Genomic DNA, 70,011 nt, shown 5'->3' with positions numbered 1-70,011 from the left:
GTATTAGTTCATTGTTTTTGTTCGAGACTACCGTCATGCCACCTTTTTTCGGCACACACTGCACGGGGCTGACCAAGGTTCTGCTATAGGATAAATAATGCTCGCATCTAACCATTTAATGATCTCCTTTTTAACGACTTCTTTTATCACAGGGTTGAGTTTGCGTTGATGTTCGATCGTTGCCTGTGGTCTTCTTCGAGACGAATATGGTATATACAGTACGCAGGGCTAATTCCTCTGATGTCGGCGAGCGTTCAGCCAATTGTTCGCACATGTTTCCTCATAATGCTCATCAACGCATTCTCCTGGTCTTTATTAAACTCAGAGGAAATAATAACTGGCAGCTTCTCGTTCCGCCCCAAAAACGCGTACTTTAAATGATTCGGCAGGGTCTTTAATTCCAATATTGGTGGTTCTACTAGGGATGACTGCATTGTTTTTCTTTCTTCTTTTTCTGTTGGCTCTTCTTTTTGGTTTGCGATCATCTCTTCTTCCTTGCTTATTTTTTCTATGATCGCATTACAGGCAGCAACGGATACGTTTGCATCCTCTTCTTCATTCTCTTCTTCAAACTTTTCTTCTTCCATCAAAATCTGGTTGTCGTCTGAGTCATGCAGGTCTTCTCCGTCAGAAAACTTCATGGCACGGATTATGTTGAACTTGAGCTTCTGTTCGTTTATGCTCAAAGTGATTTTCCCTTTATGCACATCAATCTGGGCACGACCTGTTGATAAAAATGGTCACCCTAGAATGATGGGCACATCTTCATCGGCTTCATAATCCAATATGATGAAGTCGGCTGGTAGGATAAATATGTCAATGGTGATTTGCACGTCCTTCACTTTTCCCTCTGGATGCACAAGAGATCTATCGGCCAGTTGGAGAGTCACGGTTGTGGGCACAAATTTCCCCACATTCAGTTGTTGAAAGATCGACAGAGGCATCAAATTGATGCTGGCTCTAAGGTCACACAAGGCTTGCTCGATGTACAGTCCTCCTATGGATCAAGGTATCGTAAAACTCCCAGGATTGCTCATCTTCGGTGGAATGATTGATTTCGAACTTTGCGTTAAAGCCATCGTGGCAAACTTACCAGCTCCTCTCTTCTTGGTTATCATATCCTTCAGAAACTTTGCGTAGGTAGGCATTTCTTCAATCGCTTCACTGAATGGAATATTAATATGTAATTTTTTTAACATAGACAAAAAGTGTTGCTACTATACCTCTTCGTTCTTTTTCTTTCTCAGTCTCTGCGGGAAGGGTAGTAACTGCACTCTCACAGTCCCCGTCTCTGTGGCTTTGAGGTCGATGCAACTTCTGGCTCTATTGCTTCTTTTTCTCCTTTTTCTTCTTGTGTCACTGCAATTTCAGGTTCCACCGCAATGGGAGTAGTCCTGCTCGGCTCCATTCTTTCTCCCTCCACAGTTTTTCCACTTTGCAATGTCACAACCTGACATTGCTCTTTACCTGATCCCCCCTAGGTTGCGTAAGAGTTCTATTGAACTCAGCAGAGCCCCTTGCGGTCTGTTTTTCAGCTCATTTGCAATCTGGCCTATCTGTAATTATAGATTGCAGATGGATGTAGCCTGACTTTGAAGCACCGTTTTGTTTTTCTCTATATATTGCTTCAATAGTCTTTCTAGGGAAAAAGATTGCAGCGGTTGTGAGCTACTGGCTTGATTGCTTGTCTGACCGTTATTGCGCAGGAAGAATCCAGGTGGCCCTTCTTTCTGTGCCACAGGTTGGAAATTGATTCTTCCATGTAAAATTGGGGTGGTTTCTCCACCCGGGGTTGTAGGTATTCGAAAAGGAATTATTTTTCACAAAGTAAATAGACTGTGGATTCTGTGGGCATTCTTCCATTGCGTGCCCATCATCGCAAGTCGCACACCTTACGGTGTTTTGACTAATTGCGTTGATTTGCCCATTTTGCAGTGTTGGGTTACTGATCGCAATTCCCTGAATTAAGTTCATCATTGAGGTCATCTGATTTTGTAGTGAAGTAATAGCACCATTACTTGCATTGTTATCCTTAATTCTCAGTCTTTGATTACTCTCCCTCCAATCTTCGTAGTTCTTAGAGATGTGATCCAAGATATTCTTAGCCTCGTCATAATTTTTGTCAAGCAGACCATTAGCAGCTGCCGCATTGGCAGCGGTCTGCGAAGCGGGATTCAAACCATGATAAAAGATTTTCATATGAAGGAAGTCTGGCAAACCATTGTGTGGATAGTCCCGGACCAACCTCTTAAACCTTTCCCAAGCATCGCTAAGCAATTTGTCCATGTCTTGTTCAAAATTTGTTATGAGTTTCCTTCGTCTAGCAGTCTCAATAGGCAGAAAATATTTCTTCATAAATTTCTCTACGACCTGTTCCCATGAAGTGATCTCTCCCGATTCGAGGGAATACGCCCATTTCCTTGCTTGATCACAAAGAGAAAATGGGAACAAAGTTAGTCGAACTTCTTCGGCAAAAATGTTCGGGAACACAAAAGTATTGCAGATTTCGATAAAGCTACAGAGGTGGGCGTGCGGGGCTTGCCACGCCGTCCTCCGAATTATCCTGTAGTCTGGATCATCTGCAGCATCACCGGTTTCATTTCGAATCTGCTTCCATTAAGGGCAAGCCTCATGATACCTGAAGAGAAATCATAGAGGTTTGGCGATGCATAGTCACTAATGGGTCTATTACGATCGTTAGCCAGAAGGATTGGATTCGCCATGACGTTGTTTTCGTTGGGTGCTCCGTTTCCAAGCTGCTCTCCCATCTCTTCTTTATCTGACTGTTGTTGTTGGCAGTCTCTTAATCTCTATCTGAATGTTCTCTCAATCTCTGGGTTGTAATTCGCCAGAGATTGAGAGTCTACAAAGAAATTAGAAAAATTACCGTTAGGACACTATTTTGCCGAAGTCCCCGGCAACGGTGCCAAAAACTTGATGCGTTATTTTATGATGTCAAAATGTGGATGAAATGTGATGGTGAAATTTCATTGAGCACTCAAGTTTCCTCAGCAGAGTCCAAGTGTAAACTCCACGGAGTTTCCTAGTAAGTTCAGGGTCGAACTCAGGAACTTGTGAAAATAGGTTGCGGTGGTAATTTTTCGGAAAACTTTGCGGTAACCAAATAAATCGTTTGTTGTTGAAGTTGTTGTTTGCAGTGATGAAAAATAAATAAATGCGGCAGATTTGAGAAAAGTCGAATTCTGTGATAGATGCACTGAGTATGCGGATGAACGGGTTGAGAAGGCCTTTAGCTAGCGTTACTTGGGAATGCATCAGATTATGCGATCATGCTACAACCATGCACAACATGTCATTCTTCAATGAAAATGCGATGCTCCTAAGTCTAGGACGCATGTGTTGAATGCAAAAGTGTCCATAGAGCTTATTCCTAAGTCTCTACTCTTGTCCTATGCGATGATGCAAGATGTTTAAAGGCAAGGTACCGCACACAATCATATCCTATCTCTAGGATGCATGCGATGCGTTAATAGCAAACAATGCTTATTCCTAAGCTTCTATCTCTTGATTATGCGTTCTAATCTAACTCTCCCGAGCCTAGATTCTAACCTGACTTTCTCAAGCCTAGATCCTATCCTTAGACTACCCTCCCGAGTATCTCTAATGGACGAATGAAGCATACATAATATAAGATAATCGCATAAAATGAAGATTCCCAGTTGTGCTAGCTAAATGCTTCTCAAACCATTCAAAAAATTTAGCTACTCATGCGTAAATAACAAAGAGTGAACAGATATAGAGAAGTAAATTCCATTTCGATAAATGAGTTGAGTACAAAATAACAATGGAAGTTAAAGGTAGGGAGCCTGGTAGAAATTCCTTGTTAACCGAGGCTTTTACACTGTAAATCTCTATTCGGTTCGAAAGATATTCCTGCTTCCGCAGGCGTCGACCCCCTCTCTGTCCTAGAAGCTTCTGGCGCTCTCCCAAGCTTATCGGAACAATCTTTCGGCACAAACTTCTTCTTTCGCATCCACCTTAAAATGAAAGAAAATCTAAGAATAAGGCTAAACTATCAACATAACTGTGAACTCGTAAAAACAGCTGAACCCCTTTTCTGAAGGATGCCTTTGGTATTTATAGAACTTCCAGGGTGAAAGTTGGCTTCTCTTTCATGATTGCACAGATGGGATGACTTTAATTCCTGACTGATGCGCCAAATATTTGTCACCGAAAAGCTGAATGTATTTGTTATCATTAGCGGCTATCAATTTAATTCGGATTCGACTGTCATCAGCTTTCTGTCCCATCTTGATTAATTATGCCTTTCACCCAGATGCGCCCACCATGTTGCGTCAACCAAGTTGTGGCAATCCTTCTTGAACAAATGTTTGCGAACACAATCACCGCAAAGCCTTGCGATAATGCTGCGCTCGACCAATGATTTCTTATGATCGCAATTTTCGCCTTGCGTCAATGCATTTTCTGCATAAAAATACAAAAATTAATTGTTCCTATGCGATGAACGCATGCGACTTCAATATTATGAATTTGATGCTTTTTGGATGCAATTTAACATGTTTTATCAACGTAGGCCAGCATTGTTTAAGAACTTAGAACTATGATAACGTGCATTTCTACCCGTTATCAATAGTGTTTTTTTCCCTCCCACTTTCTTATCGCCTACATGATTCGTGTTTCCTTCTTCCTCTACCAAATTCACCAAAGCCCACTCTTTTGGTTTTCACTCCGAGAATACCCGGGGCTCTTTAGTCGTGGTGTCGTCCCCACGGCATTCGTGTTAGCGGTCGTTTGTGCTGCAATTTTGACGCTGCTGCTGTGCGTTGGTAGATCTCGTGGAGGTTTTTTGCTGCGTTGGAGTTCTAAAGTGTGAAGACTGTCTTTAACTGGTATGAAACTCTCTCCCTTGTTGTTTATCTTGTTCGTGGCATGCCGATAATTAAGATTTATTTGCATAACTATATGTGTTGATTGTATATATTTATATTTTGGTCACTGTGAGATCGGAGCGATCCGAACACGCTCATGGAACTCTTAAATACGAGATCCTTCATAGAGAAATAAAAAATGTATCAACAAGAGTTGTTGATAGAGCACGTCCTTCAACAGGAGTTGTCGATAGAGTAGGTCCATCAACAAGAGTTGTTGATGAAACTAAGACTTCACATCCTTCTCAAGAGTTGAGAATGCCTCGTCGTAGTGGGAAGGTTGTGTAACAGCTTGACCAGTACATGGGTTTAACTGAAACTCAAGTCATTATACCAGATGATGGTTTAGAGGATCCATTGTCTTTCAACCAAGCAATGAATGATGTGAATAAAAACCAATGGATCAAAGTCATGGACCTTGAAATGGAATCTATGTATTTCAATTCTGTCTGGGATCTTGTAGATCAACCTGAAGGGGTAAGATCCATTGGTTGTAATGGATCTACAAGAGAAAACGAGACCAAGCTGGTAAGGTACAGACCTACAAAATTAGACTTGTGACAAAAGGATTTACCCAAAGAGAGGAGGTAGATTATGAAGAAATCTTCTCTCCAGTTACCATGATAAAGTCTATTAGAATACTATTGTCCATAGCCACATTTTATGATTATGAAATATGGCACATGGATGTCAAAACAGCTTTTTTGAATGGCTATCTTGAAGAGGGTATCTATATGTCTCAACCAAAAAGGTTTATACAGCAGGGTCAAGAGCAAAAGGTTTGCAAACTTAATCGATCCATTTATGGATTGAAACAAGCTTCTAGATCTTGAAATATGAGATTTGACACTGCAATCAGATCTTATGGCTTTGAACAAAATGTTGATGAACCCTGTGTATACAAGAAAATCGTTAACAAAACTGTCGCTTTTCTGGTGTTGTATGTTTATGATATTCTACTTATTGGGAATGAGGTAGAATATCTAGCTGACATTAAGAGATAGTTGGCTTTGCAATTTCAAATGAAAGATGGGAGAAGCACAGTATGTTCTTGGAATCCAAATAGTTCGGAATCACAAGAACGGAACATTAACATTATTTTAAGCATCTTATATAGGCAAGATGTTATCTAGGTATAACAAAATTCCAAGAAAGGACTTTTACGTTTCAGGCATGGAATTCACCTGTCTAAAGAATAGAGTCCTAAGACACCTCAAGAGATTGAGAAGATTAATTGAATTCCATATGCATCAGCAGTAGGGAGTTTAATGTATTCAATGTTGTGTACTCGTCCCGATATATGCTATGCCGTAGGAATAGTCAGCAGATTTCAATCCAATCCTGGACATGATTATTAGATTGCTGTTAAAAACATTCTCAAGTATCTTCAGAGAACGAGAGATTATATGCTCGTGTATGATGCTAAGGATCTGATTCTTACTGGATACACTGGTTCTGACTTTCAGACCGATATTGATTCGAGAAAATCAACTTCGGGGTCAATATTTACTCTAAACGGAGGAGCAGTTGTATGGAGAAGCATCAAGTAGAGTTGTGTTGCTGACTTCACAATGGAAGCTGAGTATATAGCTGCTAGTGAAGTAGTAAAAGAAGCAGTATGGCTCAGAAAGTTCCTGACAGATCTAGAAGTAGTTCCAAATATGCACCTGTCTGTCACTCTCTATTGTGACAACAGTGGAGCAATTGCAAATTCAAAGGAACCACGAAGCCATAAAAGAGGAAAGCATATCGAACGAAAGTACCATCTCATCAGAGAGATTGTACACCGAGGTGATGTCATCATCACCCAGATTGCTTCCCAAGACAACTTAGCTGATCCATTTACAAAGGCCTTCTTGGCTAAGGATCACCTAGTAGGACTAGGTCTACGAGTTTTGTATCACTAGGACAAGTGGGAGAATTTATGGGTATGTAATGCCCTAGTTTATTGTATTTGTACATTTTATTCTCTCCATGTAAACTCAACATTGTATATATTGATCCACTGGAGTTTTAGTTCAAGTGGGAGTATTGTTGGATTTTATGTCCTAAAACTCACAGTTTGTAAAATGATAAACATTTTCTATAATTAATAAACTTATTATTGATTTCATAAATTGTATGAAAGTCTAAATCCAATAAACTAAGATCCATGACTATTGCATGAGTACTTGAACTTTGTATGGAGACATAAGAGTGGATTAGGTTCGAGTAAATAGTCAAAATGATCTATGTTACATGAATAAGATTGGGTACCTTATTTTGGTAACACTATTGGATGCGACCTACTCTGTAGTTGTTACAAAGAGTTGTAAAGTGCTACATACGATGTGATCCTAATTCGTATATGTTATGATATGAGGAGTGGGGGCAAAAGATTGCACCAAGAAATAAGTCATTCTTGCTTTATAACGCTGTTTACTGTATAAGACTGACTATTTCACCTAGATGGCCTAGGTAACTCGATCTTAATCCTGGGCTAACTATGAACTCCTGTTTATTCGAGATTACCCTTAGATTTGTATAGGTGAGAGTTGGCTCAACAATGCCGGCTCAATAAGACTCCCATTTCAGGGGTAAGACCTAATAGATAGATGGGGACATAGGGTGCAAGATGGAGTTCACGCCTACCTGATTTAGGGATAGAAGAAATGTTGTTCTCTCAAGTACTGAATCCGGGTCTTGAATAAGGGACTCCACCCTCTCACTGGGCCGAGAGAGTTTGGTTTAGTGATTGGATCACAAACAAATTATTCATTAGAGGATCAGTAGAAACTTGAGGAATAAGACGTAATCTCGGGGTAAAACAAATATTTGACCCAGCCATTATTACGAAAAACCTGTGAAGGGTCGACTTTCTGATTATGGTTAAATCATGTGGACATAATATATCTACAGTGAGAGGAGTGCAACTATGGGCTTTAGTGGAGTGACCCATTAGTTAACAAATGGGGATTAATTTGGTCTAATGAGTTTAGCCAATTAATTTCAGATCGTTGGAGCCCATGATCTATAGGTTCACGGGGTCCCCCTACTAGCTCGTAATGGACTAGCTCTAGAATATCGTGATAAGTTAATTTGAAATGTTCAAATTAGAATTAAGGGAATTAGTAATTATATGAGATATAAATACGTGTTTAATTTGAGAATTAAACGGAATAGGAGAAATTATATTTAAATATGATTTAAATATATAAAGATGGATGTGTGTAAAAATTAATTTAATATTTGATATTAAATTAATTAAGTTTTATTTAAAAATTAATTTATGAAATTAATTTTAATTTTCAGTTTTTAAAATCAAAATGGATTTTAGAAATATCAAATTTTGATTTTAAGATAAAATTGGAAAATAGAAAAAATAATACACAAATGGAAAAACATGTTTTTCCATTATCCATCTTCTACTTGCTCACACAAAAGCCATCATTATTGCCTTTGTATTACTCCAAGCATGAGCTGCAACTCATACAACTCTCTTCCTTGCATGATGATCTGCAATATATTGAATAGATTGGAGTGAATTTCAAGCATGTAATCAAGAAAGAATTTTAGAGAAAATTCGTGATAAAGAAAAGGTTCTTCACCAAGATTGCTATTGTGAATAATTCTCCTTAATCCCTTGATTCAAGCTTATTTTGAGTCCCACAACTCAATCTAGAGTACCAAGGTAATAGTGGGGAAGATCTTGAGGTGTTTTGCAATAAGATTTGGAGAAGATTGCAGCTAGAGCTCGAGCTTTGAAGAAGTTCTACAAAGGTATGTCATGAAACTCATTTGTTTTTTGCAAGAGCATGCTTTATATTTTGCCAAAATTAATGAATTAGAGTACATAAATGATCCTTGTTGCTTTAGTTGTTGTTGATACATTCCTACAATTAGTATTAGAGCATCATATAAGCATTCAATTCGGTAAACTTTTGGTTTGGTGGGTGTTTTATATGAGTTATACGAAACTGATGCACTGATATGGTTTTCTGAGTTTTGGAATTTTAATTCTATTTAATTTCTCATTTAAATTTATAATTGGCTCTTGTTTGATGAGCTTTTATGTGTTATCAAGAGTTTATAATTTATTTGGAGTCATTAGAGTTGAAATTAAGATGTAATTGAAGAAACAAGTAAAGAAGGTCGAGGTTATTCCAGTTTTTCAGCTTCTGCTCAAAATCGTTGTTGAGGTTCAGTTTTTTAGTTTCTGCTTAATAAGCCTCTCATTTTCAGGATAAAACTGCATAGATAGCTGTGAACATAGTCCTGCAAGATGAAATTTACTCCTACCCAATTTAAGGTTAACAGATAGGTTGTTCCCTTAAGTATTGATTCCTAGTCTTAAACAAAGGGACCTCTCATGATAGAGAGAGACATGGTTTATTAGTTGGACTATAAACCAATTGTTCAAAAGATGATTAATGGTGACTTAAGGAGCAAGATGTATTTACAGGGATAAAACGATAATTTTGACCTAGCTGTAAATACAAACGACCTGTGAAGGATCGACTTACTGATTATGGTTAAATCGAGTGGACTGAATACATCTATAGTGAGAAGAGTGCAACTACTGAGCTATAGTGGTATGTCTCGGTAGTTAATGAATATTGATTAATTTAGTTTAAAGAGTTTAGCCAATTAATCTCAAATCGTTGGATCTCATGATCTGTAAGTTCATAAGGTCTCTCTACTAGCTCGTAAAAGATTACACCTTGGATTAAAATATTGAATGAATTTGAAACGTTCAAAATCAAAATTAGAGTTTGGAATTTGAAATGTTCAAATTCATTTAGGGGTTGGATAATTATATTTGATATAATTAATGTTTAAATTTATTGAAATATAAACATAATTGGAGAGTTCAAAATATTTAAAAGATGTTTTAAATATTGATTACATGAATAGAATTTATGTTTGAATTAGGTGTTTTATTAATTTAATATTTGATATTAAATTATTATTTGATTAATTGAATGTTTTAATTAATTAATTATTTAAATAAATCATTTTTTAATTTAAAATTTAATTTCAGAATTGATTTCTTAGATTTTGTCTAATTTGATTTTAAAGTAAAATTAAATTAGATTAAAAATCAAATTAAAATTATTTTTAAATGTGAAAGTGGGTTTTTCTTAATTCACTCTTTGCTAGTGGATTAATCCACCAAATTAACACCTATCTCACTGACTAAAGTGCTAATTGAAGTGTCAATCATCTGAATTAGTTAGTGATTGTACGTTTGAACTAATAAATACTTCAAATTTCAGATTATTTTTTCATGCAATCTAGAATTTTACAGGAATTCTGAAATTTACTTGCTCTCTAAAACCCTTTCCAATCCCATCTCCAATTGCTCTCAGTTCTGAGTTAATCCAAGGTTAAAAATAGTAAAGAAGATCCTCTTGGTGGTCTACTGAAGTTTTGGAGATCTAATTTGTAGAGATTACAAGGATTTGAAGTGAATCTACAAAGGTTGTACATTTCTAAAACCCTTTTTGTTAAAACGTTTTTTAGCATGCTTTATACTAAAATTAAGTGTAATTAGAGTGCTTAGTAATTCTGTTAACTTCTATTTTATACATGTTTATTCTATCACTTTATATAAGATCTTACGTCTAAGTGAAACTTTTAGATAATGTAGAATTTGTTCTATTACAGCCCAATGATCCACTATAGGAGAAGACATAAACTGACTCACAATGCTCAAAGAATAAACAATATCTGGTCGTGTCACTGTTAAATAGTTCTTTCCAACTAATCTTCTATATCTCTCATGGTCTTTAAATAATTCTCCTTCTTTAGCAAGTTTCAAATTTGGTATCATCGAAGTATTACATGGTTTGACTCTTAGTTTTCTAGTCCCAGACAACAAATCAAGTATATATTTCTATTGTGACAGATAAATACCTTTCTTGCTTTTCATTACTTCAATGCCCAAGAAATACTTCAATTGTCTCAAATCTTTAGTATGAAATTAACCTTGAAGAAAAGTTTTGAGAGAAGATATACTTGATATATCACCAGTGATAACGAAATCATCAACATACATAACAAGCAAAGTAATATCATTGTCAAATCTGTTGGGATTAGTATCCTAATTCTCTCTTGTGTTCTCGTAGTTTGTAAACATTGTATAAACAATTTGTTTTTAATAAAATAATTATTATTTTATGAGGATACACTCAATCCAATTAACTGAGATCCTAGGTTATTTTATGTAATTTAAACAAGTGTGTAGAGACATACATGTGGATCTTATTTAAATAATAACATAAACGGTTTGTAGTAGATGGATAAGGTTGGTTACCTTATCCTGATGACATTATAGATATGACCCGCTTTGTAGATGTTACAAGTGTTGTAAAGTGCTACAAATGATCTAATCCTGATCATTCATGTGGAGACATGTGAGCGGGAGTATGCTATACAAAGAGTTTGTATAAGACCAGACCACGAAATGGTTAGTCTTATTTCATTTGCATCTTCTATTATTATCAAAAGTATATTAAATTATGAACATAGTATCAAACTTATGATTTTGTTAATTAAATCCCTACATTTTCACAAACAAATGAATTTGAACTTAGAACTTTGTTAATTACTTCCATTAGAACTTATAACTTTGTTAATTAATTCTGATGTTTTCAAATATTAATCCAACATTAATTCTAATTGTTCACTTTATTAATTAAATATAATTATGTGTTTTGAGTGATTTTTAAAATAAGTCTAAGAAGTATTAAATAATACACTTATAAGAAGTCATTTTTATATTATGGTTTAAAATGTACAAACTGAAATAAGTTTATAAGTTTGAAACTATATTTTTATTAATAGTGAAATAAAAGTTTGAAATGTACAAATATATTATTTATTAATGGTGGAATAAGTATACTTTTATTAATAGTGAAATAAAGTTAAAATAAAAGTTTTATTAATAGTGAAATAAGTTAAAAATGTACAAACTGAAATAAGTTTATAAGTTTGAAACTATACTTTTATTTATAGTGCAATAAACGTTTGAAATGTACAAACATATTATTTATTATTAGTGAAATAAAATTTTGAAATAAAAATTTGAGATAAAAGTTTTATTAACAGTGAACTAAGTTAAAAATGTACAAACTGAAATAAGTTTATAAGTTTAAAACTATACTTTTATTTATAGTACATTAAACGTTTGCAATATAAAAACATATTATTTATTAATAGTGAAATAACTATACTTTTATTTATGGTGATGTTTTTATTTATACACTTTTAAAGTTAAATAAAATGAAAAAGGTTTTACAATCAAAATTTGAAAATTAACTAGGCACATGAAAATCCAAATATGTCAAGTACTATAATACTTATGTCGACTTATGTCACTATTACGTTTGAGACATTTATAATGTGTCAACTACTATACCTAGTTGCACACTTTAGTTTTTTATAGGTAGTAATGGGTTGTATGAGGGGGCACTTATACCGTAACCTCTACATCCTAACTCCCCAAAAAAAAAAAAAAAAATACTCACTTCAACGTATTGACTACCCATGTCCTAAAATTATAGGTAGATGGGAAAACACAAATTCTATGTCATTTTTGTTGGTTGTATTCCAGGGATTTACCTATCCTGGCACGAATGTCATGGACAAGTCAGTGGGTACAAGGGGGCATTATACAAGTCCTATGAAACATTCAATGCAGCGGAGCACGCGTATAAGTCTTACAGTACAACACACATTGGACAAGTTAGTGATTAGGGTGTAAGACAATGTATTACAATTATTGCAGTTGTAATAGGCTTCATTTTTGGGATGATCGTAATGTATACTTGGCTCGGGATAGTCGGATATGAGTGATGTACTAGGTTGTCACGACTTAACATTTTGTAACTAAATTGAAGTTCACTGATTATAAGTGTAATCATCTTTTCAGGATCTACATACTTCCCTCATTGCCCTAGTAAGATTGAGACTCTTCATGAGCTGTTTAAAATCATAACAAGTATTATTGAGTCTCAAAGACAATTATTTTTCACTTTGGCAACTATGCTTAACAATAATAGAAGGATAAAACAACAACCAGCGAATGTTAGACACTACATTCGGCAATTGACGTTCTTCCGCCTCATTTACGAGAGTGACTTGGCATGTCGTGAGAATACTCGGATGGATAGAAGGACGTTCATGATTTTATGCAACATGATTAGAACGATGAATTGTTTGGAGCCAGGTAGATCTGTTGGTATTAAAGAGATGGGGGCAATTTTTCTACATATTCTTGCGCATGATATGAAGAATATAGTAGTACACACATATTTTTTGAGATCTGGCAAGACAGTTTCGAGATATTTCAATGTAGTTCTCAAAGCAGTAATACAACTATACACGGTGTTGTTGAAAACCCCCGAACCAGTTGCAAGTGCATATACCGATGGACGATGAAAATGGTTTAAGGTAGAAAAAAGTTTCAGTACTGTTCTATAAATGCATCTGAAATAAATTGTGCTGACATCTTCTCGAATTATATGAATAAATAATTTCAACAGAATTGTCTGGGTGCATTGGACAACATGTACGTGAAAGTGAATGTCAGTTTCGTAGATCGACCACGATATAGGATGAGGAAGGGGGAATTCGCCACGAACGTTTTTGCGGTGTGTGACAAAAATGGAGAATTCATCTTCGTTATGCTAGGTTGGGAGGGCTCGGTCGCCGACTCTTGGGTTCTGAGGGATGCAGTTGCGTGACCGCATTGATTGAGGGTTCCAAAGGATATAAAAATCACTCATGTACATAAGCAATATTTAGTTACTCCATTAATAGACATGTATTACAATCCAAGAAATGGTATAGAGTACTACTATCTGTGCGATGCTGGCTACCCTAATGCTGAAGGATTTTTGGCTCTATATAGAGGGGAGTGTTACCATCTCTCAGACTGGCATGGAGCAAGCAACACATTGACAACACCGAGAGAATTTTTCAACATGAAGCACTCGTCAGCAAGAAATATTATTGAGCAAGCATTCGAACTTTTGAACCGATGGGCAAATCCTTCTATCCAGTACAAGTCCAATGTCAAACGATAACTGCGTGTTGCCTGATTTACAACTTAATCACAAGGGAGATGGAGATCGATGCTTCACTTGATGATTCGTCGTACGAGAATCTTGCATCTGCTGTTGCGGAGGGAGAGAATATTGAATTTATTGAGACCTCAGATGAATGGACCAAATTTAGAGATGATTTGGCTGCCGAAATATTTTCTCAATGGCAAAGATCATGATTAATTTTTTTTTTAAGAAAGACATACTATCTATTTGTTGAACAATATTCCTATGCTTCATTTATCTCATGAACATTTTTAATTCGACTATTTCAATCCATGGTTTTAGTTTTTTATTTTATAACGTGTCACACGAAGCTGTTTAATTGTCAGTAATGTCTTTACGATGTATGCATGGATGAATTAGAATGGCAGGCGATGGAAAAAGATCGAAACACACGTGGACAAAAGCTAAGGACGCTAGGTTGGTCAATGTCCTAATTGAGTCCTATTGGAAGTCTAACAATAGGACCTTCCGACCAGGATATCTACAACACTTGAAATGCATAATGGAGGAGAATTTTCCAGGCTGTGGCCTAAACTAGAACACTATAAATGTAAGATTAGAAGTCTAAAGAAACAATATTCGGTAGCAACGGAGATGTTAAATCAATCAGGGTTCGGATGAAACGAGGAGTTTAAATGCGTTCATATGGATAGGGAGATCTTCGACGTCTAGGTTCGAGTAAGTTTTTTAAAATATTAAACAATGTACATCAAACTTTTTTTTTTTTTTTATAATTTCTAATATTGCTCCCATATACAAATGCAAAGTCATCCTAATGCGAAGGGATTGTGGAAAAATCCATTCCCTCATTACGATTAACTATCAAGTGTGTTTGGGAAGAATAGGGCAACCAGGCACTATTGCGAGCCACCAGTGGTGATGGCGTCAAATTTGTTCTGGAAAATGGAAGATGAGATTCGGCTAGGGTCACAAGAATATCTTACCCCTGATAATGAACAAACTCAACTGCCTGAGGATGCAATGAAAGAAAATCAAAGAGATATGTCCACGAGGAGAGCAGGTGTACCAGATATTTCCACCAGCAGAGCGAGTGTATCAGGAGAGCCATCTAGAAGGAGTAAGAGGAAATGACTCACCTTTTAGAATGAAATGATCGACATCATGCGATCAATCGTTGATATGTAGTCAGCGCACATGGGTAGACTCGTTGCGTGGCAAGCTGAGAAATATGAGATGGAATTTGGACGTTGGCAAAAGGTAGTTCAGGCCATATTTGGTATTGAAGAGCTCACTGAGGATGATAGATGTGACTTGATTGATATCATTGGCATAGACATACAAAAAGCAAACCTATTCCTAGTTGTATCATAAGACAAACGATTACGGTACTGTACATTCATACTTGCTCGGACCCACTAGACTGATCACCTAATATTTCAACCCCAAAACACATATATTTTGTGGATTTTTTTGGAAATGGCCACATGTTTGGTCGATTGATATTGTTTTTGTGATCTTCTGAAAAATGTTAATGTACTACATCACATTCTTAACATCATAATCAAATGGAAGGTAATTATCCTATGTACAATTTCAGTTCCAGATATACTTTCCATATTATATAAAAATAAATTGTTAAATTATCCAATGTACAATATGTGAAATAATAATGTTAAGTTAGCAAGATTCAATATATATACATATAATATACCAATTTATTAGTAATTCGGATAATTATCTTCAATATATATACATACAATATTCAATATACCAATTAATTAAACAGCAATATGAAATGTATTTTGGTGGTATGTTTTACAGATTGAAGAGAATTAGAATTATTACAATTTTTGAAAAGAATATACGGAAAATAATCTATAATGTTCTACAAATTGAGATAAAAAATTGAGATTGTCCAGTTTATGTCATAAATGATTTGAGAAAATAGGTGTATAGTTGAAAATTAATCAACGATAGCAAAGCATAAAATTAAAAAATAAAAAATGAAATAAAAAACAAACAGAAAAAAAAAAATAGAACTAATTTCATTCACAAAAAACTGCATCAGACACTCCAACTCAACTCAACTCAACTCTACACTCAAACACAAACTTTCAAACTCAACTCAGTACACCAAACACAAACAATAATTACCAACTCAACTCAACTCTGCACAACAAACACAGACAATTTAACTACCCAGATAATTTAACTCTCCAGATAATAATTACCAACTCAACTCAACTCTGCACAACAAACACAGACAATTTAACTACCCAGATAATTTAACTCTCCAGATAATAATTACCAACTCAACTCAACTCTGCACAACAAACACAGACAATTTAACTACCCAGATAATTTAACTCTCCAGATAATAATTACCAACTCAACTCACAGCTTTTATCATGCACCAAACACTCCCTTAGTATTTTTTTCTCCATTTTTTAGTATTTTCTCCATTAAATTATTAAACAATATGGAGAAGAATAGATTTAAATATTTGACCTATTAAATGAAATACAGATACAATAATTGTTTGTTTTTTCTACCTAGTTATTAAAAATAAAATTTGAAATCGTTTCATTTGTCTTGTTTAACTATTTGCTGTGATTTAAGACTAATGTTTGAGTTCCTCAATGAATGGGAACATGTATCTTCTCTATCAATGGATGAAAACATATATTTTCTTGACTAATAGATTAGAGGGTTTGAATCCATTTTGATCTGAAAAAATAAAGGGGAATTAGAGCGCATTGCAAAATTTAAGCTTTCGTTCTGAAAAATGGCAAAAACACCAAGGAATAAGATTTATGGCAAGTCACGTGACATGCACATGGCCACAAATTCCTAGAATAAAAAACAGGGTCGAATTAGGTATATTTACCTTCCTAATTTTGCTCATGTAGTTAACATAATCTCCATATATTATTATTATTTTAGATTTTGTTTAACTACTTTTCGAATTGATCTCACCTTAATTAAATATCTAAATTTTTCTACCAAATTATATTTTAAATATCCATATATTATTAACTTTAATTTTATCCATATATTTTATTCAAATCTTTAAATGGTTTTTCATTACTTTATACGTATTCAATTTTATTCAAATCTTTCAATTGTTTTCGTAATTTTTTATATACATTCTTAATAAATTAGTTGCATATTCTCATATTCTTAATAAATTAGCTTTGTTACTCATACTATTTATCGATTTAGGTTTTGTTGTGATTGCTTTAACAAACTACTGTTTTTGCTATGACTTTACAACGGATTAGGACTCATGGTCGATGGGAAGAGAATTGTCACTATCATGATTTTTGAAAATTTGAGGCATATATTCCATCAAATTCATCATTCCAACAATTTGTGAAATATAGCCAAGGTAAAATTTTTTCCTTAACTATATTTCGTTTGACAATGTACTAGATTGGTTATTGTTGAAGATAAAGATATTTTGTGGTTGATGTCAGTTTTATAGAGTCTCCGAATTGATGATATTCCTTAACAACAATTGTCTTCCTAATTTTATTAACATAATCTCCATATTTTATTATTATTTTAGATTATGTTTAATCACTTTTCAAATTAATCTCACCTTAATTAAATATCCAGATTTTTCTACAAAATTTATATTTTAAATATCCATATATTATTAAATTTTATTTTATCCATATATTTTATTCAAATCTTTGAATGGTTTTTCATTACTTTATATGTTTTCAATTTTATTCAAATATTTGAATTGTTCATAATTTTATACATACATTCTTTATAAATTAGTTGTACATTCTCATATTCTTAATAAATTAGTTTTATATTTTGTTTTTGCTATTATTTCTTTAACAAGCTATTGTTTTTGTTATGACTTTACAATAGATTAGACTCTTCCTTAATAGTCGATGGAATGAGAGTTCTCACTACCATGATTTTCGAAATTTTGGTAATGACAATGTACCAGATATGTTCTGCCAATTCGAATATTGTCGAAGATAAAGATATTTTGTTGTTGATGTCGGTTTTATCAGAGTCCCCCAAATTGATGAAACTACGAATACCAGGTAATCGTAGAATAAAAAACAAGGTCGAGTTATGAATACAAGATAATTTTTTATATTCCTTAACAACAACTATTGTCCTAATTTTGCTCTTAACATAATCTCCATATTTTATCATTATTTGAGATTATGTTTAACGACTTTTCGAATTAATCTCACATTAATTAAATATCTATATTTTTTTTTATCAAATTTATATTTTAAATATCCATATATTATTAAATTTTATTTTATCCATGTATTTTATTCAAATCTTTAAATGGTTTTTCATTGCTTTATTCAATTTTATTTAAATCTTTTAATTATTTTTCATAATTTTATACATACATTCTTAATAAATTAGTTGTACATTCTCATATTCTTAATAAATTAGTTTTATATATTGTTTTTACTATTATTTTAACGATTTGGAAAAAAGAAATATCATTTCGTAAAAAAATGGTCATAACTTTTGTTACTCACATAGGTGTTCATCGATTTAGGTTTTGTTGTGGTTTATTTAACAAGCTATTACTATGGCTTTATAACGAATTACTCCTCTTTAATGGTCGATGGGATGAGAATTCTCACTACCATGATTTTGAAAATTTTGAGGTGCATATTTCATCAGATTCATGGTTCCAACAATTTTTGGAATATATCTAAGGTAAACTTTTTCCTTCCGTTGGAGATAAAGATATTTTGTGGTTGATGTTGGTTTTATCAAAGTCCCCCAAATTGATTTATGTGTAATAGTTGACCATGCCCTGAACACTGAAAATACATTGTATTTGAATAATGAATTAGCAGACATTGATTATTCTTCCCAACCTTGTGAGGGCAACACTGAAATCATTGATTTCCAAGATTTCGATTCATTTCAATCTTTTATTCCCACTAAAGTAGGTTTACTTTTTAGGAGCAAGTCTGTATTGAAGAAAATAGTTAGTTTATTTCTTGTACACTCACTTTGTCAGAATACATTGTTTAGTGTGTAACAGTTGTTTAGGTAGTGTGTATTATTTCTTGTACACTCACTTTGTCAGAATACATTGTTTAGTGTGTAACAGTTATCTAGGTAGGGTGTATTTGTTGTTATCAAACAGCTCTAAAACTCTCACACCTTTAGAATTACATTCCATGTGGGGTAGTTTTGACAATGGTTAATAATTATTTTTAAATTTTATATCCATTTTACTATTTTTACAATTTTAATTTTAATTTTTAATTTTTTAGTATTTATCGAAATGAAAACTTAAATTTTGCTATTTATCTACTCGGTCCAAAAATAAAAGAAATAGTGCAGGCCATGCCTCTCGACATCATTAGTGGCCTTATGCGATTTGGACGGCCCAAAGTAAATAATGGGCCCGAAAATGGATACGTTAAGTTACGGGTCGGAAGGCCCAAACAATCATCATAAAGGAACCAAAACTTCAATTAAAATTGCATTCATGAACCAAAACAAAACAAAAGCAACCTATTAGCCCCACAGGCTGCTCCAATCCATAATTGGAGCTTACATAATTTAGGAAACACATAAATTTCCAATCACATCTTGCCACATCAGCTTTGTAGTCCATTTGTCATCCACGTATGATTACTTACTTGGGCCGACAGGCAGATTCAATGGGCCCAGCTTGTCTTGCGAGCTGATTAGACCACAAAAGTTCAGTGTTACCTTAGTTTACAGATTATAGATTAATATTATATTGGATTGAAAAGTAACAAAGGAAACCAAAGAATGGAGCTTTACAAGAACCTGAAAATAGGCTTCAAGCTTCTTTCTCAGAGTTGTATATTCTTTCTTCAGTTGTTGGAATGTCCTCAAGCATCTGTTATCATCACATAAATTGATAAATAAACTATCAACTAAACCCTACTCCAAAAAAGAAATATTTGTTTTTGGTAAATAATTAACCAAATGAGAAATTAATAGCTGATGATACGATACAAACTCTTTGGCCCGTCTAAAAATATTTCTGAATTGATTTTTTAGATGCTTAAAAAGTGTTTTTAACTTAAAAAAATGATCTTAAATTAACATTTGGGACTTCAAACCAAACCGGTTAGTAGTTTACCTTTTTTTTAAACCCCCTAGTAGATTACATGTAACTTTTAGAATAACATTTTATTTAATAAACCCTTTTAAAAAGTTAGGAATAACATGAAACTTTGTCAATATCACTTTCTAAGAAAATTTTAAAACAATTATAATATATATATATATATATATATAGTATAAAACCAGATTAATAGAAAAAATTAAGGAAAATATTTTTAATTAGTTCAAAAAGTTGGTGCTTTTTCTTCATGTACTTTGGGAGCATGTGATGTAATAATAATAATTATAATAGTTCCTAGTGTCATTGTTTCAATTGCATGCATGCAAAACTGAACCATACATCAAAAAGCCCATGTTACTTTCTATTTTGATAATTTAAAAACTAATATCTGGAAGAAAAAGATAATATAGATATACTTAAATGCAGGAGCAGAGTAAGGGATCAAATTCATGTTCGATCAATCTCAGCCGTCCACGTTGAAGGGAATAACAAGAAAGATATGTATGATAGATATTTACCCTTCTCCACTTCCTGCCTTGCAATATTCCCTCAACTGTGTGCACTCAGCTTTCACCTTTTTGGCTCCAATACTGCACCCATTACAAAAGAACATGAATGTTTTTTCAACAGTGACATTTTGTTTAGCTACATTTAGAGCCCATCAGAGTATATACTCCATAGCCACCTCAATCTCAATCTCAATCTCTATTTCACATTTTAGTTTTTGAAAAACGTTATGTTATTTTGAAGAAACATTATATAATAGTTGCCCGTTCAAATATTTGGGCTATACCTTGAGCTACTTCCTTTAAACTGGTGCATAAGGGCATCCAACTTATTGAAGTCCAAAGGGCTCTTCTGCCTGCATTTATGAAAATTTGGAGATTAATTAACAAAAACGTTCAAAAATTTAGAAAACAGAAAAAGAAGCTTACAGTGCTTGCTCTATGCTGAGGATCAATCTGGATGAGTCTCTGTAGTACAATGTAACAATTTCTTCGACAAAGTTTGGGTTAGCATCATCCTGCAGTTCCTCCAACTGCACAAACTGTTCATCAAGATACCCCTGAAAAATGGCCAACCAAATTTGATGTCAAATCTCCCCTTGCTAAAAAAATGTTTATTTAAACTGGAAAGGAAATACAGAACAAAGCATTTGATACACTGACACATAAAAACGTGAAATGAATCATTTTCAAGGAGATTGTTAAAAGTACCACGCAAAACTGAAAAGATCAATCGCTCAATATATATAAAATATCTTCAGTATATATAGTCATTACACTTCTCTTCGAGTTCACATATGAACAAAACACACAGGCTAGAACACATGAAATCGAAGGGAATGTCATTGTAGGAATTAAAACTTAATTAAGACTTCCCACTACCTACTATGATATCTCGTTAAATTAATACCATCTTCAAAAACCCTTTAAACTGGCTGAGTGTAATGTGAACATTACCTGATCAAAGAGGGACTGCCTAATGTTAGCAAGCTGCCTACGCAACTGTGTTTTCTCCATTTCAGGAAGTGAAATGACAGAAAAATCAAGCTTTATGAGGTTGAAACAAAGAAAAGGAAACAAAGAGTTCGAGCCGGTTGAGGTATACCCCTAAGAAAGGGTTGGAAGGGAGTTTATATAATGAAGGAAAAGGAAGATGGGATAGCCGTGTGATAAGGGAACAGAAGATCATGACAATGCAAGTATGTGATGTGTGGACCAGACTGCTTTGGAAAAGAGAGTGAAAGAACAAGGGAACTTGTTGAGCATCCATTTTAAATTACAAGGGTTAAAGGTATAAATCTCGGCTATATGATTCTTCCACATAAATACAAACAGAAAAAAGTATAATATAATGTGAAAGAAAAATACGATGTCACATAATTTATATATAATCTTGATGATCTATGCAGCTTGTTAGCCTTGTATGCAGATTCTACTTGAAACACTCAAAAAAGTTCAAATTTTTCTTTAGAATTATGCTGTTGCTATACATCTCGTGAAAGGTTACTAGTAATATATAGTGTTTATACACTACAGTATTTTGAAATGAGACGTATTTCTTTTATTAGAACTTTAAAAAATTATATAAAGTATTTTCACCATTGTTTTACATGCAGCCAAACACTTTAAAAAAGAAAAATAAAATGATAAATATTTTTAATTATTTAAGACACATAAGAGTACTATTCACATACTGAAAAATCATTAGAAGCAATGTTAGCAATTAAAGTGAACATAAGATGGTTTTCGTAAGATGCAGAAACGAAGAAAAATTGTTATTTTATAAACCACCTACTCGAGGAGTAACGAGGCTACATAGATTGAAATGTATTTTATATTCTAAAAGCAAATAATGATCCATAAACACTTATGACGTAATATATGGTAAATCTGCTTTCTTTTGAGCTCCAATCCTGAAAGGCACCCCTCTGTCATGGGACTCTAGGTTGCCAAAAGCAGCACATAAAATGGTTTATGGGTTAAAAAAAAGAAAGAAAAGACGAGAAATTCTGCTTACCACTGTGGCCAATTCAATTTTGTCTTGGTATGCCCTTCTAATCATTGATTAAGATTTTTCTGACAGTGACAACAGGATTTTTGGGTGCCTAATTCCAATAAGAGGAGAAGTCCTTTCTCTTCTAGAAATATTCTTGATGATGTTATAATGCCCTATTAAGTATTTGTTTGCATTCGCACTTTAATTTTACTGTCAAGTTATCTGAAAGACATATTTGTAGGTTGATAAGATGTAGTATACTTGAGAATCAATGACAATCAGGAAGTATTGCACGAATTTTTTAAATGGTATTTTTTTTTTTTTAAAAAAAATAATAATAATAATTTAGACAGATTCCATCTTTAAAAAGATTAAAATTTCTTAAATCTCATTAAATATCATTTTTAATGACGAATATATGAGAAAACTAACATTTTAAAATAGATTCTCCAAAGCTACTGCAATCAATGAATTTAAAAAAATATATGTAACAAAACAAAATAAAATAATCTAGATTTGATGCAAAGAGACACACATCAAATTCTATTTTGCTTTTCTATATCCTTACGTATATAATAAGCTTGGATAAAGAAAAGCTGTATATGAAGCAACCGCATTACTCGTAATAGAAATATAACCAGAGTAATTTGGCGGCAAATAAAGAATGATTAAATTAGTACTTGGATTTTTTTCCTTATTAGCTAACTTTTTTGTACTTTTCCATAAAACAGCATTTAAAAGGAAATTCCTAACATTCATGGATGCCTAAATTTGTTCTTATTTCTACTGTTCATGACTCTATTGTTTCCTTCAAAATCTTTTTCGAAGTTAAAAAAATTCTCCCAAAGGAAAAAAAAAAAAGATGTTGCCCAACACGTTTTATGCTCAAAACAAAATCTGTCCTGTTCCCAAGCACCTAAATGATAATATAAAGTTTATCTGCATTCGTACTAGACAAAGAATTTATCCCACCCCAAGTGTCCATTCCATATATGCACCACCAATTTGATAAATAAATAAAACACATCACTCTTGCTATTCCAATCTGAAATTCGACTTTTCCTAAGATATTTTCTACCTAAGGTAAGAAGAACATGAATCACTTCACTTTGTTTAATTTACTCTATTTGGCCAATCATTTCTCTCCTTCTGTCATCTTTCCAAATTGAACCTATCCAACCGAAGAAAATGAGCATGACATATTCTGTGGTGGAGAGATATATCAAATCAAAAGAATATGTTACACTTCAGATTTTGGCAAAAAAAAAACTCAATGGTTGAGGTATCTACTCGTTCCGTGAGATTAGCTGTTTAAATCTCTACCATATTCGTTGAAATGGAAAAAAAAAAAGCTTTAAAATTTTAAAATGTGATATGGATGAATGTTAAACGACAATTTATTGAAATCAAATGAAGTTAGTCTTAAAAATATACATATGTATATTACATGGTGATACCATATATACAAATTATAATAATTATCTAACACAAATTGCATTAGTGGACGTGAGAGATCATTTATGAATTCAATTAGACTTGCGTGGCAATATAATGGTGTTTATCCGGCAGGATGTTAATGCGATTAGCATGTCCATAGAATTATCCGACTTCAATCAAAGCAGCGTCGTTGACTCGTTGCATTTGCTCATATAGCGTAGGGTTATTGTGGCCAATACGCGCACCTCGACTAATCTTACGGAACAACAACAATATTTTAGATATCAAGGAAATTCATAGGAAATTAATTCCTAGGTATGTGGCCAATATAGATTTGTGCACCTCAACTATTTCTGAGTAGATCACGACTTAACTCATTATCTCCGTCTCCAAATCATTCATTGTTTACAACCCATTTTCAAATATTAAGCTAATCTATGGGTTTTTTTTTTAATATATAGAAAACAATTAAGTCTTATTAGGGGATTTAAATTCTAGACTTGTTAATGATGTATCAAAAAGATTGAAGAGTATAGCCAAAACGAACATAGCTCAACTGACATACAAAACGTAATAATGACCAAGAGATCGATAATTAGAATTAGAGATGTCCACAAGGCGGGGATAGGGAAACCTTCCCCATCCCCGTCCCCCTATTTCATTTCTCATCCCCGCAAAATTCCTCACAAGGATCGGGACAGAGATTTTCCGTGGAAAATTTGTGGGGATCGGATTCCCCGCGAAGAAAATTTCTGTGTTAGTTTTTTTTTAAAATTTATTCATTACTTAACAAAATTTTAAATTTATTCTCAACCACATAAATTTTTAAAAATGTTTTATATTAAATGGGTCATTTTCAATACATTTTTATTCAAGATAAAATACTACAAATTTGTCCTATAAAAACAATAGTATTTTATGTGCAAAGATATAATTAAATTATTCAATATTTTTTTAAGTTTAAATTTAAATATCACAATATAGCTGTCTAGCCTTCAACTTAAGCATTACAATATAAGAAAGTTCTCGATATTAAAATATATCTATCTTAAAAATACATTCAAAATATGAAAAAGTTAGAATGATAATTAAGAGAAGACTAATCGGTAAAAACTAAAAAAAATTCCAAAACTATATGTGTGTGAAAGTGAGTTATATATAACTCATGGTATACATACAAAATTTGTGAGTTATAGGACTCACAGTACCACCCCCCACCCCACACACACGGGGCGGAAATGGGGGTGGGCAGTGTTCCCTGTCCCCGTCTTCGTTTAGTCAACGGAGAGAGAATTTTCCTCGCTTCCTTTCTTATTCTCCATCTAATCGAGAAATCTCCACTTCATTTGAGACAAGTCTTCGTGCGCCTCGATCTTCTGGATAAAATACCTTGATAACTGCATCAACTATGGCAATGTTAATCGAAAGTGATAAATCCCTGCCTTATAAACCTGAAAAAAAAAAAAAGTCAAAAGAAATCTAGTTAATGCCACAACTTTTTAAACAATGAAATTAAACTAATTTAAATTGAGTCAACTTTAGCTTTGGTCTATTTGGGTGGTTCTCGTATTAATAGTTCAAGTTGACTCTACCTTTTCCCATCTAAAATTAAGCTGAACCAGTCTTGATAGGTATCCTATAAAGTTTGCGATACTTCATATTAATAATCCGTTGGAGAAGCCTACAACCCTACCAAGTCTTTACTACCTATGTCCAACGAAGGTTGGTTAGTATATTTATCATATTAATTATCAATTCACTGCATCTTATAGGCCTCCATATATATAGTGCTTACTCAATAAATAAATATATATAGTGCCCAAGTGGTTAGGTGGTGCTTACTTAATAAATAAATAAATATATAGGTAGTGCAATATCACACTAAATGAACATAGTTTAAGTGACATAGAGTATATATTATTCACCAAAAGATTAGAGATTCAAACCCACCACCCACTCGAGATATTGTTGTAGAGGTAATGATTAGGTGTATATCTCAAGCAACTCTCTTTTGTTACATGGTAAAAAATATATAATTAATAATAATTCAATTTTTTTTTTTTAGAAAAAGAAAAATATTTACCACATAGAAAATTTAATTATCTGGGTGGGCTACAATTTTTGTGCAATCCAACCACTACCTATATATTTTTAAATATATCAAGTGAAAACGTACATCTACAAATTGTACATAATTTGGAATTTCTAAAAATGGTCATGATTAGATGTAACCTAAGCTGCACCTATTTTCATGAAGCCCTCATATATTACGCAACACAAAAATAACAATTTAATTAAAAAAATTACTTGCCACATAACAAATTTTAATTGGTCAACTAGTGAGTTATACCAAGATAGAAAGATACAACCCGACCAACACTTAATATTTTTTATTTGTAAAAAAAATAAACCCGCAGGAAATTTTTAATAGAAATAAAATTTTCTATATACAAATTTGAAAAATATATATATATCAAGAGCCACAAACTAATGAAGCAGAAAATAGAACCGTCCATCCTAATTTTCCTTCAACCTAGCATCATGGATAGTATATTTTATTACTTTTCTTTTTAGTGAATACAAGATTTATTATCTTGTTTTAAGATTGGTTGAAGGGTTGATTTTCAACCCCTAGCATTTATTGAGAAAAAATAAAAAATAAAAGAGAGAATTAATAGAAGGGAAGGATTTAATGAAAAGTTAAGAGCTGGTGAGTGGAGAATAATTAATATGGGTCGAGGAGCAAGCATCACCATGAAGGGGAGAATCAATAAGTTGAGCAAAAGGGAGAAATGATCCCTAAAGGCAGAAGAAATCCCACCAATGATTGACATGAGGAGCTCAGTACAATCGCAGGCAATGGTCCTTGTCATGTCTTTTACTCTTCCTTCTCTCACCTGTATGTTTAGACAGATGTAATGTTAAAAAGTGGAAAATGTCAAGTGTTCAGGGGAAGAGATTCCACCTTTACATTCCTCTGCCATAAATACCAAGTGAGATAAGAAATGCATATATAGCAGAAAGGTGTTTTTATGCAGTGCTCTCTCGCAGCTGAGCTAGACACCAACCTCTTTATCTCTCTCTCAAATGCTTGGTCACATCAAATGCTTTGTTAAAAGAGTTAACAGGAAAAAGCTAGCGATATATGTGGGTGTGGTGGGTGAAGTGGGATCAGAATAAGGCTATGTGTTTATAATATATATATATATTTCCTTTTTTCGTGGCATAGATTGTGATTCTCTTTTTCTATCACTGTCCCTCCTATGTCGATAAGAATCCCACCCTGGACAATCATCAATCTCTTCCTTGTATTATCAATCTTCGCTGTTGTTCATTCAAATTGTTATGAAAAAGGTTTATAAAGTATGACAACGTGCACACAAATCTGTAACTATCTAGTTCTCAGTTCTACTTCTATGTCAAAAGTTTTGAATGACTAAAAGAGTGAAAAAGGAATAAGGAGAAATCGTAAAAATACTCCCGATAAAACTCTTTCCATATTTTAAGAAAATTTTAACGAAAAGTCCCGCAACAGAAAAAGGGGAAAAAGTCATAATAAAAAGCTAACTACAGAAATTACAGAATAAACTCCAGAGAGATAAAATAATAATAATAATCAGAAGATAGGAGCGATCATCACTATTCTTAAAGCGAGGCATTGAGCCTAAGGGTCATAACATAACTCCTCCTAAAACTCTCCACACTTTTAACATCTCTCCTATTTGTCTCTGAGCTAAAGATTCCTAATACTACAAAATAAGACAACAGAGTTACTCTGATTGAGGATCTCATTAAATAATCAAGGAACCTCACAAAGTTTATACGATACCTGGGTCACTCTTCTTACAATTGGTTTTAAGATGGAACCCCAAGTTATCTAATATTGTATTAGAGTCCGTAAACCCAAGTGGATATTTGATCAAAAGTGAACCCAAAAAGACATCATCCCGAAGATACATATTGAGGATCCCAAATTGAACAAATCAATGGACCTCACAAAGTTTACAGGATACATAGATCACTCCTCTCCTTGCCAATCAATTTTGAGATAGAATCCGTGTTATCTAATACCCCTATCTTAGATAGGAGGATGAAACACCACCACCCACGACCAAACAAGACCGCTTATGCACTCCAAAAGCCTACGAAATACTGTATCAAATCATACTTGCAAACACTCCAACGGAACACGCGCTCTAGATGAGGTACTCTCACAAATGTTGCACCATTAAGACCCCTGAATTATTTGTTTTTTTTTCTTTTTATTCTTAAATGATCTTTAAATAAGAATTAACGGTGTTAAATCCTCTATTATCGGGACCCAACAGATGATGAACCGAACCTTCTTGAAAAGTCTCACCTTCCAAATCGAGGAAAACGAAAAGGAGGTGATACCCATGCAATAGAGAAAATGAGCTACAGGAAAGCACCCCTTGTGGATTAAGGTCATTAGACAAGCATTCCTAACCCCAGGTACTAACATAAATCAGCATTCAAAGAGACATCAAAAGACTGTCAATCAGACAAAAGGTGCCCGAGATGGAAAAATAAAAATTGTAGGTGGGAGAGGACCAGAAGGAAGGAAGGAAAGAAGCCACCAAAGCAAACTTTAAGGGAGAAAATTACGGAAAGCAAGGCAAATACGACCACTCCCCCACCCAAGAATAATCTTCCCACAAGCAAACCATTGCACCATCCACAAAAATAAGCCTCATGAATCTAAAGAAAGTCGAGTAACCATGGATTTCTAATTTCATCTCCTAATCTCAATGTTGAATTTCACAACTTTATTATAACGATGGTTAACTTTAAAAAACTTGTAACTTCTAAACCCTCAGGATGTATTTGGTTCAAGAAGTTTAGAAGTGGAAGTTGGGAACTTCACTTCTTATTTGGCCCAAAGAGTTAAAAAAAATCAATTTTATACCTTATCAACTCCTTATATGGTGGGTCAGTTCATAACTCCCTAGATTCATAATTTTTTGAGGCTTATTCTTCCCCTCTTTACCTTAAACACCCCTTTAATGGCTTACATATCTAATACCCATCTCTCTTTGAATTCTCCTTTTTCATATTGGCTCAGGGCTCTTTCCGCAAGAGTTTGAAAATTATCAATCCCAATTAAAAGGATTTAGGGGGTGTCTAGGACAAAGAGTGGAGTTGAGAAGTCTGAAAAGTCGTGAACTCAGTATGGATCCATACTGGAATCCATAGTGTAAGGAGTTAATAAGACATAAAATTGTCGTTTTCTTAGTTGTGTGATCCACAAACTCTTTGAGTGGAGTTCACAATTCCACCACAACTCTTATTCTCAATTCCCTAGTTTACACACCCCTAATAATTTTCCAAGAAAAAAAAAAGAAAGGTAGAATAGACATTGCTATTGTTTTCTTACATAAAATTATATTTTGAAAAATAAGAGAGAAAACAACATTTACGAGAACATGAGATCAAACATTAACAATAATCTCAAAGGAGATACAATGTGTTCAAAACTAAGATACTTAATTTATGAAAATAAAAATAATCTTGTCTCAGAGTAAGTTGTTTCTAAAACCAGGTTTCATACTAGAAATTGAACCATGTAATGTGTTGTTTAATCATACATTCTTAACCCTTTTCCGAATAATTATAGCCATAAACTCATTGAAATGTCCAGTATTTTAAATTTATTATAAAAAGTTACTAAAAGTACTAAGACTAAAGATTATTTTTCTAAATTAGGATTTCAGACTAAAAACAACATTACAATGGGAAAATTTTGATTAGTAATAAGAAAACTCACTCAAACAACCATACCATAGCTCAACTAATTAAGACTTCATATCTATCAACTAAAAAAGTAAAAAGCTCAAACTAGCACCTTATATCTCCACATAACTACATTTTGTTAAACTTAAAAAAAAATAATAATAATAAATAAATAAATAAATAAAAAATTAGGAACATCAAGATCGAGCTTACATCAACTATATGACAAGAAAGGAACAAATATAATTTAAAAATCTGGCTTTGATGCCATCGTCCATATTAAAGAAAGCATAAACATTGCCACCTAAGAGGATTAGTTGCTTAATGGACCTCAAGAGAGCGAGAGCGGATGTGATGAAAAAGAGAATCCTTTTGTACCTTTCCTAATCGAGAATGTGTTCATTGAGAATAATCCAAACTTATGCGTGTTGGTTGCAATCATATAGAAGCTTACCTTTAAGGTTGCTTTCTCAGTGAGCTTTACGCAGATATTCCTTCTTTTGCAGCATCAATTCTGTTCATCCTCATAAGAATCCCTTCCTTGGAAATATGAAATTATTGAAAGCAGCATTCTCCACTATGAGTAGCTTTTGCTCCATTCGCCAAAGTGTTATCCAAATAAGCCCATCCAAGTCCTCGTAGTAACCTAAAACAGAAAGAATCTAAGTACTACCTGTTCATCGAGCTGATCCAAAGTTGGACAAATAATTTAACTCCCAATAACCTTTGGATAAAAAATTTAACACCAAATAACTTGAAACTATGATTGCGGCGTCACTTGTATGTTGATTAGCTACACACGTTCGATTGCATATAGAACGAAACTGAAAGATGCTCTGTATTGTAAAGAGAAAAAAAAAATGATGAATTTGCGGCTTTGATGAGGGTTTTCCAAGGCAAAGAGAACTTGGGTAAGGTTGATGCATAATTGCATACAAAAATAGTATACAAGGTTGGAACTAGGTATGTCAGAAAATACAAAGCATCTCTCTCTAGCAAACTAGAATAAATAGGGTAAAGGGGCTGCAAAGTTTGTACAATTATTTAACTACAGCCCAAGTCTATGTCCAGTTTCTAGAAAAGATCACCATGCTTCTGCGGTCTGCCGGTGATACTGCACTCACCGTTCAGGTAACCGCTCCTTCATTTGGTGCTTCAGGTCAATTACAATAACTGAATTGTCACCACTCAAATGACAGGCTACCTTACTAATTTGATTTGCAGCATATTGTGCTGGAGAAATTGGATCATGCGAGTTCCACCAAACACCAACTTCCTGCGTCGCCTCCTTAGTATGCCACACGCCATCTTCATCACATCTTCATTAGACAAGACATCCCCTACTCCATCATTTGCCACAATCAAACATTCATCTTCTTTAGTCCTTGACATAAATGTGACCTCCGGCTCCAACATAACCCATAGTTTAAGTAATGATCACCTGATGCAGAAACATATTCGAAATAAGAATAGTATGGGATAGACTGGCAACAATAAAAATAAGTAATAGCAATATTTGACAACGGTGAAAGATACTATATGAGTAGAAGGAAGATGAGCTTAGTGAACAATGATTGTGTTCAACAAGAACAGAACCTGGAACCCATTAAAATAGTAATAAAACTTGGAATCACAGGGCAACATAACATATTTCTTCCTAGCTAGTTTAAATGCTATTTATCAGAAGCTTGCAAGACTTGGTCGATGATAACTAGAACCATTATTAACTTGACTCTTCAAAGTGTTCAGTGTCAGAAAATAAACAGAACCCCAATTAATTAGGATTAGATGGGATAATATGATTCTCTAGGTTAGAAGCAACCTATTGCTCTGGTCAGAGTCAGTACTCCGTCAACCCTAGGGCAGCCCACAAACAAAATTCTCGCTCCTCCCTTTACAAGTCTATCATATTCGTCTGACCTACTGATCTGCATCAGAGATGGGAAATACGAGACCTGTAATATCAGCTAAAAATATTGTGCAAATTTGTGCACCGAAAGCATACGTATGATTGGCCTTTACTTAATTTGAATAAAAAGATTACAAAGCATAATTTAAATAAAGGCACAATCGCTATTGAGAAAATACTAAACTTAGGAGCCTAAAGCGTTTGACAACCATCATCTGCAATAGGATACAAAATCAAGAACCTTCATGGTTTAATAACTACAAGTGCGATCAACAAATGAAAACTTGAATGGAAAAGAAACATAATCTGGTATACCCAGTTTGTATACAATTTGATCCTTCCAAAGCTTCAGACATTACTCTCACCTACCAATTTCAGAAATGAGGCTATAACTCAATTGGGTATGAGCATGTCAAAGATAGAGAACATGTCAACAGATTTATACATAATAAAACACTTCGTAAAGGGTAAGGACATTAAGCTCTACAATGGCATCCATCAACTAGAGTGACTCCAACTTCTCATCCATTCCTCGGAGGAGACAAGTGGGAGAACTAAAAAACTGATGATGAATAATTTACTGCATATGGTGTACGATAATTGAAAATTCTATCTAACAATGAAGTTAAATTATTAAATTGTGGCCAACTATGAGATTTTGGCATCATAAAGCAGGACAGATAAATAATTCTAATTGAACCTGGTGGTCGGCCGTCAGGACAGACAAAGCAATGCTATAGAGTCACCACAGTTGGCAACAATTATCTGGCAAGCTGACAGAAGAACAACCAAAGCTGTAGATCCAACCAAGTATGGTGCCAGAGTCTTGTCCTTGAAGGCATCATCAACCCTCCCATAGGACTTTATCAATGCCATTTCCCACCCCCCATTCTGACCAATATCAGAATCCCCTCTAATCCACTCTTCTGCTAATAATTCATGGAACTTCTTTGAACAATACGTATTCACCTGAAATCACCATTAAAAAAGAGAAGATCGATCATACATTTAGTAGTTTCTACAATCATATGCCCTAACTCCATATCAAATATATAGGGATACTCCAACACTAGGTTTCCAATTGGAAATCCATTCCTAAACAAATTGATAAAATACCACAATTTTGCAGGAATGGCCACAGGTTAGAACAGCGACCTTTTCACTAAAAACAAATTGAATACATAAAAATGTAAGTGTGATAATTTTAATTGAAGTAGAACCAAGGTGAAAACTATTTAAAATGGTTTGGCAATGTCTCCTTGTCCTTAGGGAAACTAATGAAGGGAAAAGAAGAGTATCTCCTTTTCTAAGCATCTTATTTCATGTTTAACAAACATTAATAAAATATAATTTGAAAATTCTATTCCTTAAATACTGAGAACGTAATGAACCTGTGTAAGTCAATCGTGATCAAACGCCTCAGCGACTCTAAAAAAATACCAGAAATAAATAAAATATGACCATAACCTAGAATTACTGAATCATAATGCTCATTATCTCAAGTGTGATTGCAAAGAAAACCAGAGGTCATCGACGAAACTTCCACGATGACCTTTTACACGGCTTCCTCAAGTAAATCCTACATGGAAGAAGAAACGACCTCCTACAACCGGAAACAAACGCATAAACTACTCTCACCTCACGATCAACGTTCTTCTCATAAAAAAAACACCTGCGAAAATAACCATATAGCCTCTAGTGAACGCTCAAGAGTTGCACTAGCAACCTATCAAATCCATATAACGATGTTTTCCTCCGGAGAGTTGCCGAAAACACTCACGCCAATGAAAGAGCAAGAAGCGAAAATAAAAGTTCACAACATTCGAAAGAGAAAAACGGACGAACATCGAAGTAAAACAACGACCAAAAGAAGAGAAGTCAAAATTCTCCATCATAAAACGTTACTGGCAAAGAAAAGGTAACCGATCGAAATAAAGAGAAATACCTCAATCCATTCGCATCAATTTGGCGATGTGATCGTACGAAAATTTCGATGATTGAAATGAAAACTAGAACCATTGTACAGGTAGCCAAACAGGACTCAAACTCGAAGGTAGAATTCAGGAGCAGGTGGTTTCGCTCGCTTTTCTGTTCGGCAGAGAGCGCAACATGTAACAACAAGATGACCGTTCTACCCCTCTTCCCTTTCTATTTTTCCACGAGTCTACGACATGTCACCATTCAAAATCGACGCGTCGACTTGTAAGTCGCAATTACCAGTCTTCCCAGTGCGTTGGATTAGATCTGGTCTAAACTATAATAGGAGTATTGTATTAAACTTGAAGATTCTGTATCCTATTAATATATAATTTTTATTTGTTGAAAATCAAAGGTGAGAAGAAAGTCAATAAGTCAATACAAATCATCTTTTGACATGTAAGTCTTTATAATTAAAGTGTAATTTTATACAAGTGATACTCAACAAATAACAATATTACACCGACTAAATTAATTATTAATTGTTAATAGTTAGAGACGACTATAGAAGAACTAGAAAAGGGAAGAAAGGAAATGGATCGACGTTAAGTCGCAAAATCAACCCCATTGAGGGATGTTATAAAATATACCATATGGTTTGATGCAGCAAAGTGCAAAATGCCAAATATATATATATATATAATATGTTGATGAGAATGACCCATCATTTGACTTCACTTGAGTCAGGTGTAAAAGAAAGTGATCACTGGTAAATATACCATTTTGGATTAACGTTTCATAGAATTTGAACTTCTAAATTTATGTTTTCAGTTAATGCATTTTATGATTGCTTTATCCTATTTCCTTTTAATTCTATAAATGAAGCAAACTAAATTGTGTAATTTTTTTTACATATCTAGTCATTCTCATATATTGATAAGAAATTAAGTTGAATTTGATAAATAACCATTAGTAAAAAATGATAACTAAAGTAAACGATCTGATTCGACAAATAACTATGTATCATTAGAATTTAGAATGCTAACCAATATTTTATAACATTGTACAACGTTTTAAAATTATGTAAAAATACAATCGACATATACACATAATGATTGAATGAATGAGAAAAAACATAAACAATTGAGGAAACAAAAACTATATTCATAAATTCCATGACAAAAAACAAAAAACAAGTAAAGTGTTATTATTTACTCCTTCATTAAGATAGAAACACAAAGAGCATGACAGAACAAATTTTAAAAAGCAATATTTTGTCCACAGTTTATGTTGTAACAAAGGGATGTGAAAATGTTAAGTAGGGATAGTTACAGTGTGACTAAAATTGTAAATGTATGAGGAACAAAATATATAGTAGTGATAGATGGAAACAAAAGGATAATAAATATCACGTTAAAATAATTTTAAACTCGTGAATCTAGGTTAAGATTAACAAAAAGTATAATCTAAATAACAAATCTCAGTTATGGTAATTAATATAATATGATATTTTAAATTTCAGAACAACTTTTGAAAATTAGTGGATGTACAAGATTAAAAAAATTCAAAACAACTATTAACTCTAATTCGAAAATTCAAAACAAATATTAAATCTCGAGGTTTATGGAAAATTATATGATCTTAGTTGACATTGAAAGTCGGCTGGGATATATATTTTAACAATTAATTACAGTCTCATTAATAAAGATGTCGGATTAATTACACTACAATTAAAAGGGACGATGAGGGCATTTTAAAATTTTCAAAAATTAGACTCACGTGACATTCATGTGTTGTACTACAATTCAAAAATATCCTACCTTTTGCTATTTTTTCAAATGATAGAATAATTATTACTGTATACCTAAATATCCTTATAAATGACATAAAAATCATCTAGAAGACTTTCTGTGTTAATTTTGGACAATTTTACCCTTTTTTTCTATTTATTCATATCATATATATTTTCATATTTAGGAAGCTCCCTTTATAATAGAAAGAGAAAATACATTTATTATGGAGAAAGAAATTCATTTAATATGATTTTTCCTATTTTCGATTGGGAGAGCAAATACATTTAATATAAATTTTTTTCCATTTTCAATTAAAAGGAGAAAATACATTTAATATGATTTTATTTTCTATTTCATGACAACTTGTTGGTTTCTAATGCCTTAATCATTTTTCATGTTTGATTTTTGATATTATGTGATATATTTCATTATTTGTGTTGAGTATTATTATTTTTACCTAATATATTCCATTGTTTATTTGGTGTATATATATCCCACGTATTATGATATATATGCACTTCTAATTAGATATCGTTTGTGTGCTTGTAGTATATTCCTCCAATGTCTAATATGTATGTCATTCTAATGCAATTTTTATATGGTGATATGACTTATTTGAGTGTGTTTATATTTTGTGTTATTATCTCATATATACCATAGTTTCATAGTTTTGTGTTATTATCTCATATATACCATAGGTCCATAGTTTAGATTCATGGTTATTTTTATTTTTAAATGTACGTTAGAACATTGTCTTAGATGTTTGCAAATATTCTAACTAATATATGAAATACACCGGTAAGATTGACTAAATTCCAATTTAAGTGGTAAAAAATCCCAATAAATCAAAATTTAACATAAGCTCCCTAACAAAAATCACCAATTCTCAATTAATATGACCAATTCAAATTCATTTTAAAACTTCATGATTATAAAACTATCTACCACAATATATAAATTATAGATGGACTTAATTATTAATATATATAAGCGTATATCATAAAACAGGAAGTCTAAATAAAAGGTCGAAGATATATATCACAATATATATCGAAAACGAATATATATGTCATAGTACATATTGAAAAATTGCTAAAAACACAACCAAGGTTAGATGGGTAAACTTAATAAATATTGAATTTAAAAAATTGGGAAGAGTTTAATTTAATTAACCATTAGATGCTTGCCAACTTTGATAGAAAATCTAAGGTTAACTATAAAAAATTGATACACCTCGACACAAAACAAAGGATCTGAGCTGCCTTCTCCTTCCTCGTACTTTATTCACAAGCTCCCGATAAATCTTCAGAGAAGTCTCTCAGCGTTCCCATGGAAGGTTTGATTTGAAGGTTTTTGTGTTTGTTTCTTTGGGGGGAGGATTGCAGATGGTCGTTCGGCGCCTAGATTCCCCCGGTGTCGGATTTGTTCAATGGCTACGCTGTCGTTGTCCGTCGCCAGCCATTACAACTCGCAGTGCCAGGAAGAAGAAAAGAGAGGGAGGAGGAAGAAAGAATGAGGAAGAAAGAACTGGAAGAAAGAAGGAGGAAGAATATAGGATACCAACAATTTTTTTCTTTTTAAAAAAATAAATCAATGTGGAGGAAGCTCTAGCTACGCATGAGGGAAAGATATGCAAAACCCTAAAAATATTTATTTATTTATTTTTATGAAAATCATGGATGAGACCTTAATAGTAAATAGACACCTAAATTAGTCTATTGAGCTGTAAAATAAATTGAGAGTAAGACATTAGTGTAATATTGACCTACAATTAAGACTATCTATATAGAAAGCCCAATCGGATATGACCTAATTAAGGGAAAATTTAGTATGCAACACTAATTGGATATGCCGTCAGTTACTGTCGCCACTTTCCATCAATTACTAACACGATGACGATTGCGTGAAAATTATGGGTAAGTCGCGTGCACGTGTGATAACTTGTAGAAATACAAGTTATTTTATCTCTTTTATCTAAAACAATTAGGAAAAATCATGGAAAATGCGACAACGTGGTAAAAAAATATGAAATTAATTATATTATGTGATCACATTTGTATATAATTCTATAATGTGAAACTCGGATCTCAATTTTTCTACTTAAGCAGGTAATTAGAGAAATTAACCAAGTATAAGTTAAATCTTATGTTGAAGGGAAGAAAATTATAAGTATTGAATAGATTTTTTGAGTAGCTTTGAGTGAGCCTTAACTAGTAAAAATTTGGCCAAGTATGAAGCTAAAAAGAAATCATGCGCTTGGTGTTAGGGAACATTAACGTATAAGGCTCTAATGAGGCCATGTTTTTAGAGGTCATAAGGGATTAAGTGTTGAAGGGACAGCCACACATTAAGCTTGTAAGGTATGGACACAAGTTGGCCGAAGTGTTAGCATGAGGCGCTGCCCAAGCGTTGACATGACAAAAGATGCTCATGCGTTGGGATAATAAGAGCCTGTATGAGCAAGAGCGAGAGTGCTAGACGATAAGCGAGAACGAGACCGTTAGACGATGGGCGCAAGCGCTAGACAATAAGCGAGAATGAGAGCGTTAGATGATGAACAAGAGTGAGAGTGCTAAACGATGAGCTATGTGATGAATGCAAAGCTAGACGATTTAGGCTTTGCGTGCGTGCGGGCCAGCATAGCTGTTGAGTGCAAGGTGCTGGCTACCCGGTGTGCGCTAGAGCTATGCACTGGAGTAAAACAACGTGCGCTAAAGCAGCAAGCAACAAGCTAGGCGATGGGTCAAGCTACGATGGGCGCATATGTGTTGAATGCGTTGATGGGGCTTGCGAGGTTAGGTGGTGAATGCGTTTGTCTTGTGCACGAGGCTATGGGCATTGGCAATCAACAAGGGCATGCTTGCATTAGTCATAAGGTATGCGTTAGCAAGAGGCTAGGCAATGGTAAGACAAACCATGAGGTATTGACTTGAGACCTAGTTTGACCCAAAGGTTGGCATGCGGTGATGATATGCTATGTGTTAAGGCTGAGTTATGCGCCAAAGACATTCAAGGGCATGTGCACATATATGACAAGGCTAGCAGAACACGACGGAAGAATGTGATGGTCATAGTCCTAGTTAAAGCATGTGCCAAGGGTAAGCCATGTGAGGAGAAGGGTATGTAACCAAGCAATGACTTGGGATGCCTTGAGGTTAGTATGGCACAAGTGATGTGGTGATGAGAGAGCTATGGGCTAATAGTTTCATCCGGATAAGTGGCTAAATCGAGAAGAGGTTAAGCTTAAGTTAGAAGGAGGTGGATAAATGGGGTTTCATGCAAGGAAGGCTTATGCATGAGGAAGACAACTTAGGAGGTGGCATGAAAGTAGGTGAATGGTATGGAAGTAGGTGGTGACAAAGCAAGGAGCAGACACTCCAAAAGTTTCTAAGTAGGAAGTGTCATGCGTTGGAAGCCTCAAGAGATGATGAGGATTGGTTCCTAAAGCCTATAGATACCACCACAAGGCTTCTCTTCAGTTCTTAACATAAATCCTCTTCAAAGAACGTTAGGAAGAGTGTTTGAGGACAGATTCGGAAGAAGTTTTGCATTGATCATGAAGAGCATGCATTGATAACAAGACCATGCGTTGATCAAGTGGTTCCAAGAGAAGGAGATGATATTGGACAGTGAGATCATGAAGTAGCATCAACTTAGAATGAGGAGTTCTCTCAAACTTCTCGTGCATTTTGAGTGATTCCAAAGCCTCTTGAAAGCTTTGAGAGTCTAGTTTTCAAGGCAGGGCTGCCGAAGAAGAAGCTTAAAGGAATTAAGCTGGAGAGTGACGAAAAGATAAAATGGTCAATCTCTCGGGTAAGATTGAGTCAGTCTTGATGATTTGAGGATTCCAACCAAACCATGAGGAGTTCTGAGCTAAGATCTTAGATAACTTAGAACATGTTTGTAGAAGGAAGTATCTCAAAATGAGGTTTGGAATGTTGAGTAATCTGAGCTTCGAAATGAATCTAGAATTTAGGGTTCGAAAGGGAGCCCGAGGAAACCAAAGAACTTGGAAAGAGAAAAGTTTCTGCCAATCAAGGTGAGTGGTATTTCCTTTATGGTCTTAAAAAATATCTTTTATGATATATGTTTATGTTGTGAATGAGTAATTAGAATGAGAATGAGAATATATGGGCGGGATGGTAAGAGGGTCAATAGACCTAGTTCCTAAGCCTATAGTAAAATCTCACGGGATGGTCAGGGGGCCATAAGGCTTAGTTCCTGAGCCTGGGAGAGGAACCTCGTATGGGATAGTTAGAGGACCGACAGGCCTAGCTTTTGAGCCCATAAGTGGGGATCTATGTGCATATAGGAAACATAGGAGAGTATGCATTTATGATTAGTATCAGTTTAACTATCTACCGTGTGTGTAGGTAAGATTGAGAACAAACTCATTTGAGGCAGAGGTTTGAATGTTTACCTTGTAGTTATGATATGTTTGTATTATTTTGAGTTGGAAAAGACTCTAGAAGTTTCTTACCACTCATGGGGCTTCTTGAAGCTCATTCGTTTCTTTCATATTTTTCTTCCCAGGTAGTGAAAGATGAGGAGTTCTAGGGTGCTGCTAAGGTCAAGGTCTACTACGTCACAGCCATACTTCCGGTTTTAGAGTTGTTGATGTAAACTTTATAGTTAACTCTGGAAGTTGTATAAATGTTATACTGTTTGTAATAAAATGAGTTTAGTTAAACAGTTGTTGTTTATAACCTTGGCTTAAAGAGTAATGAGTGAAAAAGGTTCAAATGGGAGGTAGGTATCACAAAAAGGTGCTATCTACCGTCCTCACGCCTCCTTTCGGGTTCTAGAGGTGAGCTCAGGAGGGGGTGTGACTGATGGAGTATATCAACAAGCAACAGAAGCAACAAGGATCAATAAGCACTCTAAATTCATTAATTTTGATAGTAATTAAAGCATGCTAACACAGTAACAAGTGGGTTTCAAGTCATACCTTTGTAGAACTTCTTCAAATCTTGATTCTTAACTGCAAACTTCTCTGAATCTTGTTGTAGACTACCTCAAGATCTTTCTCACTATTTTCTTAGAGTTTTAGATTAAGTTATGGGACTCAAAATAAGTTTGAATGAAGGGAACTTGGAGAATAGCTCACTGCTACCACCCACTTGAAGAACACCTTATTCCACACGAATTTTTCAGTAAAAACTCTATATTTGCATGCCCCAATTCCACCCAATCTTCTCAATATATTGCAGGCTATCATGCAAAGAAGATGGTTGCATGAGATGCAACTCATGCTTGGAGTTATTGAAGCCAAATGAAGTAGGTTTTGTGTGAGCTACTTTGAAGGTGTAATAGAAAAACCCAAAATTCCATTTTTGTGTTTTTCAAACTTTTTCAATTTTTCCAAAATTATTTCAAAAATAAATTTCATTTCTAAAATTGAAAATATTATTAATTTTATAAAATTAATAAAATTAATTTTATTAATAAATAATTATTTAATCAATTTAAATAATTCTAATTAATTTAATATCAAATATTAAATTAATTTTACACAAATCCACGTTCATATATTTAAATCATATTTAAATATTAATTCCCCTATTCCGTTTAATTCTTAAAATTAAACGTGTAATTATATCTCATATAATTACTAATTCTTTTAATTCTAATTTGAACATTTCAAATTAACTTATCACACTACTCTAAAGCTAAGTCATTTATTATCTAGTAGGGGAACCTCATGGAGCTACAGATCATGGGCTCCAACGATCCGAGATTAATTGGCTAAACTCATACGCCAAATTAACCCTCATTCGTTAACTAATGGGTCACTCCACTAAAATCCATAGTTGCACTTCTCTCACTATAGATATATTATGTCCACATGATTTAACCATAATTAGTAAGTCTACCCTTCATAGGTTGTTCGTAATAAGGGTTGGTTCAAATGTCTGTTTTACCCCCGAGATTACGTCTTGTTCCTTAAGTTCCTACTGATCCTCTAATGAACAATTGGTTTGTGATCCAGTCACTAAACCAAAACTCTCTCAGCCCAATGAGAGGGCGGGGGCCTTTGTTTATGACCTGGATTCAGTACTTGAGAGAACAACCTTTCTCCTATCCCTAAATTGGGTAGGCGTGAACTCCATCTTGTACCCTATGTCCCCAACTATCTATTTAGTCTTACCCCTGAAATGAGAGGCTTATTGAGCCGGCGCTGTTGAGCCAACCCTCACCTATGAAAATATAAGGATAATCCCAAATAAACAGGAGTTCATAGTTAGCTCAGGATTAAGATCGAGTTACCTAGGTCATCTAAGTGAAATAATCAGTCTTATATAGTAAACAACGTTATAAAGTAAGAGTGACTTATTTCTTGGTCCGATCTTATGCAAACTCATTGCATAGGATGCCCCCACTCCTCATGTTATAACATGTACGAATTATGATCACTTCGTTTGTAGCACTTACTCTTTGTAACAGCTACAGAGTAGGCTGCATCCAATAGTGTTACCAGAATAAGGTGCCCAACCTTAATCATGTACTATAGATCGTTTTTGCTATTTACTCGAACTTGATCCATCTTTATGTCTCTACATAAAGTTCAAGTATTCATATAATAGCCATGGATCTTAGTTTATTGGATTTAGACTTTTATGTATGCAATTTATAAAATCAATAATAAGTGTAGTGACTATAGAAAACGTTTATCATTTTACAAACTGCGAGGTTTAGGACATAAAACCCAACAGTGACAAGTTGGTATCAGAGCAAAGGTTTATGTAAACCTCGAAAGGTTGAGTGTAAAGATTGAGTCGACACCAAGTTGGTATCAGAGCATAAATTTTTGGGAAACTTGAAGTTTGTATTCAGGAAAACCAGAGAGATGTGTGGCACAGTAAATTCCATAGGTTTAAAGAGAAACCTAGGAATTAGTCAATGTGAGACTAAGAGAAATAGCGGAAGTGGCAGACCTAGTAGACAACCTGAGCTGGAACTCACAACGTTACCTGAAGATCCATCGAGGAAGGTAAGAATGAATTAAGTTATTCTCAATTAGAATTTGAGATAGAAAAGTTATTTGTAGATAGTTGGTTCAAGACTAGCTAAGAGATGGCTAGGAGAAGTATCATTGGACAAATTAAGGAAATTAACATCAGAGTAGCGCATCGGAAGCGTAGTAAATACAAAGTTATAAGAGTTTATGACAAAGGTTGTTGTGAAACCTTAGTCCAAGTAAATTTTGAGGACAAAATTTTCTTAAGGGGGAAGTAATTGTGAAACCCGAATCTCAATTTTCCTACTTAAGTAGGTAATTAAGGAAATTAACCAAGTATAAGTTAAATCTTATGTTGAAGAGAAGAAAATTCTAAGTATTGAATATATTTTTTAGTAGTTTTGAGTTGAGCCCTTAACTAGTAAAAATTTAACTAAGTACAAAGCCAAAAAGAAACCATGTGTTTGGTGTTAGAGAGCATTAACGCATAAGGCTCTAATGAGGCCAAGTTTGTAGAGGTTGTAAGGGATTAAGTGTTGAAGCCAAGGACAGCCACACGTGAGCTTGTAAGGTATGGAAGCAAGTTGGCCTAAGTGTTGGCATAAGGCGCTACCCAGGCATTGACATGACAAAGGCTGCTCATGCGTTGGGATGATAAGAGGCTACGTTGTTAATCTTAATTTAATGTATGAAAATAATTAAATAAATTTTTTTTACGTATTAATGTTGTACTCATTTTTAGAATAAAAATTTAAGTAATTGCGTAGAATGACCAAATTCAGATATGCAATTAGAAAAATGGTCATTCTTTTAATTGTATGATTTATGGCCAAATTCATCAAGTGTAGAGACCCACCTCATATTTCCTTTTCTGATTCTACCCCGTTCCAACGTTCCATATCTATTCTCTCCCTTTATGCCTCCCAGGTTTTTAGGAAGATAACGACATGATTTAAGTTGTTGAAGGGAAATTTTGGAGATTTAGTTGAGAATGGTTAGTTATTGTTGAATATGGAAAGCCTTCTACTTTTCTTACCTAGTTGGATTTTATTTTCTGTAAATTGCATTTATTCTTATTCTTACCATATGTACATTTTTTCCGTTATAAGTTTTTCCATAGTTGGCTAACATAGTTGTATATATAAAGGTTGCTCCCTCTTGTAACATCACAAGAAAAATAAGAGAAAAGTTTAGAATTACAACATGGTGTCAAAGCGCCCTCTCTGAATCTTTTCTATAGGTTTCACGTCCGATACCCTAGAAAAGAAAAACAGAACATTGAAATCTCAAATGTACCATTTTCCTTGAAGCAATGCATCAGAGAAACCTCCATAGATTCCTTGGAGCTTCACGTTCAAAGCAAATTCGTACTCCAACTATCACGAACGGTCGGCTGAAACACATTAAATCGCATTTAAATAGTGAATCGCGAAGTAATCAAAGCATTCCCGGCAGAAACCCATTCTTCGAGCAACGACCACGAAGCTCGTTCATCAACCGAAAGTTGATGATCATGGGTGCCGATTTTCGTAAGCATCGTCTCCGATCGTGGGTGTTTGCTGATCGTAGGTGCTGAATGCCGATCGCCCAATTGCTGGTATGTGGATCGCTGAACCGGGTCAATAAATCGGTAAACTTTCTGTGGGTCGGATCATGTTAAAAATCAGGTATGGAGCAATTTTTTGGCAGAAACCTAATCGGATCGAGTCGAATCTGTAGTGATTCTTTTTTAACCCAATCAGATCGAGTCTGGAGCGACTCTTTGACAAAATCGGGTCTGAAGTGTTTTTTAACCCATTCGGATCGGGTCTAGAGCGGTTTTTCGGGTTTCGAATGTTTTTTTTTATAATTTTCCTTTTTTTTTCTTTCTATTTTGTCCTTAATTTCTTGTATTGCAAATCAATAATTTTTCTATAGCATCCATAAATTCTAACAATACTGAAGGAACCATACTTCCAATCACTAATCACAAATTAAATGGAAGGAATTATCTACATTGGTCACAATCAGTTATGATGTTCATATGTGGAAAAGGAAAGGAAGACTACCTGTCAAGCAAAAATCTTATCCCAGACCAAGCTAATCAAAGATACAAGACATGGAAAGCGAAAAATAATATGGTTATGTCATGGCTAATCAACTCCATGACGATAGAGATTGGTGAAGGATTTTTACTCTTCTCAACTGCAAGCGAAATCTGGGAAGCAGCTCGTGAAACTTATTCTGACTAAGAAAATACCGCAGAGTTATTTGAAATTGAAGGAAAAATTCATGAGCTTCGGTAAGGGGATATGCAAGTCACTCACTATTTCACTCAACTATCTCACCTTTGGCAACAACTGGATGTATTTGAAAGCCATAAGTGAGAATGCACTGCAGATGAAGCTACATTCAAAAAGATAGTTGAAAAAAAACGAATGTTCAAATTTCTGCTTGGCCTTAATAAAGAACTCGATGAGGTACGTGGTAGAATCTTAGCTGTTAAACCATTACCTAACATCATAGATGTGTTTGCAGTGGTAAGAAGAGAAGAAAGTAAGAAGAAACTAATGTTAGGAGTAACTGCAAGTTTTGAAACTGAAGGATCAATCTTACTTGCTCGAAATCTTGGTAATGAGGTACGTATAAATACTCATGATAACCATTACAATCGAAACCAGAACTACATGGGAACTGAGAATCGGTAACGAAACCAAGATCATGGTGTGAACACTGTAAAAGCCTAGGATACACTAAAGAAGTGTGTTGGGATGTTCATGGTAAACCTCCAGATTGGAAGCCCAACAAATGTGCTGGAGACAGATATGGAAAGGCCTATCAAACAAGTATATCATCAGAAGGTAACTTCAATCCTGAACATAATGTGTTTACTAAGGAGCAGTTAGACTTTCTCCAAAAAATATTTGGCCAACTAAAACCTACTAAAAAAAAACATCAGAAACCAGTATAGCAACAATGACACAATCAGGTAACTTCTTTTATGCAACCAAATGAAATTGTAGTACTTGGATTATTGATTCTGGTGCATCAGATCACATGATAGGTGACATCTCACTTTTAACTAACTACATATAATGTAATAGTCAAATCACTGTAAAGATTGCTGATGGTACCTGTTCTAAAGTAATGGAAATTGGGAATGTGTTTGTATCTAAAGATCTAGTGTTAGAGAATGTGTTGCATGTCCTAAATCTTAGATGCAACCTCCTTTCCATAAGCAAACTAATGTTTATGAAAAATTGCAATGCAACTTTTTACTCACATAATTGCATATTTCAGGATTTGAATTCGGAAAAAATGATTGGCAATGCTAAGGAAACCTCGGGTCTCTATATACTAAATGCTCTTAAGTCGCAAGTCAAGGAGTTAGGTCTTAACAAGTCTATTTTTATCTCTAAAGACAATTATGATAGTACATCTACTTTTGTTGCTTATAAAGATAATTATGTTAGTACATCTACTTTTGTTGCTTCTAAAGACAATTATGATAGTACAATAATGTTATGGCATAATCGTTTAAGACATCCCAATTTTCTATATTTGAAACGAATGTTTCAAGATATTTTTAATAAAAGCTCTCAGGTGTTTCAATGTGAGTCTTATGAAATGGCAAAGTTAGCTCGATCCTCATATCCGGTAAGAACACCCTTGGACATGAACCAGTACTCAATCAAAACCCAATCGAAATACAGGAAAATCATGTCTTCAACTCCACAGCAGAAATACACACTGAAGACATTGATCTTCCCATTGCAAAATGGAAAGGGGTAAGAACCTGTACGATGCATCCCATCCAAAACTACCTATCTTACAAAAATATCTCTCCCAAGTTCAAAGCATTCACAACTACACTATCCCAAGTACACATTCCAAACAATGTCTATGAAGCCCTCAAGGATATTAATTAGAAGCAAGTTGTATTAGACTAAATAAAGGCCTTAGAAAAGAACAACGCATGGGAAATAACATACCTATCTCCAGGAAAGAAATAATAAGATGCAAATGGATCTTCACCATCAAATACAAAGCTAACGGAGAAATAGATAGATTCAAAGCTAGACTCCTCGCCAAAGGGTTCACCCAGTCGTATAGCATTGACTATCAAGAAACATTTGCTCCGGTGGCAAAATTAAATACTATTCGTGTCCTTTTTTCCCTAGCTGTGAATAATGATTGGATTCTTCACCAATTAGACATAAAAAATGTCTTCCTTAATGGAGACTTAGAAGAAGAAGTGTATATAGATATACCTATTGATATAGAATCTACTAAAACCATAAATAAGGTATGTAAACTCAAAAAATCCCTTTATGGCCCAAAACAATCCCCTAGGGCGTGGTTTGATAAATTTTCAAGAGTGGTAAAGAAAAACGAGTACTTACAATGTCAATCTGACCATACTCTCTTTGTCAAACTTTCTTACACGGGTAAAATAGCTATTATCATTGTATGTAGATGACATTATCCTTACAGGAGACCATGAAGAAGAAATAAGAAATCTAAAGCTTATCTTGGCCAAGGAATTCGAAGTAAAAGACTTAGGCAACCTTAAATACTTCCTAGGGATGGAAGTGGCCCGCTCAAAAATAGGTTTGAGCATTTCTCAAAGAAAATATGTCCTTGACCTGTTAAAGGAAACTGGAATGCTTGGATGCAAGCCCGCTAATACCTCAATTGACACAAACAATCACATAATCAAAGAAAACAATCACACAATGGTTAACAAAGATCAGTATCAAAGGCTAGTTGGAAAATTTATTTACCTAACTCACACAAGACCTGATATCTATTTTGCAATCAGCTTTGTAAGTCAATTTATGAACAGTCCAACAGAAGACAATATGCAAGCTATGTCCAGGAGAGGGATTATACTTCAAAAAATCTAGGAGGAGGAACATTAAGATCTTCACAGATGCCGATTGGACAAGCTAAATAATAGACTGAAGATCAACTTCCAGATATTGCACCTTTGTTTAGGAGAATTTAGTCACCTGGTGAAGTAAGAAATAATCTGTAGTGTCTAGGAGTAGTGCTGAAGTTGCATAAGAGCTCTAGCTCAAGGAATATGTGAAGGAATGTGGCTCAAAAGCATTCTATCTGAATTTAAAATCAAAACAAAAGAACAGATGAAAGTACACTGTGATAATCAAGCTACTATAAGTATCGCCAAATACCCTGTCCATCATGATCGCATAAAACATGTGGACTTAAAATCTCTCAACTACATACCTACCAAGAGACAAATTGCTGACATACTTACAAAGGCCCTATTCAAGAATATGTTTGGAGACTTAAAAAACAAGCTGGACTTGATCAACATATATAGCCCAGCTTGAGGGGGAGTGTTGAATATGGAAAGCCTTCTACTTTCCTTACCCAGTTGGATTTTATTCCCTGTAAATTGCATTTATTCTTATTCTTACGATATGTACATTTTTTCCGTTATAAATTTTTCTATAGTTGGCTAACATAGTTGTATATATAAGGGTTGCTCCCTCTTGTAAAATCACAAGAAAAATAGGAAAAAGTTTAGAATTACAATAGTTATGATTTAAATGTGTATTAAATATTCACTATATATGCAGAAACACAGACGTGAATGGTAAATCAACAAACATAGGTATACAACAATAGAATCTTCTCTTTTGCGATAGGTACTTTGAATTGTTCATATTTTATTTGTTTGTTCATCTCAACCACATTGTAATTATAGTTCTTCATTCATCTTTCAACCAAATGTCTCTTCAAAAGATCACAATTTTATATGGGGGCGTGTGGGATGACAACAAATAATATAACAACTTTAAGGTTGCTTGCTTGCATATTTCGATTGATGCCAATTTTCGACAATTCACTATGAAGTTACATATTGGGGTAATCATCATTTTTTGTCGTCTTTCTAAAACTGTAATTACTTGTCATTTGTATCTCCATCGTCAATTTCTTTTTCTTTTTCATTTTTTTCTTGATCTCGCTCCAATTTATCCAACTCCCTAATAAAGTCGGTTGTCTCCTATTTAACAAACATAATTTATAAGAACAAATACAATGTATTGAATAAATCCACCTTGAACAGTTCGAATGTATTTCCTTCGTTATCTCCATTGTGGTTAGGTCCATGAATTTCTACATTCAAGGCCAACAAATTCTTCAAAATTTTCATTTTTAAGTTTAGTGCTTCAATGACCCCATCTATGCATTCTGCCAGTTCAAGTTGGATTTTAGTTGTTTTTAATACAAGGTATTTACATGGTACAATCTAGTACAAGAGACATATTTAGATCACCCACTTTAGTTATATTTTAGCTATTAGAAGGTATTTTCTTAGTTGTTACAAGGTTTAAAACTTAGTATAGGATTTTAAGTTGTCTTAGGTATACGTTATTAAAAGTCTAATAAAAATTATAAGTAGTTTTAGTATAAGGTATGTGTGTGAAAAATTTCTAGCTCTTTTACGAGTAGGAGATACATGTGGAGATGCTATGGATATGAAGTAAAAGAATTGAGAATATAGTACAAAACACAAATACCCTAGTTATGGAAAACAGGTAATTAATATATATCTGAGGATGTTTGTAGAGAAAATGAATTTATATGGTTAATGATGGAAAATCCAAATTAGTATTCGTTACATACATAGTATTTTTGCATCCAAAATTAGATATTATAATCCTCACAATTTTTGAAACTTTTATCTTCTAACTTATGTTAGGTGATACTTTTTTAATCTATTGTTACTAACAATTTTTTTTGCTTGATTTTAAAAGTCGTTTTTAGGATTTTTTTTTTCAAATGTTGTTCACTAACATAAATCATCAACCTTCCTTGATTTGAAAGATTAGTTTCTTTTTATCTAAATGTTAAATTTGTTAGTATTTTAGTTAGATATTTTGTTAAGTGGTATATTTTATATTTGATAAATCCTATTATAAATTTTAAACAATCATCTGGCCATTTGTTCAAAGAAAAATATGGTGGTCATTTTTTAAAAAGTCTATTTTGTTTTGGCTATTTATCCAAAGAATCCAAAATTTAAATAAATGATCTGATTAACCTAAACCAACCTAACTCGAATATTTCTTGGTTGAATTGAGTTTATTTTTTTAATAAGGACTATTTATGTTGCAGAAAATCGGGATCTTTGGACAAATGACCAAATCCTTATGAGCTTTTTATAATATAGTCAACAAAGTTTCTACTTGTAAAAATGACCAAAAGACTATGGTCAATTTCATAATTTAAAAACTGAAAGTATGCCCCATCTTATCCCTATATATTTAAAAATAAAATCTACTGACCTAAACAAAATCTAATTATCTAACTACTTTAACTTTAAAAAATACTAGAAAATCATCTTAATATCTAGCTTCATTCCTAAAAATTATAACAAAAAAATATTCTCCATAAAAAAGAATATAACAAAAAAAATCTTTCGATTAAAAAAAATATATAACCAAAAAAGATCTCTCAATTTAAAAGAAAGAGTTAATAAAAAAAATAAAATAAAATAAAAAAAAAAAACACTCCATCAACAACCATGCCAGAAAATCCAAATGCAGGTATATAAACAACCACCACCTATACTTTCACCAAATCATATTTAAAGTATCCCCACAAAGACAATAATCATGGAAATTAAAATTTATGTAAACAAAAAATAACTTTCAAATACTTACTTCCTATAAACAGTTAAAACTTTTCTTATACAAACTCTCGTTTATGCCTTCTACTTATAAACAATTAAAATAAGTCACATTTTGACATATGACGCAAATACATCATATTAAACAATGACTACACACTTTGTATTTATAACGATCCGACTCCCTAGGACTCAAGCTAGGCTGTTACTATAGATATGCATGCATGAAATTCAAAGCGACATCTTTTCATAACTGAGTAAAACCAAACAAATAACATAAGTAAATAAATTAAACAACTGAAATTCAAATATAAAAAACTATAAAACAAACCTGGAAAACTTTCTTAAAAGTAAAAAATGTAAATACAAAAACTATGAGTTCTAAATGTCAAACTAAGAAATTAAAACATAGAAAAATAATGAAAACATGAGCGGAAGCATTTGATTGGTCCCAGTAGTATTGGGTTTTATGTCGTAACAATCATGGTTTGTAAACAATAAAGTCATTTTGTAAATTGATAAAGTTGTTATTGAATATATGAATAGCTTATTTCGTTTTCAGAAATAAATCCAATAAACTAAAAGATCCATGACTATTACATGAGTACTTGAACTTTATATGGAGACATAAGAGTGGATCAGGTTCGAGTAAATAGTCAAAATGATCTATACTATAGAAATAAGGTTGGGTACCTTATTCTGATAACACTATTGGATGCGGCCCATTCTGTAGTTGTTGCAATTTTTTGTAAAGTGCTACAAATGAAGTGATCCTCATTCGTTCATGTATTGACATGAGGAGCGAGAACGTCCTATGCAATGAGTTTGCATGAGATCGGACCAAGAATTAAGTCACTCTTACTTTATAACGTTGTTTACTGTTTAAGACTGACTATTTCAAAGTGATGACCTACGTAACTTGACCTTAATCCTGAGCTAACTATGAACTTCTGTTTATTCGGGATTATCCTTAAATTTGTATAGGTGACGATTGGCTCAACGACGCCTGCTCAATAAGCCTCTCATTTCAAGGGTAAGACTGAGTAGATAGCTGGAGACATAGGGTGAAAGATGAAACTCACTCCTACCTGCTTTCAGGGATAGTAGAGAGGTTGTTCCCTTAACTACTGACTCCAGGTCTTGAACAAGAGGCCCACCCTCTCATTGGCTTAAGAGGGACATGGTTTAATGATCGAATCACAAACCAATTGTTCATTAGATGATTAGTGGGATTTAAAGAACAAGAGGTAATCTCGGGGGTAAAACAGCCTTTTGACCAAACTGTTATTACAAACAACCTGTAAAGGATTAACTTACTAATTATGGTTATATCGAGTAGACACAATATATTAGTGAGGGGAGTGCAACTATTGGGTTTTAGTGGAGTGACTGGTAGTTAACAAATGGGGGTTAATTCGATGTAAAGAGTTTAGCCAATTAATTTCGGATTGTTGGAGTTCTGTAGGTCCATGAGGTCCCCCTACTAGTTCATAAAAAGAATTAGCCTTAGAATAGCGTGATAAGTTTATTTGAAATGTTCAAATTCGAATTAAGGGAATTAGTAATTATATGTGATATAATTACATGTTTAATTTTGGAATTAAACATAATTGGAGAATCAATTAGTATATAAATATCATTTAAATATTAATTTCATGGATAGGGATTCATGGTGATGAAATTGATGATAAATTAATTTAATATTTGATATTAAATTAATAGAATTAATTAAACTATTTAACTAATTATTAATTATTAATTTTATTAGAAATTTTGATTATTGAATTAATGTAAAATTAATAAAACTTCAATTTTTATTTAAGAATTAAAATTGGAAAAAGTTTGATTTTGAAAATCAAACTTCAAAATAAAAAAGAAATTGAAAATTGAGAAAAATCTAATGGTGGGATTTTCCCATTTTCAAGCTTACACCTTAGTCATCTTTGCACCACATTTTCTAGCTCAATTTTGAAGGAGCTGGAATCCATGCATGCATTTTGGTTAAATGAATTGCCTGAATAAAACCACTCTTGATTGAGTAGAAAAGATTATACAAATAAGTGGTATTTGTTGTGTTCTTCAGGTTGAAGAAAGGTTCTTCAACAGTGCTGAATCAATGTGTTTTTTCCTCTCAATTCCCAAATTCAAGCTTGTTTTGAGTCTCAAAACTCAATCTAAGGCGCCTAGAAAATAGTAGAAAAGCTCTAGTGGTGGTCCACGACCTAAATAGGAGAAGATTGTAGTTGTATTTCGTTGAAAAAGAGGGTCTTCAAAGATATGTAATGAAACCCTTTTGATACCCTATGAACAATCTTAATTTGAAGTCATAATTGAGGAATTAGGATATTTAATGATCCTGTTTTCTTCTGCTGTGTGTTTCTGTAAACCAACAATTAGTATCAGAGCATCATTTAAGCACTCAATTCATGTTAATTTTGGCTTGGTGGGTGTTTTTCATAAGTTATATGAAAATGGTGAACTGATATAGTTTTTCTGAGTTTTGGCATTGAATTCTCTTCGATTATATTGTAATTCTTATAATTGGCTCTTGATTGTGAAGAAAATCGATTACGAGGATTTCCATGAGCAGTGGAAAGATCATTCTAAATTATAATCATGTATGAACTTTACAAATTACAATAAAAAACAGAAACAAATGGTTATGCATTCATTACAGAAATTACAGCATAAAACTACAACATGAAACTACAAATGATCAAAAAGAAACTCTACACAAATTTGTAGACTCATCTCCACGCTCCTTGATCATGAACTCTCGAAGACAACAACCTCGAACGCTCATCCAACACAACCGCTACACAGCACAAACACCGCACACTAGAACTCAGCGATCGCCTAGGTCACGAACACCCCAACAGTAGGAAAAACCTCCACAGAACCTCGACGGTGTCGGGTTGAGTATGACACCACCAAGAAGGCTATCTTCGTATTCTCGGTGTGAGAATCCAGGGGTGGGCTCTGTGTAGACTTGGTTTGAGGTAGACGACAGAGGAAACAACAATCGTGTAAACGATTGAGCAAGTGGGAGAAGGTTGGACCTATTGCATAGGTCGATGCCCAATCATTTAGCAAAAGCTAAGCGATCGCCTAGCAAAAGCTAAGAGATTGTTTAGCTTATCACTTACTGTGTGTCTATCACCTATAAACACTAAACGATCATTTAGCTCACTCCAAGTTGTCGCTTAGTAAATCCTATTTACTTGACAACCTCTGTGAGATTATTTTCCGAGAGAGAATCTCAAATTGACTTTTTCAAAACTTACTAATATTAGGAAAACAATTTTCCTTTTATCTCACGATTATCATGAAACCACCAATAATCTCACACTCTATTGGTTATTAGAGAAAAAGATTTAATTATCCAATAATTAATATTATTATAATTATAAATGATAACTAACTTATCATACTATACTTATAACCTATAGTTTTAATATTTCATCTCATGAAACATATAAACCATAGGTCTTTTTCTATTCCATGGCACTTAATGTAAATCTCATTTACATTACTCCTCCACTAGATATATCTCATACACATACCGAACATATCATATATAATCGAATTACTTTTGGTCAATTTGAACATTTCAAATCAACACCAAGAACTGATCCTCAATTGAATCCATTGACCTTCCAAGGGGACCTTATAGACCTGTAGCTCGAAGCTCCAATGGTACGTGATAACTGGCAGAAATGTCAGTTATTATAAGCATTTTATTTAGAATTATGAGGGCTAACAAGTAGAAAATGCGGTGATAATACTTAGAATTTGTGAAAATTTGAATTTTGCGTCAATCAGCACCTAAATTCTCATTAACCTCAATATTATGCGTTATTCCGTGCCAAAGTATCTATTTTTTTTGTAGCTATCGCAGGAATCAAACGCATGCACTGGAAACAAGTAATCGCAAAATCAAATGCATGCGCTGAAGCCAGGCAACCGCAAAGACAATCGCATTCGGTGAAACCGAGCTATCGCATAAACGAACGCATGTGGTGATCGCATATGTCCATCGCATGGATGTTGCGGTAATCAACCGAATAAGTTCACCACTTGGAGATTGCGGTGATCAACCAAATGCGTCCATCGAATGGAAGTTACGGAAATCAATCGAATGCGTTCATCACCTAAAGATTGCAGCCACGGAGTGATAACCATAAATAGAAGGGCGATCGCCAAATTGGTGGAATGCGTTGATACTTCAGTTGAATCAAGCTCAAACGCATACCTTGGGAGTATCAATAAGATAAGATAATGTTAACATTGCCCATACAGTGACAAAGGCAGCAGTGAGACATAACACAATCATGATTGCTGTTGGTGTTTAAACTCTATAAATAGCCCTTTGAACCTTCATTTCAAGACATCCGAACTTTTTCCTTAAAGCAGAGGTTTGCGATCACAGATGAGAGCATGAGCGAGATTTTCTGTGAGGATTCTTCACCTCCACAACCCATTCTGAGTGACGATCGNGAACTTCTACCTTAAGGCAGAGGTTTGCGATCACAGATGAGAGCATGAGCGAGATTTTCTGTGAGGATTCTTCACCTCCACAACCCATTCTGAGTGACGATCGGAGCTTTCGCTGGAGATAGAACTTGAGAGAGACGTCTCCATCATCCATCCATGGCACCACCAGCAGCCTTGACGCATAGTCTTTCATTTCTTCTCTGATCTCTGTATTATATTATATTTTACCTTAAGATATTAAGACATTTTGTAATCAATGCACAGTTTGATTCCTTCAATACCATCTTCTTCATCGTCTTTACCTTTATCATCGTTTACCTTCATTGTTTATTTATTAAAGACGATCGCATACTAAATCGTGTAGCCTAGAGATAGGATGCATGTAGAAACCCACCGAGAGGTGTGCGTTGTGCGAGTATAGTGAGGTAATCCTCTTTGCTTGGTGAAAGGCTGTAGCAACGTTTGTCGATGGGTTGTTGCAATGTTTGTCTATAAGTTAATTAGTCGCATCTAACTGCCTGAGAAGGTAAGAGATGGAACACATTAAAACAAAGTATTCATTGTTCCTAGAGATAGGCACGATCTTATGCTCGACGTAACCATGCACTATAGAGATATAGTAATACGGCTGACCACCGAGAGGTGTGCGATGCGTTCGTGTGACGAGTTGGGATTACTCGAGCGATTTAAGATAATAAACATTAATATGCGTTAATAGTTATTGCATATCTACCAATTCTCATCGCAAGTCTTCCATTGCTCAATCTGTTTAGTTAAAAGTAGGAGTAGTGTTTAACCCATTAACTTCTTCTTTTTACTTCTATTTATCGCCTCAAACGCATTACTTCACAAGCATTATTGAGTGACAAGTCCTTGTGTTTGACCTCGGATTACCCAAGAAACTTGCATTCTCGTTATACTTGACGAGAAGGCAAGAAAACTTGTGATAGGAACGCATGATCATTGCATACTAGATTAACGCATACTTTCTATTTGAACGCATGACCTCCAACGTAATTATTGCGTCCCTCTAATTTTTCCTGAACAGTACGTGAATAACTGACTAAACTCTTTAGTCACAAGATCCACCATCCGTTAACTGGCAGGCACTCCACTAAAGACCAACAGCTGAACTCTCCTTACCATAGATATATTATGTGTCCATCTTAACCAATCAGAAGTGCGACCACCTTTCACAGATCGCTCGTAAGTATAGCTCGGCCAATAATCGTTATGCCCCTGTAGTTACATCTAACTCCTTAAGTACCACCGATCCCTCTAATACTTTATGATTGAGTCCCCTCTTCCAAAGAGAAGTTGTGGCCACTATGTTCAAACCCCAGAATCAACCCTTAAGGGAGCAATCTCTCTATTTATCCCTGTTTCGGGAAAGGAGTGAATTCCATCTTGTGGATTGAGTTTCCAGCTCCCAGATCAGACAAGTCCCCAAAAAACGTAGGCATGTTGAGTTAACAATCTGGCCACTCTCATTCATACTAATCAAAGGACTGCCCTCAAAGGCAAGAGTTCCCAAAACACGCAGGATTGAGGTCGTGTCACATATGGTCGTTTAGGTAAGATGTAAGTCTATAGTATCAACGACGTTATATACAAAGTCTAGTCATCTCGTGGTCCGGTCTTATACAAACTTTTTGTATAGAACACCCCCACTCGCACGCTCCACATGAATAGTCAGGATCAACCATATGTAGTAGTTTATAATACTTGCAATCCTCTATAAAGCGGGCCATATCTTAGTGTCACCAAGATCAGGTATCCCTCCTTAATTCTTATACTACAGACCTATTTAGGTTATTACTTAAGACATGATCTACTTGTATATCACATATACATGCTTAAGTTTACATAAGATAACCAAGGAGCTTTGTTTATTGGATATGAGTAAATGCCAGAATTAAATAACAATTATTTTATTCATAAAATAATGTGTATCATTACAAACAACGAGACTCCGAGAGAATTAGGACACCAATCCCAAAAATCTTCTACTTATCCTAATGACTCAGGAGATTAATGTACGATATAATAAAAAAATATGTACAATATACAATAAACTAGGGCATACCTCAATATCATCTCCCACTTGCCCTAGACAAGATGCCGCATGTCCCGCAGACCCAGACTCTTCAGGTGACTCTCGAACACTTTAGCCGTAAGGGCCTTTGTAAAGGGATCAGCAACGTTGTGCTCCGATGCGATCTTCGTGACTATCACATCACCGTGATGTACAATTTCCCTGATCAAGTGATATTTTCGTTCGATGTGCTTATCCCGACGATGACTCCGAGGCTCCTTCGAATTTGTCACAACCACACTGTTATTACAATAAAAAGTGATAAGAAAATCCATATTTGGAACAACTTCCAAATCTGAAAGGAATTTCCTCAGCCAAACAGCCTTCTTAGCTGCTTCACAAGCGGCTACGTATTCGGCTTCCATACTGGAGTCCACAATGCATCCTTGTTTGATGCTTCGCCACACTAGCCTCTCCATTCAGAGTGTACATTGACCCCAATGTTGATTTGCGAGAATCACTATCGGTCTAAAAGTTAGAGTCTGTGTATCCTGTAAAGATTAGATCCTTATCTCCATACACGAGCATGTAGTCCCTCGTTCTCCGAAGATACTTGAGGATCATCTTGATCGTCATCCAGTGATCAAATCCTGGATTCGACTGATACTGACTGACAATCCCTACTGCATAGCAAATATCGAGTTTGGTACACAACATTGCATACATTAAGCTTCCTACAATAGAAGCATAGGGAATCCTTCTCATCTCCTTCACCTCTTGAGGTGTCATAGGACATTGATCCTTAGACAAAATGATTCCATGCCTGAAGGGTAACAAACCCCTCTTGGAATCCTGCATCCTGTACCTAATCAACATTTGATCAATGTACGATGCTTGAGACAGGGTTAACCATTTGTTCTTACGATCCCGAATGATCTGGATCCCTAGAACGAATTGTGCCTCACCTAAATCATTCATTTGGAACTGGGTAACTAGCCATTTCTTAATATCAATCAGATACCCTACATCGTTTCCAATGAGTAGGATATCATCCACATACAATACCAGGAAAGCTACTAAGTTGTTGATGATCTTCTTGTATACACAAGGCTCATTAACATTCTGATCAAAGCCAAACGACTTGACAGCAGTTTCAGTGTCAAATTGGATATTCCAAGATCTAGATGCTTGTTTCAGCCCATAAATGGACCTAAGCCTGCAAACTCTTTGCTCTTGATCTGGAACTACGAACCTCTCTGGTTGAGTCATATAGATGGTCTCCTCAAGAATACCATTAAGAAAGGCAGTCTTGACGTCCATTTTCCATATTTCATAATCATAAAAATGTGGCTATGGACAGGACAATCCGAATAGACTTGAGCATGACAACAGGTGAGAAAGTTTCATCATAGTCAACTTCCTCGACCTGGGTATAATCCTTTGTCACGAGTCTAGCCTTAAAGGTTTGCACCTTTCCATCTACACCTCTCTTTCGCTTATAGATCCAGTTACACTCAATAGGTCTTACCCCATCAGGTGGATCAACAAGCTCCCAGACGCTATTGAAGTACATAGACTCCATTTCCTTATTCATGGCCTTAACCCATTCATCTTTGTCAAAAATTTTCATTGCTTTCTTAAAATACAACGGATCCTCGATCCCATCATTCGAAATGATGTTTTGAGCTTCATCAAACCCATGTAGCGATCCGATGGGTTCATAACCCTCCCACTATGTCGAGGCAGTCTCAACTCTTGAGCTGGTTGATTAGATGTTCTGACCTTAACAACTTTTATTGACTTGTCGGCCTATTCAAAAACTTTTGTTAAACCCTCAGCAGCCTCAATCTCACTAAAGATCTAATGTAAAATGAGCCTACTTCGTAGCTTACGATCCCTCATGTGGTCTTCTTCCAAGAAGATAGCATTTGTGGAAACAAACACTTTGTTCTCACTCGGATCATAGAAGTATCCACTTCTCGTTTCCTTGGGATAGCCTACAAAGAGCAAACCTTCAAATGCGGTTCCAACTTCTTTGGGTTAGATACTAGCACATGTGCTGGACAGCCCCAAATCCTGAAGAGGCGTAAACTACCTTTATGGTCTCTCCATAACTCAAAAAGTGTTTCAGAAATACTTTTCGAGGAAACTTTGTTCAGGATATAACATGCATTCTCCACTGCAAAACCCCAAAACGAGTTTGGAAGATGAGCATAACTCCTCATAGACCAAACCATGTCCAACAAGGTTCTGTTTCTCCTTTCTGATACATCATTTTGTTGAGGTGTACCAGGGACCGAGAGTTGGGACGCACTCTCATGTTCTATCATATAGTTCTAGAATTTAAGGTCCATATACTCTCCACCACGATCAAATCGTAATGTTATTATCTTCTTACCTAACAAGTTTTCAACTTCAATCTCATACTCCTTGAACTTATCAAGGGCTTTAGATTTACATTGCATTAGGTAGAGATACCCAAACCTTGAATAATCATCTATGAAAGAGATGAAATATTGATACCCACCTCGAGCTCTAACATTCATCGAACCACAGAGGTCTGAATGTATAAGCTCCAAGGCTTCCTTGGCTCTTTAACCTTTTCCAGTAAAAGGTCGTTTGGTCATTTTGCCTTCGAGGCATGATTCACATACCAACAAGGAGTTTTCTTCTAAACTCTTTACAAGTCCACTTTCCACCAACTTCTCAATCTTATTGAGGTTGATGTGACCTAATCTCAGATGCCAAAGATTGGCATTTTCCTTAGGAAAAATATTTGGTCTTTTAGCTATTGTTATCGTACTAAATATTTCAATGTTAAACAAGGCTTTTATAACTAATGACCTTTGTACATATAAGTTACTTTCCATTGAACCATAACCAATCTCCATTTCATTCTTGAAAATAAACAATTTATTCTCAGAAAAGGAGACGATATAGCTTTGTTTAATGAGACAAGAAACCGAGATTAAGTTCCTCTTAATATGAGGAACTACAAAAACATTATCTAGTAACAGATAACGTTTCTTGTCAACAAATAACTTCAACCTACCTACAGCAACAACTGAAACAACCTCATCAGTACCGACTCGTAGAGTCATCTCTCCCTGTGGCAATGATTTCCAGGAACTGAATCCTTGGTAAGAGGAACTGACATGATTGGTAGCATCCAAATCAAGGATCCAGACAGAATCATCATTCTTTACCAAAAACGTCTCAAAGACCAATAAATTGGATTTACTGTCTTGTCTCCTCTTTTGAAGAGTAGTGAGATCAGTATCAGAACAACTAACACTACTGGTTTTGTCATCCATCCCTTTATGCTCGAAAAGTAAGAATTGATGTTCAAACAAATCTTGCAACGAGTCCATAATCTCGCGTGCAATGATCATGTGTTCAACCCTTTTGGCCAAAATATCAGATATGTTAGCCAAAATGTAAATTCGGGTCAACGAATTAGCCTTCATCCACACCTCATAAGCATTGTGAACACTTCGCGGTGCATCAAGGGTTGGGACTTGAGGACACTCCTCAACCATGACAAATACTAAGTCGTTTGCCACGAAATACGTTTCACATGATTCTTTCCACTGTATGTAGTCAGTCATATTAAAAGCACTAAACAGAAATACTAACGAGTTTCTGAAAAGAAAAACACATTGACCTACGTTAGGTTTTAAGCAAATACCCGTTGTAAAACAAAACAACATCCAATAAGGTTTTAGCAACTAATATGAACCCCATGTGATATCTAGTTTCGCAATGACGCTTCAAAGATTTAGGAAAAAAGTCGCCGAAGGGAGGTCAGTTATCCCTCCTCTGAATTGAGAAGTTCTCAACCAGTCATTAATACCATAACAACTTTTACTCCTATAACAACTAGCCATCATTGATTTGGACAAGAGATCATTAATTTACTTAACAATCTCCCGTAAGTGTGACCCGCCATTTTAGGCCCTAGAGATCCGCCCCAAAAAGCCAATCCGAAGGGAAAAAATCCTATTAGAGCAAAACCTAAAGCGACCCTATCCATTTCTAGAGTTCACTTCGATATTGACCAACTACACAAAACCCATCCGAATGGGTATGCTCAAAGGCGACATGAGGTAGCATAGAATTATCTCACGGTGTGAAACAATGACAAAGATCATAGGTCAATGTGTTGATACACACCCTTCACCCACTTACTATAAACACTCTTTCCGTCCACCTTGATATTGATTCATGTAAACACCATCTGAAGGGGGATGCTCCAAGGACACCAGAGGCCAAACATGAATCTCACAGTGTGAACATACAGGGAGAAACGTGAGTAGAATCATAGACATATCAGATACATCTCTTCCTCCCACTGAATATTTTATAACCTAGGGTTTAGCTTACTTAAAAAGAACATGGTTAAGGATTTTAACTGAGTGACTTTTAGGTTTTTCCAAGAGTAACTTTTACCTTGGATAGTTAAACAACTATTAATCATCATCCATTAAACTCTTTAACGGAGTCTTTGACCAAACATTGCATGCTTGTTGAAAATCTATCTAATTCACCTTTCCAGGTAGGTTCCCAGGTAGGGGTGTTACGTTTCCATCAACTTAAGAACCCCAACCTAACCAGAACCCGCCTTAGAAAAAAGGTCCCTTATAGATAGATTTAAAAAAGAAAATTAATCTTTTAGGCCAACCAATTTAATTCTATTAAACCGATTTTAAAAGATTAATCTAGGTTACTAAACTCTTTAGAACCATTTGAACTTAGCTCTATCTCAATCCAATTTTAAAACCCTTTTAAAAATTTCAGTTCACCGTAAGTCCGCATGCAACTCTTTCTTATTGATTTTAGGTCTAATTTCATTTATAACATTTATAAACGGAAACCATAACAACAATGCTAAGCTAACACATGCAAGGCATTCATAACGCTTATAAACAACCTAAGTGTCATGCTCAATGCGTTGTCCATTCATTGCTACTTCTTTTATATAAGACTTATACAAAACAATAATGAAACAAGCATAACATGCTTCCATTCACCCTTAGACTATAACATTTATAATAAAAGGATGATGCATGATAATGCTCTCTGCATGCAAAATATAACTCTTATATTTCGTAATGCATGCACATGCTTTCAAGTAATTTCTTCATGCTCGATTATAACATTTATAATACATGATGCATGAATAATTGCACAAGCTAAGGTGAGTTTTAAACTATATGTCAAACGTTTTGGCATATAAACACCATACATCACATGTATAATAAACCAATATTGATGAACTGGGTAAAATTGTCTTAAAATCATAAAATTAAAGCTAACGATTACAAAGACAAGGAGTCTCCGGTTCAAACAAGTGAACTCAGTCTTGAACGACTCAGGTGAAGCATCACATCTCCAACCATTGTGTACTAAACTCCCCGCGATCGTCTACACGATAAAACAAATGCTTCGTTCTATCGCTTACCCATGCTTCCAGAGCTAAATGATCGTTTAGCAAATACTACACGATTGTGTACCTTTTACTAAGCGATAAAGCTTGAGGTACGCGATCGCTTAGCGTGCTCTGTACAATGCCCCCCTTTCGCGATCGTATAAACGACTACGATGCCGCAAAGCACCATCGCCTAAGTGATCGCTTAGCTAACGCCTCCATATCGCATACGCACGATCGTGTAGGTAGTAACTAAGTGATTAGGCTTGCTAACTACATGATCATCTAGCGTGCGCCTTTTGCTAAATGATGAGCACCACATGTTCCCATTACGATCGTCTACCTCCAGCGCCTACGTGATCGGGAAACCAATGCTACGCAATAGAGTAAACGATTTACTTCATCACTTAGCATTAGCTAAACGATCGTTTAGTACATACTACACGATGGTATAGAACAATCAACACGATCGCTTAGTTAAATCCTAACGATCGTTTACCTTAGGCTACACGATACGACCAACGTTTGGTCTTCTTCTTCGTTGAGAACCGCATCTCCATGCTTCGAAAAATCATCACGAACGACTCGACTAAATCAAACTCTTTGAATTACAGTCTCGATTGCAAGTTAATTACGCCCAAAAACCAGGGGCCCTTACAATTTTGTAAGTGAAGAAAGCTTTAAATGAAGGCAATTAAACCCGAATCATTCATCAACGCCAACCACAAATGCACTTAACAATTAAAAACAAATGCAGAAACCCACCGAGACTATAAAATAAAGTTCAAAACAAACTTATAATTTGGAATATCAGAACAACTTGTCTCTAATACCAATTGAAGGAAATCGATCATGAAGATTTTCATGAGTAAAGGAAAGATCATTTCAAATTACAATCATGTATGAACTTTATAAATTATAGTAAAAAAACAAAAACAGATGGTTATGCATTCATTATAGAAATTACAGCATGAAACTACAAACGATCAAAGAGAAACTCTACACACATTTGTAGACTCATCTCCATGCTCCTTGATCACGAACGCTTGAACACAGCAACCTCGAACGCTCGTTCAACACGACTGCTACACAACATGAACACCACGCACTCTCGAACTCAGCGATTGCCTAGGTCATGAACACCCTAACAGCATGAGTAGCCTCCACAAAACTTCGACGGTGTCGAGTTGAGTATGACACCACTAAGAAGGCTACCTTGGTATTCTCAGTATGAAAATCCAGAGGGTGGGCTCTGTGTGAACTTGGTTTGAGGCAGACGATGGAGGAAACAACAATTGTGTAAACGATTAAGCAAGTGGGAGAAGGNGGGTGGGCTCTGTGTGAACTTGGTTTGAGGCAGACGATGGAGGAAACAACAATTGTGTAAACGATTAAGCAAGTGGGAGAAGGCTGAACCTATCGCATAGGTCGATGCCCAATCGTTCAGCAAAAGTTAAGCGATCGTCTAGCAAAAGCTAAGCGATCGTTTAACTCATCGCTTAACTGTGTGTCTGTCACCTACAAACACTACACGATCGTTTAGTTCACTCCAAGTTGTCGCTTAGTAAATCTTATTTACTTGACAACCTCTGTGAGATTATTTTCCGAGAGAGAAAATATCAAATTCACTTTTTTAAAACTTACTAAAATTAGGAAAACAATTTCCTTTTTATCTCACGATTACCATGAAACCACCAATAACCTCCCACTCAATTTGTTATTAAAGAAAAATATTTAATTATCCAATAATTAATATTATTATAATTATAAATGATAACCAACTTATCATACTATATTTATATCCTATAGTTTTAATATTTCATCTCATAAAACATATAAACCATAGTTCTTCTTCTATTCCATGGCACTTAATGTAAATCTCATTTACATTACTCTTCCACTAGATGTATCTCATACATCATACCGATCATATCATATATAATCGAATTACCTCTTGTCAATTTGAACATTTCAAATCAACACCAAGAACTTATCCTCAACTGAATCCATTGACCTACCAAGGGGACCTTATGGACTTGTAGCTCGAAGCTCCAATGATACATGAATAACTAATTAAACTCTTTAGTCACGGGATCAAGCATTCGTTAACTGGCAGACACTCTACTAAAGACCGATAGCTGAACTCTCCTTACCACAGATATATTATGTGTCTATCTTAACCAATTAGAAGTGCGACAACCTTTCACAAATCGCTTGGAAGTATAGCTCGGCCAATAACCGTTATGCCTCTGCAGTTACATCTAACTCCTTAAGTACCACTGATCTCTCTAAAAAACATAAGTCATAGTCCTACTATGACTGAGTAAAGAGAAGTTGTGGCCACTATATTCAAGCTCCGGAATCAGCCCTTAAGGGAGCAATCTCTCTACTTATCTCTGCTTCTGGAAAGGAGTGAATTCCATCTTGTGGATTGAGTTCCCAGCTCCTAGATCAGACAAGTCCCAAAAAACGTAGCAATGTTGAGTTGAAAATCTGGCCACTCTCACCCATACTAATCAAAGGACCGCCCTCAAAGGCAGGAGTTCACAAAACACTCAGGATTGAGGTCGTGTCACCTATGGTCGTTTAGGTGAGATATAATTCTCTAGTATCAACGGCGTTATATACAGAGTTTAGTCATCTCGTGGTTCGGTCTTATACAAACTCTTTACATAGCACACCCCTGCTCGTACATCTCCACATGAATGATCAGGATCTACCATCTGTAGTAGTTTATATTACTTGCAAACCTCTGTAAAGCGGACCGTATCCGTAGTGTCACCAAGATCAGGTATCCCACTTTAATCCTTATACTACAGACCTATTTAGGTTATCACTTAAGGCAGGATTCACTTGTATATCACATATACATGCTTAAGTTTACATAAGATAACCAAAGAGCTTTGTTTATTGGATATGAGTAAATGTCATAATGAAATACAATTATTTTATTCATCAAACAATGTGTATCATTACAAACAATGAGACTCCGGGAGAATTAGGACACTAATCCCAACAGATTTATGGATTTTAATGTGTGCTTAAGTGTCTGTAATTCAATTGAAGTCATTAGAGTTGAAATTAGGTTGTAATTGAAGAAAAAAGTGAAGAAGGTCGAGCAGCAGAAATTAGTTTTTCAGCCACTGCCCTGTTTTGCAGCAGAAGTGAGCGCTTTGTCTTCAAGCGTTGTTTGACGCTTCTCCTAGGGTCGTGACGCTGAAACTCGATACTCGATGCTCGATAGCATTACTCGATGGTATTTTGGTATTTACTCGATGGTACTCGGTTACTTTATTACTCGATGGTCGATGGAATTAGAAAAATATATAGAATACTCAATGGTACTCGATGGCATTTTGCCCAAAATCGTAAAGAACATGTCGTGGCGTTGCAACGCTGGGATGCAACATTGTGATGCTGTTCATCCCATGCACGCATGAGCCCAAACCGATGGTCCAAGGGGACCGATCCAATCGGTTCGGATCAATGAGGTCCAGTTCGACTTGATTAAGCCCAATTCAGCCTAATTTTGAGCATTGAAGGTCCGATTCGAGAGGTTCGGGTCCGATTCAAGGTGACTCAAGTGGTCCAGAAGTGTTTTGAAGCTAGTTTTGGTTATTATTATAATAATCTAGACTTTTGTTTTCTTGAAAATGCCAAAACTAAACAACCATATCAGTTTGTGTTTAATTATTTATGCATGTGATGTATGTTATAATTAAATAAATCTTGTATATGCATATAGTATGTCATATAGATTAAAAATTCTACCATAGGTAGCATGTTACATGCATTGAAAATGTGTTATAAGGTGTTATAATATATAGTATGCCTGTTTAAGGTTTCAGATGTTTTAATACAAGTGTTATATTAAATCATGAGATATCTGATGTATGTTATGGATATACAGCATGTTTAAAGTTTTATAAATTGTTATAAAAATGGGTTAGACATTTAAAATCCATAATAAAGATAAGTTGTATACTCACGTAGGTTAACCACTTGTTTTAATAGTTAAAATAGGTCGTTATCTTATAAAAATTGGGTTACAAACAGCCGGTATATAATCTTGTTTAAGGCTGAAAGTATTTATGTTGACGATTTACATAATACCTTCTACCTAGGGATTATGGCCAAATAATTGAATGGCGTTAATCGGTTTTATAAGCACACATGAGCGGTGTAAGGTTTTAAAATTGGTCTATCACCTAGACATCATAGGTTAAATCCAAATATAATTGTTATACTTGGATAAACACCTAAACTTAGGTTGTTTAATTAGTCGAAACAAACCTGAGTATAAATATACCTAAACAATAAGTAGAACACTTCCGTGAAAGTTTAATAACGTATATGATATGTTGTTAGAGCGCTTTAGTTGGAATTTACTAATGTATATGACATGTTGTTAGAACACTTCAGTGGGAGATTAATAACATATACGTGAAGGAACTCTGTTGATAGAAAACCTAAGAGCGGAAGCGGATCGTCCAAATCCCATTTCGATTGAACGCACATTTACAGTCAACAAAACAGATTATGCATAAAACTAAATTACAGCATGCTTTTGAATAAATAAACAAGAGTTTAAAGATTATATCTTTGAAGAACTATTCTTCAAGTAAATCTCACGAACGTTTACGAACGCGTCAAACAACACGAACTACCTCGATCAGCAGCAAGCAGCAATGCAGCTCTCGAACCAAAAGAGGACACAATCACTTGGCGACCTTGGTATTTTCGATGTGAGAACCCAGGAGTGGTGGGCTTTGGCTATTTTGGTTAGAGGAAAAGTTTGGAGTTGGAGAAGGAAGACGATTGTTTAGAAGACAAAGTTAACGCATAGATAAGTCTCTTGATCGTGTAGAAAAATGAGTCTATCGCATAGGCTCTCCAAGCAATTGTGTAGTAACTCTAATCGTGAATGCTTGTCTCTCTAAATAATAAAAATCATATTTTTATTTATCCCATTTTGCCATAAAATAAATTAACTTCCCATTAAGGTTAGTTAGAGAGAAAAATGAATTAATTATCAAATAAATAATTATTATAAAAAAATATGATAACCAACTTATCATATTATATTTATAACCTATAGTTTTAATATTGCATCATATACAATATATAAATTATAGTTCTTTTTCTCTATTTTATGGAATTTAATATAAATCAAATTTATAAATTTAATAACTATGAATCTTATTCATAGAAAATATATTTGAATCATATTAAAATATTTGTTCCTCCAATTAAACTATAATGTATCATATACATTATATCAATTATATCATATATAATTGAATTACTTTAATTATATATGATTCCCTCTTATTAATTTGAACATTTCAAATTAATCAAAAAATTGATTCTCAACTAAATCCATTGAGCTACCAAGGGGACCTTATGGACTGCAGCTTGAAGCTCCAACGATACGTGAATAATTGGTTAAACTCTTTAATCACATTATCCACCATCCGTTAACTGTCAGGTACTCCACTAAAGATCGACAGCTGCACTCTTCGCACTACAGATATATTTCTGTGTCCATTGGATATAACCAATCAACAATAAGATGACTCTTCACAAATCACTTATAAGTACAGCTGAGCCAAATTACAGTTTTGCCCCTATAGTTACATCTAACTCCTTAAGTACCATTGATCCCTCTAATGAACAACAAATCATAGTCCCACTATGACTAAACCCCTCTCGGGCCAGGAGAGGGTGCGGTGCCATATTGTTCAAGACCTAGAATCAGCCCTTAAGGGAATAATTTATCTACTTACCCCTGCTTCGGAGAACGAGTGAATTCCATCTTGTGTAGCTGAGTTTCCAGCTCCCCAATCAGACATATCCCCAAAATGGTAGGCTTGTTGAGTTGGCGATCTGGCCACTCTCACCCATGCAAATCAAAGAACCGTCCTCATAGGCAGGAGTTCACAACTCACTCAGGATTAAAGTTATGTTACTTATGGTCATCCTAGTGAAATGAAAGTCTTTATTATGAACGATGTTATATAATGAGACTAAAGGTCCGGTCTTATACAAACTCCTTTATATAAAATATCTCCGCTTGCATGTCAAATGTATGAATGATCAGGATCAGATCATTTGTAGCACTTTACAACATTTGTAACATCTACAAAGCGGGCCATATTCGTAGTTTCACCAGATAAGGTACCCAACCTTATCCATATACTACAGATCATTTAAGTTATCACTTAAACATGGACCACTTGTATGTCTACACATATATGTTTAAGTTACAACGGATGTTAATGTATTAGTTTGTGGTTAATGTAACTAAAATATCATATATTTCATAGACAAAGTGAATAAAATATTAAATATTATTAATCACTGAAATGTTTGTTCATACGAGGTATACAAAGTACAGGACCCTACGAAATTTAGGACATCAACCCCAACAATACGATATGTTGTTTTTAGCTCTTGCGTCCTTAAGAGTTCACATCGAGATTCATGCTTCACTTCGTGTCAATTATACCTTGACTGCTCCATTCGGAAAGTATTTGCATGAATCAAGATCTAGGTGAATAGGGAAAGTTATTTACAGTAAAATCAAATACATGATATTGTGATTTTAATTCTCACCTCCCTAAAGAGTTCATACCGTGAGGTCCATGCAACGCTTCGTGTCGATTATACCTCGATTGTTCTATTCGGAAAGTGCTTGTATGGGTCAAGATCAAGGTGAATAAGGGAAAGTTGTTCATTGTAAAATCAAATATGTGATATATTGATTTCAACTCTCACATCCCTAGAAAGTTCACACCGTGAGGTCTATACAACACTTCATGCCGATTATACCTCGATTGCTCCATTCTGAAAGTGTTTGTATGGGTCAAGATCAAGGTGAATGGGAGAAGTAGTTCATAGTAAGTGGGTAAAGGATATGTGTCAACATGTCCTAGGGTCTCTTCTGTTGGTTTGGACCATGAGATTCCTATGTTGCACCTACTGGTTAGCTTTAGGCTGCCTTTGCTAGTCGTTTAACGATGACTATCCCTTTGGAAGGTTGTAATATGGGATTCGAAACAACTCAAACTCCAGAAATGGATAGGATTTCTTAGGTCATTTACCAACTTTGACTCTCCAATTCGATAACATCGTTGGGGCCACTAATCTCTGAGATCTGAAAATGGAGGGTTACATTTACAGAATTACTAAGTGTTAGTAGTTTCTGACCGAAAACGGTAACTAACTGACTATAGGAATAAGAGTTATTCTGGAGATAGTATTTAGTCAAGAATGTCTTGCTTTAGTGAAGGAGTATTTAACTGTCTTTCGATAGCACTTATTCTAACTCACTATAGTATCGTTGCAAAAATAATCAATTTTGGGTACATAATTACTTTGCTAAAACTTGATTAGATTTTAAAGCAATTCGCTAATAGAGAATTTGTTTATATTTTCAAAATGATTAGTTCATTGATATAATTGTTAGCCTCGGATAAATTAACTGGGGACAATTATCCTACATGGAAATCAAATTTGAACACAATACTGTTGATAGACGATTTAATGTTCATTTTGACAGAGGAATGTCCTTCCATCCCTAGCTCAAATGCAAACCAAATTGTTCGGGAGGCATACAAAAAATGGAGGAAGGCGAATGAGAAAGCCCATGTCTACATTCTTGCCAGCATATCTGATGTTTTGGCTAAGAAACATGAAATCATGTATACTGCCAAAGAGATTATGGAATCTCTATGTGGGATGTTTGGGCAGCCGTCCTTCTCCCTAAGGCATGATGCTATCAAATATGTTTACAACTGTCGAATGAAAGAAGAGACCTCTGTTAGAGAACAGTGCTAGACATGATGGTCCATTTCAATGTGACAAAGGTAAACGGAGCTGTCATAGATGAGAGAAGCCAACTCAGTTTTATTCTAGAATCTCTTCCGAATAGTTTCTTGCAATTTCGCACCAATGTGTTAATGAACAAGATAGAATACAACCTGACTACACTTCTCAATGAGCTACAGATTTTGCAGTCCATTTTGAGAACAAAAGGACAAGAAGTGGAGGTAAATGTTGGCAATGCTGAGAAAA

General features: G+C 34.7%; 1 protein-coding gene, 1 long non-coding RNA gene and 1 pseudogene across 2 annotated transcripts; all 3 read right to left on the bottom strand.

Moving 5' to 3' along the window:
- Window positions 1–19,423: 19,423 nt before the first annotated feature.
- On the bottom strand, window positions 19,424–21,798 carry LOC120086591 (histidine-containing phosphotransfer protein 4-like). The gene is made up of 6 exons (XM_039043319.1): window positions 21,533–21,798; window positions 21,005–21,135; window positions 20,863–20,931; window positions 20,588–20,659; window positions 19,766–19,838; window positions 19,424–19,655 (listed from the first exon to the last, which is right to left on the bottom strand). The coding sequence occupies exons 1-6, from the start codon at window positions 21,590–21,592 to the stop codon at window positions 19,608–19,610; spliced, it is 453 nt and encodes a 150-aa protein (XP_038899247.1). The 5' UTR covers window positions 21,593–21,798; the 3' UTR covers window positions 19,424–19,607.
- Window positions 21,799–25,130: 3,332 nt separating this feature from the next.
- LOC120085670 lies at window positions 25,131–29,049 on the bottom strand. Its single transcript, XR_005484014.1, has 3 exons — window positions 26,830–29,049; window positions 25,601–25,715; window positions 25,131–25,459 (listed from the first exon to the last, which is right to left on the bottom strand). It is a non-coding gene; the product is annotated as an uncharacterized LOC120085670 (long non-coding RNA).
- Window positions 29,050–30,600: 1,551 nt separating this feature from the next.
- On the bottom strand, window positions 30,601–33,687 carry LOC120084520 (annotated as a pseudogene).
- Between the last annotated feature and the right edge of the window lie 36,324 nt (window positions 33,688–70,011).

The sequence above is a fragment of the Benincasa hispida genome, chromosome 9 (genome assembly GCF_009727055.1).
Source record: "Benincasa hispida cultivar B227 chromosome 9, ASM972705v1, whole genome shotgun sequence".
NCBI lineage: Eukaryota > Viridiplantae > Streptophyta > Magnoliopsida > Cucurbitales > Cucurbitaceae > Benincasa > Benincasa hispida.
The sequence above is the reverse complement of the archived record's forward strand: the minus strand, read 5'-3'. Positions and strand labels throughout refer to the sequence as shown.

Bases quoted from the DNA above. Each gene is read 5' to 3' on its own strand.
- LOC120086591 (XM_039043319.1), bottom strand. From the start codon at position 21,592: ATGGAGAAAACACAGTTGCGTAGGCAGCTTGCTAACATTAGGCAGTCC. The intron at 20,932-21,004 runs GTAAGCTTCTTT...TCATAAATGCAG, and splicing joins CTCAGCATAGAGCAAGCACT to GCAGAAGAGCCCTTTGGACT. The intron at 19,656-19,765 runs GTTCTTGTAAAG...TGGTCTAATCAG, and splicing joins AGCTTGAAGCCTATTTTCAG to CTCGCAAGACAAGCTGGGCC.